General features: G+C 44.2%; 1 protein-coding gene across 1 annotated transcript; it reads right to left on the bottom strand.

The window, feature by feature from the left end:
* Positions 1 to 22,552: 22,552 nt before the first annotated feature.
* LOC146866755 (olfactory receptor 6M1-like) lies at positions 22,553 to 60,498 on the bottom strand. The gene is made up of 3 exons (XM_085617232.1): positions 59,574 to 60,498; positions 46,555 to 46,790; positions 22,553 to 22,978 (listed from the first exon to the last, which is right to left on the bottom strand). The coding sequence occupies exons 1-3, from the start codon at positions 60,496 to 60,498 to the stop codon at positions 22,553 to 22,555; spliced, it is 1,587 nt and encodes a 528-aa protein (XP_085473358.1).
* Between the last annotated feature and the right edge of the window lie 11,591 nt (positions 60,499 to 72,089).

Here is a 72,089-nt window from a genome sequence, read left to right as displayed (position 1 = left end):
TGGTCTGCCATCTCTGTAGACCCAAACATGGTCTGTTTCTCTTGGAGCACATCCTGCCTTAACCCAATCTTGTTTCTCTTTTTCTCCTGCCTCATTTTGTAACTGCTTCACTTCATCCCACGTTTCTAGGACATTAGTAAACATCACAGAAGGGAAAGACATTTCTTCCTTCTCTCTTTCCCTGTTAATTGACTGATTCGTTTTAGCGCAATATTGCGCCACATCGTTAGCATACCTGTTGCCAACAGTGATAAAATCCTCCCCTGTAACATGTGCTGCACACTTTACAACCGCTAACTCCTTAGGCAGCTGTATCGCCTCAAGCAATTTTCCAATCAGCTCAGCATTCTTTATCGGAGTTCCACCCGATGTCAAGAAACCTCTTTGTAGCCATAGTTGGCCAAAGTCATGCACCACTCCAAATCCATACTGACTATCAGTCAATATTGTTGTTCTCAAATCTTTCCCAATCTCACAAGCTTTTGTCAATGCCACTAATTCAGCAACTTGCACAGATTTCACTCCTTTCAATGGTGATGCTTCCACAACCTCTGAAACTTTGCACACTGCATATGCTGCACATAGCACACCATTATCATTTCTCAGGCATGATCCACCCACAAACAACACATAATCATTCTCAAGTAAGGGAATATCCCTGATATCTGGTCTCGGTTTCGTACAGTACTCAAGCACATCTAAGCAATCATGATCATCTTCCATCTTTATACCCACATTCTCAATATCCGGCAAAAGTGTCGCTGGATTCACATTCAGTTTCTCTTTTTCTCTCACTGGAAATGCTAAGTAAGTTGTTCTATCTTCAGATTCCTTTCTTTTCTTATACCACCTATCCTTCCACTTTTCTACATCACCCCATCTTCGCAATAGTGCTATCATTTTCTTAATCTGTCTTGTTTTACCAGTAGCATTCAAACTCTCTATGTCCTTCTCTGTGAAATCCATCCTGTACGTTTTCTGTAAAGCCTTTATTCTGTCAATGTCAATTCCTTGCTCATTTGCTATTGCTCTCAGCCTGTCATGTGTATTTCTTGCCCTCCATGTTATGCTCTTGCACATAAACATTAATTCACCATCATGATGACTTTTCAGGATTTCTGTTGGAACTGTTCCTGTCACAAGCTCTTCTAATTCTATACGTAACTTAACCACATCAATAACTTGTGAATCTTTATCCTTTTTCTGAAGAACTTTCATCCAATCATTTAAATCGCCAACTGTTATTTCTGCAGTTTTTCTCACTGGAACCACTTTTTTCTGTGGTTCTAAAATTGGCATCCCTGAACAACTAGGTTCACTAACATCCAATAGTTCACTACATGTGTCATGTCTGGTTTGTCTCAAGTCACTACATGTGTCATGTCTTGTTTGTCTCAGGTCACTTCTCCCTGTCCTTTTATCTGAATCTCCTGAAGGACCAGCTGAATTTGTCAAATCATTCGCAATATATGGAACTACCAGTCCATTCTCACCTGTCCTCTGTTTATCAAACACTGGAATTACCGGACCTATAGTTACAGGCACCGTAACAGCTTCTAGATTCATCGTTAACTCTCTAATTTTCTCAGTCAGTTCTGTTGTCGTCTTTGCTAATTGTCTAGCATTTTCCTCACTACCTCTATTCTCTCTCTCTCTGAAAGAATTACTACCTCTTGATTCAGATGTCACTTTTTCTTTCTCAACTGCATCTCTTAAAGGAGAAACAACTGGTGTACTCTCTTCTGGTTCTGGTCTATATGGAGGTGGTCTCTTGTAAATCATGTCATTCAGGACCTCATCCTCATATTCTCCATATCTTCTCATATCTGACTCAGGAACCTTTTCTTCATGGCTGAAGGATGCAGGTGTTTTCGCTGAAGATAGCAACTCACCCTCTCTTGTCTTAATCTCTTTATCCTTGCTAAACCACATCTTAACTTTTCCAAAGAAGGTTTTTTCCTTTTTCTCTTCTTGGTAATACATTTTAGTAAGCGCTTATCAAACTCTCTACTCTTTCCGTATTATAAATATACAATACGAGTTAACGCACCAATCCTGGAGTGTCTGCGTCACTAAACAGTTCTACCAATCCTTACGCGGCTCACACCAACACACCAATCCTAGTGCGAGCACTATTCTGATCCACTATCCAATCAGAGCGTGGACCTATTGACGTCAACAGCTGCTGCAGTCTCTGTCTCCTGTCTCTGTCACTTGTCTACCCCTCCTTTACAAAAACTCTCAGTAGACTTCGTGTGTCAAAATTTTACAAAATCTATTAGTTACAACATAAAACATCTCCATTGTCTGCTTCGCTAACCACAGAATAGTAAAAGAGTGTCTATTTCTCAAGAGTCAACAACTTTCATACATCTCATAACTGTTTCCTCTAGGACTTATCCAAAGAGTCTTACAATCAATTAATGTATATGCATCCACGCACATTCATACAAGAAAAAATATAGTACATGCACACAGAATCCTGCTTCCCGAGAACAGCGCACAATCTGTCCCACTACAGAATTATAACATACATTAACTAAGCAACCTTGCCCAGTTTTCAAACAAGCTCAGAGAATACCTATTACTCCTCCCGCAATAAGCTTTAACGGCAATCCTTACGGATCCCTGGGACTTAAGACCAGAGTTTCACAGATAACCTTCACTACGATACACACTCCTTATATACCAGAAATGTTTTCTAATAGTAACATACAATGTCACTGATTCCGAACCCAGACAATGTGAACGCGCAACTTCAATTGTCACACGTAATTCCTTACAATCCCGTCTTTCCCGAGAGCAGCATATACACCTTCCTCTGCCCTACTACGGAACTGCTTCCAGCTTCCAAATTCCAGAAGCACTACATATAACTCAACATGACAACTCCAACATATAATATTAGTACATATACCAACAACATCAAAATAAATCAATAATCAATAAGCTAATTTACAAGCAATCTTATCTTATCTTATCAGATCAAGACAACCATCTACAACCATATCCTCTGCTACCAGAGAAATTGATAGAGATCAGGGTATCAAAAATATGCCCACTACCACGGATAGAGTAATCTCACAGTTACACGCACATACATTCATCATACGCTGGGGCCCATTTCACTAACATACGCTCAAATACTCTACCAGCAATAAACCTGTGGGAAGAAAACTCCTAAACCACCCTGCATCTATATCTAGGCGATAGGACCTGATTATAGTGGTTGTCCCTAAACATACTATAAACAATCTATACAACAATGACCAAAAATATACTCAATAATTGACAAGGAAAGAAATATTCAACACCATGTTTAAAAGTTATATTGCTTTATCTAAATTTAGTCAAAGTAAATCAGAATAAATCATTTCTCATAGTTACCTATTCTAACTAAATGTCAGAACGGGTCAGGACCAGTCTCTTGGCAAAGTCTCCCAGGACAGTCCTCAGCATCAGTCCTCAGCAACGCAAGTTCACGCAGCGAAGGTAAAATGGCAAGTGGCAGAGAGTGGGGGAAAAAACCCTCCCTAAGCTAACAGTTTTTATAATGAAAAATACAATAGAAACACACATAAAATTGGCAGGATAAACTGTATCACTGAGCAGAACGAGAAGGAAGGGATGTAACTTTGCAACATCTTGAAATCTCCGCTCAGGAAAAGTCACAATACGTAAACCACGGAACAGGAACCAAGAAACAGAAACTATTAAAGTATCCATCTCGTTCATTTCCCTCGGCAACCCGGCTTCAGCACATTGTTCATTTCAGAAGCTCCTTTGTTCACCAAGGACAAATCATTTCTTTTGGAGATCCTCCAAACTGCTGATGTCCTCATGGAAAGTTTTCATTCAAGGACTACGGTCAGTTGTCTTCAACCGATTTCCAGCAGGGGTCTCCCTTGCCACATCACAGATTGCTTGCGCCACGGCTCAGCCAGGCTTCAAAATATTCTCAGCCATTTCATAAAGGCCTTCATAGGCCACAATAGACCATCTTTAATTAAAGAGACAAAATAAAGATTGCTACATCATAATGATTAAACAGTGTAAACCCCACTAATACCCTTATGTGTATGCATTTATCTAGCTTTGCAACATAAAAAGCATTAATTCAGACAGCGTTTTGTGCCCAAAATAAATGGCACACAGCAACGTTTAAACATGAAAACTTGCACGTTATTGTAAATACAGAAACAGCAAACATAAGCTAACCCTCGTGTAACCTTCTCTTGTGTTAGGACAAACGAGTTGATTAGTGAAACACACTTGCACAAGACAAATAATTAGTTGTTAATTATTAATAAATTAATAAAACGCATAGACATGCCAGAGCTTCAAAAGCCCCAGAATTTTCTAACAGAAAACTCTGCTCCAGCAAGCCACGTAGTTCTTCATCGTACTAAGGATGTGGAGAGACCTCAATGCTGGAGAGCTCAGGGTTGATCAGAGTCTGGGACTGGCTGTCCTGGTTTGTTGCTGAGGTGTTCCCAGCTTGCCCTGTGGGTACATGAAAGACACAATGATTGTTGCGAATGTCCATAGCCCCTCAGATCATTACAATGTCATTGTCTACTGAAGCTAAGGATGACTTGATGTCCAAGTTTGTCCTCTCCCAGCAAGGTGGGGGAGTGTTGTCAATGGCCACATCGCCCATGCCCTGTCCTCCACACACCTTCTCAGCCAGCAAAGACAGCACACCTGTGACCATGCTGTCTCAGATGTTGAGTGGAAAAGTACTGTCAAGATGTCTGACACTGTGGACTGGTGTGGGGAGCACAAGGCCTTGGTGGAAGTTGTGGGCAGCAGCAAACACCCGGTCCCAGTGTCAGACATCTTGCCTGTACATTTCCATTCACTTTCAGGGACAGCATAGTCACAGGTGTGCTGTTTGGGCTGGGTGGGAGGAGTGTGTGTGGGACAGGGCCTGATGTGAGTTTTAGTCAGTGCAAATACTTTTCCTCTCACATGGCCCAACAAGGCCACCTTGAACTGTGCTTACCTCACAGTGAGTGGAAAAGTACTGGCAAGATGGCTGACACTGGGGTCGGGTGTGGGTTGTGGTCAAAACAAACACCAGGCACCACTGTCAGACATGTTGAATGTAAAGTTGTTCTCACTGTCAGGGAAGCATGGTTCATGGTGGCCTATTTGGTCTGGGTGGGAGGAGGAGTGTTAGCCCTGACTACATCTACCAGCAGGCTGTGTCCCACACACACTCCTCCCAGCCAGCTCAAACAGCACACCTGTGACTATGCAGTCCCTGAGACTGCATAGTCACAGGTGTGTTGTTTTGGCTGGGTGGGAGGAGTATGTGGGGGACAGAACCTGAAGGGAGTTGTAGTTCGTGCAAATACTCCTCCTCCTACATGGCCTAACAAGGCCACCTTGAACTGTGCTTACCTCATAGTAAGTGCAAAAGTGCTGGCAAGATGGCTGACATTGGGGCCTGCTGTTTGATTTTCACACAGCTCCCATCAGGGCTTGATGCTCACCACACCAGTCACCAGTGTCAGCCATCTGACCGGTAGTTTTCCACCCACTGTGAGGAAAGCATACTTCCAGGTGGGGTTGTTTGGCTATGTGGGAGGAGGATTGTTATCTGTGACTACAACTCCCATGAGGCCTGTGTCCACACCCACCTTTCCAGCCATCCCAACCTTCCTTACTGTGACTCAGCTTCCCTGTGAGCGAGTGAAACTGTGCTGGCAAGTTGGCTGACGCTGGCTACTGTTGTTTGGAGCACAAAGCCTTGCTGTGAGTTTTTGGGAAGTTGGTACATGTCATGAAATAGTTAAGATTACTCTGACATTGCAGGTATTTTGTTTGTCAAACTGGCATACACATCACATGCTTATGTGTTCCATATTGTTATGGATTTGCTAACAGAAATTTGTATCACTGTATCCTTGACAGTGATGTGTGTGGATGTGTAATTGATAACTTTAGTGGACAGTTGAGTAGGTACTCACCAGGCTCTGGGGCTCCTGGTATTCCGTAGATGCCCTCTGGTGAAGGATGGCATGCACCTTCTCCTCCCAGGAAGTGAAGTGCATGGGTGGTGCAGGAGGGCCACTGCCAGTCTTCTGACTTAAGGCACGTTCTCTTGCAATCAGCTTCTTGACCCTTCTTCGCACATCATAGTACCTGCTCCTGATATCGTCCATTGTGCGCAGGCAAGGTGCTTGAGCGTTCACTTTGTCAACTATCCTCTCCCACATCCTATTTCTCTGTGACAGGGGGGTCTGTTGGACTTGGTTCCCAAATAACTGTGGCTCTACTCTGAGTATTTCATCTAGAAGTACTTCCAACTCCTTATCTGTGAAACATGCATGCTTTGTGGGCATGGTGAGGGTGAAGGTGAAGGTGTGGATGAGTGCGAATGGATATAGGAGTGTGTGCTTGAGGGTATCCTCTTTGCGTTGGATCAGTATGCGCTCCAACGGGAACTAAACGCTCCTATCTTCTTAACCTGAATCACTTATTAGTAGAAATTGGTGCATCCATTTATGTCATTGACAGAGATTGGAATCTTGCTTGAGATGCAGTCTGGATAAGAAGGGTCCATTGGATAGGTGTAATGTGGGAGATAGAGCCTTACTCAGAGATATAACTTTGGATCATGGGCTAGTGGACCACTGGCGCCTTTGTCATCCCGAAGACCAGTTGATGTGTGTGGGAGGGAGCAGTGGCTCAGTGGCTCTTTTGGTGTCTTCTGGTCAGTTCTGTTGTTGCAAATGATCATGGTCATCTGTTTTGCCCTTTATGTAGGTGGATTGGTGTGTGTGGCTAATGATTTTGAATTTATTTTATATTTGTGAAATAGCCAATGCTTGTTTTCCTAGGATTTGACATTTCCCAGTTGCATTTACGGTCACAAACCAACACGTTTCAAAGACCGTGTCGACGCATCGTAATCTGTTCGCAGGTTGAACCGTGTCTGACTCATGCCCGCAATGCTGTTTCAGAGTTCTTAAACAGTTCGGATGCATTTTCTGTCACAAGCCGACACGTTTCAAAGACCGCTTCGTACGCATCGTGATCTGTTCGCGGGTTGAACCGTGTCTGATTCATGCCCGCAATGCTAGGTTTCAGCGCTCCCATATGATTTGCTCAGATCAGGCTTGTTTCCGGACGAATTGGTGGGACGAATCGGACTCCGAATGTGTCGGCTGGAGTTTACATCCATTGCATCGTACTCCGCCGTTCGGACTGCTCTCAGTCAAGTTTTTTGGAAAGCATTCCGGAACAGAGTCAGTAGGAATACTTTCCGAATGAGATCGGAATCGGGCCCTATGTCGGGTTTCAAACCTACTTAGACAATATCTACTCTGAAATATGTTGTACGTTATACATTCAGTTTTTTATGGGTATACTTTCATTAAAACTTAAACAGCCGGATGTAAAAATTCTAAGGGTAATGATGAACTATGTTAATGTGCCAGGTGAGATAAATAAACCATCATGCACTTGTACCTATTCTGTGACAAAACATCAATTGTCTGCATGAAGTGCCTTGTCCCCTTACATGGTACTTATAATTTATCAAGTGAGGCACATGTAGGACAAAATAGCCTGTGATTTATTGTACTGTCTCTAATTATTTTTGGATTTGTTTGGAAAGTGACTGACAAACTTAAGAATAAGTGAATACCAGGTTGATTTTAGCTCATTCACTATCTTTTACAGCTTCATTTACATCACATGCGTCGTGTAAATTAAGTTAATAAGCTGGATAAATTTGATTTGTTGCCTATGACTGAGAAAGTAGGGTTCTGAAAGCTAATATTTAATTCTATTTCAAATCATTTATGCGATCTGGCCAACAGATTAATCATATTTATTTTATTGTTGCTTATCGCTTTTTCAGTATTTGATTGTATGGTCTAGTTACAATGAAATCTTTTATTAAAAATGTATTATAGCGATTTTAATGTTTGTATAATTTATCTTCCTAAAGCTTATATTGAGAACAATAAATATACTTACGCTACAAATAACATTTTTGAGACTTCATTTGTAATTTATTTTCACACCATTTTACTAGGCAATATTTCTTATCAATGGTACATATGTTATATGAAAGGTAAACTGCTAAATGTATTGATTGATATTGAATTACAGTTAATAACTAATAACTGGGAGAATGCGAAAGCTTTATTGAACATGGAATGGTGGAATGCTGTAAGCTATAAATTAAGAGTAGTTAGTAGCAATAATCATCGTTTGTTTAGAAAAGCACCAAGAAATGTTTTATCCACCTTGAAGTTTGTATACATTATTGGACCATTAAACACATTTAAATATAATAGTATTATGAGTTGACATGGAAATCCAATTCGACAATTTTCTGTAAATGTACATATAAGTTTGGTTTTATTTCTTTTGGTGCATGTTTTTGTCTTCTTTTGCTCCCATCCCTCTTTCTGGTCTTCCACTAAAATTTATAAAATGTGTAAAGGCTTTTGCTGGATTGGCTGCTACAGGTTTTCGAATTAGGCTTAAGCTAATTACAATTTTCTCATATAATTGGCTGATTAGTTTACTATATTTTAATCATTTCTGACTCTGGAATTTGACAGACCACTGTTACCCATGTTTTAACATCATTGTGACATATTGTATTGTGATGAATTGTTTATAAAGCTTTTTGAGCTGAGTTTGCGGCAGTTGTCTAGTTTACATAGAAGTGAAGTATGAAAAACATCTATTTATCCCTCGTGAAAAATACAAGCTAATGTCACCTATTCCCTTAAGAAAATGCACTTCCTTTCCTAAGTTGAACCCACAGAATAGATCTGTTTCAAAACAATAGTTTAAATACATGTTTCTTTAAATTGTGTACACATTGCTCAGGCTTGGATGGATATGTTCACACTGACTCACAATGAGAAGCCAGTGAAGAAACCATCAACTTTTATTTACATAAACCAGGGTTTAATTTGATATCAACTAATTACAACAACAACAACAATACTAATACTAATACTAATACTACTACTAATACTAATAATAATAATAATGATGATAATATTATTGGAAGTGGCTGTGTACCGAAGAACTGCCATGATAGACTATCCATGGGCAAGAATTGCTAATGTCTATTAGGTTTGTTTCTTGTTTTCTAATCACAGGGGAATTACATGTGTGGTCATTCTACTGATGTCTAATAGTTGCATATAGCCCTTGCGAGAGAAGCATTAAAGATGCCATCTGGCAAATGATGACCTATGTCTCAAAACCCAAGCAGGATAACAAATAAAGCAATATTCTAAAATTAAATGTGATACATTTCAGTAGGGAGCTACGAACATTACATTTAAATGCTTTAACTTAGATTTCATGTATGCCCCCATTTTATTCAAAATTTAATTTAAAACATATATCAAAAAACAATCCTCCGGGGCTTGCTCTGGCCGCGCGAAAACATGGATGCTTGACTCCGGAGCTCAGCACCGTGAGGAGCCCCGGGCGGCGGCAAGTGTTTTTGAATGCCTGGCATAGGCTGAAACCTGATTTTATGGGCAGCAGAGAGACCGGAGGTTAGGGGACGATGACGCCTTCTCCCATGCTGTATGACGGCCCCAATCGAAAGTTCCCGCCGAGGGCAGGGAGAGCTCGGATGACGGGCGGAAGGCCGCTTAATAAGGAGCGAGAGCAGAGCCTGTAACTGAGGTAACTCATGCGAGTCATTTGAAGTGAACCAGGACCCTTGTTCTGCTGTTGCTGACGGTCTCGAGGCAGACTTTTGCTTCTTATAACAGTGAGACGACACACGCTCCTGTCAGTTCTGAGAAGAATGCATGAGCTGCCTGCTACACTGTGTCCAATGACTTAAACTGCTCCAGAGCGAACCCTCTGCCTATCCTTCTGCTACTTTGTTAACACAACAGTGTGTGGAGATTTGAATTACGTCTTGGACCTGCACTACTGTACTGAATTATTGAACAATCACTAATAAATTACAGTTATTGGCCTATCACGCTGGTGAACAGGAGACGGCCCACCCAGTCTGGAAAGCTGTGCGTTGTTTGATTTTGATGCTTTTCCCCACTATACCTTCATTGCTAGAGGCGGACCTTCCTCATTATTAGCAGGAATGTTAGTGGTGACCTACAACAAGTCATTTATGCTTTTTATTTGTTCAACTAATATGTAACAATATAGAAGCAAACTCCGTGGTCACTTAACATCGCTAAGCGCAGGGATTGGAGGAGACCCGCCTGACCCATAGAGGGCAACCCTGTCCCATTGCAGATTTCTATTACATTTACACTACGCTGATTCTGGCTCATTGTAGCTGCTGAGATTGCTGATTGCTGATGATCCTTCCTGTGGGCAGACTATCGCCAACTAGATTCTTTAGCAGATGAGTTCTGCTGCGTCGTGGACTGAGACGGCCGAACCACTACATTAGCATCTTAAATACTATTAGTATCTTTAACAACTGCTGCCTAGCTAATGCTTCTGTAATTGGATTTACCTTATGTGAAAAGCATATGAGATGAGAAAGAGGGTCCCAATACGGTTCCCTAAAACATAAAACTAGCATCGAAGCGTGGACTTGAGCTTCCTTCCAAAAGCATAAAATAAAATTGCTATTTGTTGCTCTCCAACAGTTCTCTCTATCATATGATCTAATTCTTTAACCTGAGGGACGCTTGAGCTTTACCAAAAAACATGGTATATCAGGAACTTCCAGATGGCGATCTCTTCTTAAAATCTCGCACATTTGGGGTGAATTATCCAGTTACCTTTAAAGTAGTTGCTGGACCCCTTTACCTCGCTGAACCATTTTCTAGTACTGTTGCAAGTCAGGATTATAGAAACTAATATATTTGGTTCGCTCCATATACACTCACGCCCACTGATTGCTATATAGACAACACTTACAGGTCTATACCAGAGGATTGACACTGAGAAGTCGAAGATGCCTTTTGGGAAGGCGAATAGTTATCCCGCAGAACAACTCCTCTTATCAAAAGCTCTAAGCCAGAGTCATTCTATGTAAGGAGTGCTACTACCTCGACATCAAATCATTCTTATCCTATGATGTCATCATCATCGGACTCCACTATGTAACATATTCTCCAGGAAATCTCTGCTGTAGGCCGACGGCTGGATGGTATGGAAACGTCCATATCAGCTCTTACGACTGAAACCAAATCTATTTGCACAGATATTGCTGGATCCAGAGTCAGATGGATGATATAACTACACGAATGATAGCAGTAGAGAACCGACTTGATGCTATACCAGACCGAGATCAAGAGCTTCTTTTTCTCAGGAGCAAAGTAGTAGATCTGGAAGACCGAAATCATCGAGACAATGTCTGCTTTCTTGGCTTTTTTGAAAAAATTGAAGGGCCTGATGCCAAATCCTTTCTCAGAGAAACTCTTCCAAGACTCACAGGTCGCACTTTCGAACCACCATTAGAGATGCAGAGAGCCCATCGTATTAGACCACCCAACACGGGGAATAATAATCGTCTGCTTCCTGCGACATGAACAGGCCCGCTAATTAATTACAGTGGCTCGTACTCATGGACCATATATATTTGAAGGTCATGAGATCAGAATGGCTGCAGATTTTTCAAAAGAAACTAATGACCGTTGCAAAGCTTTCCTCTCTCTTAGACCCCGACTTCGTCAACTTGATATCAAATATGACCTTTTCGAGCCTGTGTGTTTACAGATCACCAAAGATGGGATATCCAAGGAGTTCTTTGACCCAGAAGACCTTTGTAATTTCCTGGAAATGTTTTCCCTCAAAACATGGAGTGTGTTGAATCTTTACCAGAGCTTGGATCCCAACTTCTATCATTGAAGTCTATGATGTCCTCTGATGAACCCCAATGTAATCCAAACCACTCCCAGAATAGACAACGAGACCTAGTTCGACCCATACGTTCCTTGGGAGATTGAGCAGAGGCCCTTCAGGCAACAGCTGCACTTACACAGGAAAGAGATCGAGACAAATCACGCTCTCCTCTAAAACCCCCTTCATTCGAGGAGGATGTGTCTTGAACTGTGGCTAATTGACTGACTTTTCTACACTATCGATAAGATGAGAGTTCATTCCATTGATGTCCGCTGAAGAAGACTATTAGATGAGTACTCGAACATTCGCTTATTGGTCATATATTTCACTTGATGTTTTTGCCCTTATTCCCCCCTCTACTCCTTCCATAATATACACCAATGATAATACTTAATTAGTTCCAACAGACCAACCCATGAGTCACTACGAGCCATCATATGAATGTGGGCTTTAACATTTCCATGGAGCCAATCAGTAACCTTATTTTTAAGTTGTTCTGTTATTTCTAGTATCAAAGGCTCCAGATATGGAATATTTGCCAAAACAATTATATGGGTGCATGAAGTTGGTGGGAGGTTAGTGGTGGGGACCCCTCACTCGTAGCTCTAAAACACCATTGCCTAAATTCAGTTCACCCCACTCAACTCTCCTCCCAACCCCTTTTGTTTGTGTTGATCTACAAGCACAAGGCCTTTTGTCACCTTTAGCCCCTGTATGAAATTCCTCAAGCATGTTAATTTTGGTAAAATGTGTTTTTGCAGGATGGGTTGGGGTTTCATATGGATGTAACTTTGAGCGTGGGCGAATGAGCGGCTGCGCCAGTTTTAGCTAGTTGGCTCGCTAAGGATCCTAAAGTGCTTATATAAATGGCTAAGAGTACTAGCCAACAAATTACTGAATTTTGTACAAGGCGCCTCTATAAGAGTGTTTTGGAAATCTACAGTAATATAGGCAGGGGATGGTGGAAAGTTCATGCTATTGCCCGACTCCTGAACCTCCCTCGTGTTTGCTGCTCGTTGCTTCTGCTTCCCCACTGGCGACAGACCTAGCGAGAGTCGTCTATCTGTAATATTAAGTGTGCTAGATAAAGAGGGCACAATCGGCTCAATATTAAATGCATCTTCAGTACTCTGAGCTAATGCCCTCATGGTAATTATTAGCTGCAGTCGCCGCAGAGGTGAGACGGGAGCTGAAAGATGTGTAGGCCTTAGTGAACATGTCAGTAAAGAAAGGCGGCTCTTCAGCAGGTCGAAGTCTCATGGCAGAGCATTTGGGAGGTGTGGAATGTGATGTGCCAGACTTTCATTTTCCCATTGTGCACCTTATTGAATAGAACAAAGTTGAAAGAAAGTCCATATGGGGGAAAGCCACTAGGAAAATGTCTGTTAATACCAACGGAGAACAGTTAAAACTTGGCATACAAACATAACCTCGCTACACCAACATCAATTTACATTGCTCAAATCCAACCAGTCCAAAAAACAAAGGGGGTGGCCCAGCCCAGCCTCTTCCTTGTAATGACGAACAAAGACAGGCCTGCCCTTGGCCCTGGCTTTGCCGGGGAGTAGCCAGTGTGCGTCCCTCACAGCTGAGGTCTTATACATGCTTTATGGAATTGATTGGGGTGGCCACCTCCTCCACCCCCTCCTTGGTTCCAGAATGGGCTCCTGGTCCTTGAAGTCCACATATCAATTTTATTTATTTATTGTTATTTATTTGAAGAGTTTTATAGAGCGCTGGCTAGACCTGGAGGTATCCGAGCTCTTTACATGAGAACAGTTGTACAGAAGTTACATCAGTTACAAAAGCATAAAATAAAAACAGAAATAAGTCACTTGGAGCATGGGGTAGGTAAGGGGGGGATTGAGACATGGGGGTAGGAGGAAAACAAACAAAGTCAGCCGTACTCTCAGGCCTCTTCGCTCCCTGAGAGTCTACTCCACGTCCGACATCTCTGACCTCTGCGACTCTTACCTTGACAAGCTCCCTCCTAATGACCCTTTCCTCCCTCATTCTAACATCCCTGTTATCATGGGGACTTGCAGAATCCACTCTTCCCCTAGCTCACCCAGACCTCCCCCTCAACTTACCACCATTCACCTACACCCTCAGCCCAAAAACATCCCCAAACCCCTATCTTGTATGCTCGTGAACTGCCGCTCAGCTGTTCGACATGCGACCAAAATATCTGAAACTATACTTAACGATGATATTGACATTGCCGTCCTCACTGAAACCTGGCTCAAAGATCATTCGACACCTATCCTTGACCTACTCATCCCCCCTGGCTACTCCACACTCAGAAAAGACAGATCGGAAAGAATAGGGGGAGGTTTAGCAATTATCTATAAAAACGAGCTACAACTCTACCCCTCAAAGAACACAAACTTTACTACCTTCGAATATCTTGGAGCTGAACTTAAGTTGAAAAACTCCCCTCCAATTCGACTACACACTATATACCATCCACCCGGTGAGCCTCTCCCCTTTGCCGAAGAACTATCTGACCTTATCACACAATCGTCACTCTCTAACACCAATAACCTTTTCCTAGGAGATCTCAACCTTCACTGGAATGAACCTAAGGATCCCGCAATCAGTCTCCTCACTAATCTTTTAGAGACTATCGACCTCAAACAACTTTGCCTCTCCCTCACCCACACCAAAGGAGCCATCCTTGACGCCATCATCTCTAACACTGATGTGGCGTCCGTATCCAACATCATCCCTATCGACTGGTCCGATCATCACCTTATTTTGTTCAGGATCTCCCCCACAACCCCGCCCTCTCCAGCGAAATGCACTAAGGCCACGACAGTGTCCAGAAATCTTAAGCAAATCCCACCTGGCACTCTGGAGTCCAAACTTCAAACCCAACTTCGTCTCATACCACACTCTCTCAATGCAAACGATCTTACTGAGCACTTTAACAAAACTGTCGTTGAGGTCTTAGATCAACTTGCCCCGCTCAAACTTAAAACACAAAGAAATGTCCCCTCCAAATCATGGTTTACCTCTGACCTTAACAAGGAAAGACGCTCACTTAGACTTGCCGAAAGGACATGGCGACAGCACCCTTCTCCCTCCCATCTGGCCCTCCTTAGAACCGCTAGATCCACCTACAAAAAACACATTTTCTTTGAAAAAGCATCTTTCTTTGGCGTACAACTCTCCCGCTCCAAAAACAGACCCAGAGAACTGTTCAAGATCGTGAGAAACCAATCCACTAAGGCACCCCTTAACCTGTCGGCCTCCACTAGCAAATGTAAAGAAATTGCTAACTTTTTCTCCGAAAAAATCGCCAAGATTGATCTTTCCTTCCATGTAACCCAGCTCCCTCCCTCACCCACATGTCCTTTGAATAATACTCTAACACCACACTCACCCCTGATCCCACCCCCTATCTCTATCGCTTTCACACACCCTCCCTCCTCCACCCCTCCTGTACCACACCACCCCACCCCACTCCTTAAAAATAAAGCCGCATGGAGAAATTTCCAACCTGTGACGGAAATGGAAGTCTTTAACATCCTATCCAAACTAAAACCATCCTCACACACTAAAGACCCACTCCCATCAGCCCTCACCCAAGAACTAAAGCACATCTTTGTCCCTTATTGGACCAACATCATTAACGCCTCCCTCTCTTCTGGATGTGTTCCAATCTCACTCCAACTGGGACAAATCACGCCCATCCCCAAAAACCCCAAAGCCGACCCTAATGACCCTAACAACCTCCGCCCTATCTCCAACCTCCCACTACTCTCCAAAACCCTTGAAAAATGCGCCCTAATTCAACTGGACAAGCATATTGACACTTTTAACCTGCTTGACCCCCTTCAATCTGGCTTCCGCAAAGGTTGCAGCACCGAAACCGACCTGCTTAACATTGTAGATGACATCCACCTCACACTGGATAAGGGTGAGTCTTGCATACTCATCCTCCTTGACCTCACTGCTGCATTCGACACAGTTAACCACTCAACCTTACTCAATGCACTCAAAGATCGTTTCGGACTTAATGGCACTGTCCTAAACTGGTTCACCTCATACTTACAACACAGAAAACAACAAATCAAAATTCAAAATTACCTCTCCTGCCCTGCATCGGTCTCCCTCGGTGTACCCCAAGGATCTATCCTCTCGCCGACCCTCTTCAACCTCTTTATGGAACCCCTCACCCTCATACTTAAACAAGCCAAAATTAACTACCACCTGTATGCTGACGACACCCAACTGTACTATAAAATCAAATCCCACTCTGATATCTTACACCTAAACTCAGCCCTATCCAAGATCCAATCCTGATTTTTCGCAAATCATCTCAAACTTAATCCAAACAAAACTGAAATCATTCTCTTCTCTCCCAAAAACAACCCTCTCCCCATCCAAACATGGATAACTGACCTTAATGCCCTTAACTGCTCTCTCCTCCTAGCCGAATCAATTAAATCTCTTGGCATCTCCATCAACAATAAACTTGCGCTCAATACCCATATAAAAAATGCGGCAAAAGGAGCACTCTTCTCACTCCGGCTTCTCAAAAAAATCAAACCGTTCATTCCTGCGGAAGATTTCAAATCGGTTATCCAATCTTTAGTCCTTTCCAAGATTGACTACGGAAACGCTCTACTCTCTGGAACACCCAAAGTTCACCTTGCCCCCCTCAAATCTGTCCTCCACTTAGCGGCCAGACTAACAACCGACTGTAAACGTTCTGAACACATCTCTCCTGCCCTCAAAGAACTCAAATGGCTTCCCATTGAGGGCCGATCCTCATATAAAATTGCCGGCATTACACACAAAGCCCTCTATCAAAAGACACCAAGTTACCTCTCCAATAAACTCACTAAAGCAGGATGCTCCCGGACGTTGAGAAGCTCAAACGCACATCTTCTCGTCCCCCCGCTACTAAAGAAAAAAGCCTCGCAGGCACGCTCCTTCTCTGGAAAAGCCCCCAGCCTCTGGAATGCCCTCCCCAAAGCTCTCCGTTGTACCCCCTCCTCTATCAGTTTAAAAAAAGACCTTAAAATACACTTGCTCAATCAATACTGGGGTACTTAATTCCTCTCCTACTATTCTTGTGCTACCCACCCCCTCTTCCCTTTGACACTACCGCTCTCCCCTTCGCCTCTCCCACTTCTACAGCCCCCACTCCTCTCCACCCTACCTCTCTCTTCCTATCCTAATTTCTCCCCTCCATCGCCTTCTCACATACCCTATTCCTCCAGGCGCTTTTTTATCCACTGAACCTACCCTTTTGCTCCCCTTACTATTATTATCGGCATGAGCTCAACTGAGTCTTCTATTCCTTCATGTATAATTGCCTCACTATTTTAACTATTTGCTCTGTTTTGTCCTAAATAATTTTTATGCAAATGTAAAGCGCTCTGATACCCCCGGGTGGAGCTAGCGCTATATAAAACTTCTAAAAAAATAAATTTAAAAAAAGGGCAGGAAGGGGGAGGCAGCCACAGGATCACGGAGGACGGGGGCATGGGAGGGATAGGAAACACAGCAGAGAGACGAGGAAAAACATGGTCCAATCAATGTGAGGGCATACCAGGACAATGATAAGATAAGTTCTCTACAAAGTATGTCTGAAACAAATGTACTTTTATTTTAAAGATTAAATCACACAATACTATATGTCAAAAAGATAAGCTCACTTTCTATGAACTCCAAAACTATTGCCACACACAAATGTGTATCTGTATTGTTGCAAAAAAGCAAGACTTAAATCAATCTTTATATTTCTGTCAGTCAATCAATCATTATGATTTATTCGATTATTTTAAAAAACAATTGTAAACGCTCATAAGCACAAAGGTAACATTGTTAAAAGATAGATCAATTATAAAAAGAAAGAATTTATTAGTAGTATTGATTCATAGTTTCAGTTTTACTAAAAAGTTCAGGGATTAATTTGATTATGTTTACGTAAAACAGATTGAAAAAAAGTTACCCCACAGAATAGCAAACAGTATTTATTGGCATTAAAACATCGCATTTAAATGGTGATTGATACCAAACAATTTAAAAGATACCTTTGTATTTTCTATTTGACATAGCCTTAAGGCTCTGGGTTAATTTGAAATGGCTTTGGTTTGTAGTTGTGCAGCCAGCTGCATAAGGTATAGTGCAGCAATGGTCCGAACAGGGACTCATGTTCTTAATGTTTTTACATTCCTTATTTCTCAATCAGTCTTCATTTGTAAACATAATAGTCCCCCGCCGGCAGGAAACAGTCAGGTATTGCAGGTGCATTGTAGTTCTCACCATGAGTGAGTATTTTTTTTCAGGTGAGGCTTACAGGGAGTCACCACAAAGATGGCTCACAACTGCACTTTTTTTCCTTCTTCCATCTTCTACCCCAGAACGTTTCACCATCACCATTCTAAATAAATCCATTGCTGACAGAACATACAAGTAGTGAGTTTTGCAGACTACATCACAGCATATAAAATGTTCCTTTTTTCCCATACCCGGAAACCAGACCTTGGATCTCAGCCTCACCTTAGTCTTTACAGTCCGTGTAACGTGGCCCATAGGGACATTGCCGTTTTTTCACTAAGTTAGCATGAACACTTCGCAGTCTCTCTGCTGCTTTTGCACACGACACTACATGTTTTTATTTTTGCAATATTTCAATCCCTTCACAAGGAAACTCATCGCTGATTTCACTTTCTGCATGTTCCTGGGATTTTGACTGAACATTATGTGCAAGGTAGAACAACAATGCCCCTTGTTATTTTGTTCTGGCCAGACCTTAGTCCTTAGACAAAACACACCAATGCAGCTGTTGTTTGGACGGTGTACTTGGGATTTTAGTGGGGTACACGAATAGATGAGACACACTTGGAGAGGGACCTTTCCAGGGAGAAGAGCGAGATGTAGATTTCACATCTATAGGCTAAAGGTATGGGGTCAGCTGACAAAGCCCAAAGATCTTCTATTATATAATAATACTTCTTCTTAGCGGGGGGGGGGGTGGTAGGCACTATAGTCTTTTCTCCATTGTCTTTTTATGACATCTCCCTTCATGATGTATGGACTAGCTGCTATGCAACCTATATTTGTATTATGCATTTTCCTGCTTGTTGTGGCATGTGCAAAATCAACAATTGATGGACAGAATGCAGAACAATGTCATACATTCACCCCAGTACAGAGATCTGGGCCTAAATCCATCGTTTATTTGCTCACCATGCCATTCCAGTTTGAACCCAGCCATATGCAAATCAGTCTTGACCCTGTGCCTCATGGGAACAGTCCAGCCCGAACTGCCAAGCCAGGTCCTCCCTGGACTGGAAACAAGCATCCTAGGACCGGTTTCGGGGTTTCACCCCTCTTCAGCCAGAATAGCTTGATTCCAGTGGCATGGAGAGCACGGGACTCACGTCTGAGCATGCCCGTCCCACTCAGGGGTGACAAATGCAAAAACAACAATTGATGGACAGAATGCAGAACAATGTCATACATTCACCCCAGTACAGAGATCTGGGCCTAAATCCATCGTTTTTTTGCTCACCATGCCACTCCAGTTTGAACCCAGCCATATGCAAATCAGTCTTGACCCTGTGCCTCATGGGAACAGTCCAGCCCGAACTGCCAAGCCAGGTCCTCCCTGGACGAGAAACAAGCATCCTAGGACCGGTTTCGGGGTTTCACCCCTCTTCAGCCAGGATAGCTTGATTCCAGTGGCATGGAGAGCACGGGACTCACGTCTGAGCGTACCCGTCCCACTCGGGGTGACAAATGCAAAAACAACAATTGATGGACAGAATGCAGAACAATGTCATACATTCACCCCAGTACAGAGATCTGGGCCTAAATCCATCGTTTTTTTGCTCACCATGCCATTCCAGTTTGAACCCAGCCTTATGCAAATCAGTCTTGACCCTGTGCCTCATGGGAACAGTCCAGCCCGAACTGCCAAGCCAGGTCCTCCCTGGACTGGAAACAAGCATCCTAGGACTGGTTTCGGGGTTTCACCCCTCTTCAGCCAGGATAGCTTGATTCCAGTGGCATGGAGAGCACGGGACTCACGTCTGAGCATACCCGTCCCACTCGGGGTGACAAATGCAAAAACAACAATTGATGGACAGAATGCAGAACAATGTCATACATTCACCCCAGGACAGAGATCTGGGCCTAAATGTTGTGGCATGTATACTGCATGTTAGGGCACGTTTCTTAAAATGAACATTTTAAACTCTTCCGTGTCTGTCAGATCTTATTGTGGGCAAGTACAACGGTGTGAGCAAAAGGGTGTGTCTTGTTACTGCTATTTCTGAGAGATCTGGGAGTGTTGCGTTCTGGGGTGTCTAATCATTTGTTTCTCTGGGAAGTGAGTAGAAGAGCAAGAGAGACACTATAGCTAGTTGGCCCTGGGTTCGTGGGTACTAAGGTGGTACGAAAACCCAGTCCCTATACACAAAGGTCCCATATTCCTGTGCATTGTTTTGTGTTAGTGCAGAATCCCTGCAACACCCCTTGGTGTCCTTGATGAGCGAAGGTGACCATCTGACTCTTGGGGATGACGATTCTCTGTCCTCGCAGCACCAGGCTGGTGCCACTCACACTTAGTTTATTTTGTACCCTCCAGAGCAGACGACATGTGTTCTGCTCCTCTGCCATCATTGACTTGGCTCAGTAAAGGAAATGACGGCATTGTCTCTGTGCCAGGATCTCCTTTACCTTCACAAGGTTGTCGTCCCTGTCCATGGCATCTTGTATATCTTCTCGGGTGACAGCAATAGGGTAGGCATTGTCTACAATAATTTTTATTAAGCATTCGGTGCACCCTTCTTCTTGGGCCTGTTTGCTTGATGTTCTTTGCGTTGGATGACGCAACAGAAAATTGGCGGAGTTCTTGGTGCCGGATTGATAGACAAGTTAGAAGGCATAGGCTTGCAACTGTATGGTCCACCTCTCTATCCACGGAGGGGAAAATCAGGATGATCTGGTGAACAGTGGTATGAGCTGTTTATGATCCTTCACTACCCGCAACTTGTGAGTACACACGCAGAGGTGGAAATGTTGGCATGCCCAACTGATGGCGAGGGACTCGCGTTCTATCTGGGCATTGTTGGTTTCCGTGGGTGATAATGCCGACTAGCATAGGCCACTGGCATACATTCACCTACTAGTTCAGTCCTGCGCTGAAGCTGAAAGTAGGACATGGTGACTTGATTCAACAGTGTCTACTTTAAGCAGCGAAATGAGTCTTCTTCCTCGGGTCCCCATTGCCACAGTATGTCCGCTTTCATGAGATGTCACAGTGGCTCCTCTAGAGTGGCCAGGTTCTGTATGAATCTCCTGCAGTATGTTGCTATACCCAGGACACTGCGTACCTCCATTGGACTTTGGGGTATTGGTGCACTGCGGATCGCCTCTGCTTTCCTCAGGTCAGCGTTAAGTCCATCGTGGGAGAAGGCGTATCAGAAGAAATATATTTAGTTCTGGTAAAAATATATACATAATTTTTCAGTGTAAGATAAGGCCACAGTCTGCCAAAGGCTGGAGAGTGGCTCGCAGTCGGACGTGGTGTTCTTCCAGGCTTGTTGGGTAGATCAGAATATTGTCACTCAAATTTAATTATGCCTATCAGCCCTGAGAGTGTTTCTTTGATGGCATTCTGAAACACCTCTGCTGTAGAGGAGACGGCGAAGCTCAGCCGTGTGTATTGCCAGTATTGACTATGTCCGTCAAGAATGAGGCAATGTATTGACTTTCCATTGTTTACTCCAACTGATAGTACCCTGAATTTAGGTCTAACTTTGAGAACTATTGGGCTCCATTCGAGTCTGCGATGATATCGTCCGTGGTAGGTGTAATGTGTTTTTCTTTTTTTCTAGATGGCTTGGTTCGGTAATCTCATATTGACGCATAGTCTTATAGCACCAGGCTGCTTAGGTTTAGGCACAATAACTAGTGGGGATTCCCATGGAGGGGGGCCAGAAACATTTTCAATGAACCCTGGTATTTTCAGTTCTTGTAATTCCTTCTCCACCAGCGGTCTGAGATGGAAAGGTACTCTTTGGTGTCGAAGAACCATGGGGTTTATGGACTTGTCGATGTGCAAGGTGACTTGGTGATATTTGAGTTTCCCGGTCAAAGGAACAACTGGGGAAATTCCTTCATAATATCCTCTGCATGAGAATCGTGGATCTAGTTTGCAAGAAAAAACACTGGTTCTAAGTCGTCTGTGGTATGGCAACCCAGTAGAGGACCCTTTTGGCCCTTGGTGACATGGAACGTGGTTTTGATGGTCCTACCTGAGCTGGTGACTTCAATGGTGCCCCGTAATGACAGTGGTTCAGTGCGCACATAAGGGTAGATTTTCACTCGGCTAGGAGTGAGTGTTGGATGAGGCACTAGCTTTTCATATTGTCCATTACATTTACTGACGCTCCTGTGTCTATCAAGGCTAGCACAGGAGTGCTCTTCATGCCTACTGTGCACATGGGTGGGGGACGTCTCTTGCAGCCAGAGCATCCGGTGAAGGAAATATAGAAGATGTCATAATTGTCCTCCTTGAAGTGAGGGCTGTTCTGCATCGGAGTGCTCCTCCAGTGTCAGATGTCACAAAGCCAGTGTGCTTCCCCTGGAGGCTCCTCCTCTTTGTCGGAACATTCCATCTTGTCATTAATTTGCATAATGGTTGATCCTTTGGCACACGGAGCAGGTTTGTCCCTTTGCTGGGCATGCCTCTGAGGGTTTGTGATCAAAACCACTGTAGCCACATTTCTTGTGTTGTTTTCTGGGGGCCCCAGGTGACTGTGTTGGCACAGGGCGTCTTTGCACCGCATCTATCCTCTCCTTTTAATGCTGGGTGTCCGCAAGGCTGAGGGAGTGGGGACAGTTTAGATAACTCCTCTGCCCGAGTATTTGACAGTTCTTGAGATCGTGCAAAGATCAGGATCTTATCCAAGGATTTCCCAGGCTGGCAGAGAATTTGTTGTCCAAGTGTGACAGACTTGCACCATTGTATGATTTGTGCACGTATCTCTTCTCGCTGGTCAACGGCTATGTACATGCATACAGGTTTCCGCAGTCTGGTGTAGAACATGTCTAATGACTTCGAGATTGCTTGCTTGGCATGGCACAGCTTGAAACGCTCATTGTTGGGATTATCTGTGGGTCGAAGTGCCTATTAAGGGAGGGTATTGCAGCGTCATAATCAGTGTCATCCCCATATTCAGCAGGGTGTCAAACAATTTGTAGAGCTCCTCACCCCCCAAGTGCATCAGCAACAAGCGTTTCACTGCACCATCAGTTTCTCTTGTGCCGGGCAAATAGTGTTTTAATCATCCAAGCCACAACTTCCACCAAGGCGCTACTGTGGTGGGGTAGGTCAGCTGGCTGAAAGGGTGCACAGGGTTGATGGAGGCATCCATAGAGACAATTGGGGGCGCCGGGCCTTGTGGTGGTGGGTCTCCCATTAACGCAGGGTAATATATACACTTCTTTCTTTCTTTCTTTCTTTCTTTCTTTCTTTCTTTCTTTCTTTCTTTCTTTCTTTCTTTCTTTCTTTCTTTCTTTCTTTCTTTCTTTCTTTCTTTCTTTCTTTCTTCACGGGGCAGTCTAGGCAGGCAAGTATACCTCTCTCTCTGGATGAAGTTGGCAGTCTATTGCTAGGAGGGCGAATGCTGTGAGCTCAGAATAGTTCAATTGTGTTTTGTCATGGTACCTTGAGCAGAGAGGCAATCATGTGCACAGTACACATGCTGCAGCGTCTCAAAACGTGCTGTCCCCTCGGCATAAAGCTACCCACGGTAGCTTGGTAGCCAGACTGTAGGTGCAGCTGTGACAAACCATGCACAACAACTGCCGGCAGAATTCACTGCGTGCACCGGGGCATGTGGAGTCAGCAGGGCATGCATAGCAGGAAATCACTGGCATAGGCCGCATTGGGTGAAGGACACACCCACCGGTGCAGTGCGAGCTCTGTGCGGTACGAACACAGAGCTGGCCGAGACCACATGAAGGGCTGCTGTGCACACAAGAACATCAGCCAGGTACACCAGGTGAATGGTGAAGGTAGGCAGGAGGAGTCTGGAGACTTATGGCCAACGAGAGATGGCAGCCACAGACAGCAGGTGTGTCTGGCCATGGTGCATCAGGTAGGGGGTGGTCCGCCAGTTGTGGGCAGTGGCACCAGTTCATGAACAGGTGTAAGGGGGAGAGCGATGGCAGCTTCAGGCTTGAGGTGAGGGGTCGCTCCCCCTCAACACCAGTGTGATGTGGCCTTTTGGATAAAGGAGGCCAGGCCTCACTTGGTTTCGGGAATGATTGACGACACACACCACAGTCTGTGTGTCGGCCAAGGCACGAGCGACCTTATGCCCATTTATTTATACCCACAGTCCGAGCCCGAGGGTTGAAGTGGATACATTTTAGCACAGAGGGTGGAGGGCTCTCTACACCCAGTAACAAAAGCAGCAAGCAAGCATTTGGAGCCTCCCGGGGCCAGGCAGGTGCTGGTTTGAGAAAATTGCAAGGGCTGCTTCGGGTTCCCAGTTTGGTCCTGAGCATTAAGTCAAATAAGCCAGGGTTTTCTCCAGTTTATCCTGAAAATAGTATCTGCAATACTCTGCTATAATCCAACTATATCTTTATTAATGATGTTCCACACAATTCTTATCCAAATCAATTTGATAAAAAAGCCTCAAAATATTTCAGGGTGGCCATTTTTCCCAGGATTTGCATCATTGAATTTGTAGATACAAAAAGCTGAAATTAGCCCCCATCCCAAAAATATTTGGGCTTCTTGGCAGACATAATTCATTCTACGGACAGTCTGCATCTGTAGTGAATTTAGTCAGACAACCAATAACCTGCCTTCACCCTCACACCACGCTACACAATGACACATAGCATGTTTTATAGTTGTTGCCTGTTATCTCTGTAAAATAGGAAGTTGCTGGGCTTTCCTTTCCTTTAATAACTATAAACAGGTGCAGATCAGAGCCTTGATGGTATCAGATTTATTCACGAATAGCCTACAACACCTGAATCTAAACTCCATCGCCTACGTTGCCCTTCTATCAGCAATCTGAAGTAACAGGAGGTGAAACCTCAAACATATGGGGGTATATCAGCAACAACCGGCGATAATTATCGCTAAGCGCACTTAGCGCTAGGATAAGTATCACCAGCTAGCGTGGATTTTTATCGCTGAGATAGTGTGCTATTAGCAACGCTTATCTCAAAAGTGATAAAAATCCTAGCTCTAACTGCCTAACGTGAGATTATCGCTGGAAACCCAGTGATAATCTCACAAAATGTGGCGTTAGCTTGTTGATTGGGCCCCACAAACTTAGCCATGATATCCACCTTCCATAGGATATCATGGCTCAGTCAGTCCTGAAGCAGGCGTAAGGAAGGTAGCGATAACAGGGGTTATCGCTACTTTTCCTGCCGCTATGCTTCATAGCGTGGGGCTTGATGATAGGAGAAATGTCGCTTAGCGACATTTCTCCTGTCATGTCAGGTCAGGAATGCCCACTTTGCATCTCATTAGAGATGCAAAGCTGGGCGTTAAGATTTCGTGCACTAATGCAAGGTTTCACGCGTTTAGCGTGACCTTGCTAATTAGGCGATAAAATTATCGCCGCTTTTCGGCCGAAAACGGCCGCAAAAGCGGCAATCATTTTCTATCGCCCTCCTTGTAAATATGCCCCTTAATTTGCAAACTGCTTTTCAAATTATTTAACAGATACACCTGAGACTTTAGTGCTGAGTGTGTTTCCATTGTAAACTAGATTTTTTGTACTTCCTAAATCCAAGTAGTACCACCCAAAAGAAAGACGTATACTCTCTATAACTTCAGGTGTAAATTCAGTGCATGAGGCCAGTTTATTTTCATTCTTTGTGAATCTCAGAGTGGAATTCCTTTTAAGACTGCCGACCCTGTAAAACGATTCTTTTAGGGAGTTTCGGTTGAATTATTTTCATAGTGATTTTAACACCGTCTCTGGCCCATCTCACTCTATGTCAATAGTTAATAAGCAGCTTGTCAATAATGTGGTTCATGCTAGTCAGGCTGAACTCCAGCGTGTGTTGTGGGGGTGGGCAAGAACTTGGGAGAGACAAAAAGTGTCCACGGCAATTACTCATTGGTTTTTCTAATCTCTGATTCAGTGTTTATCTTCTTGGTCACCTAAAAGCTATCGCCCACCTTCACACACTCCTGTGCTCCAATGCAGGATTTGGATGATCCTAAAGAAAGTATCTGCGATACCTATAATGATAAGTTTGCTCAAATGCATACCATGATTCACAATATTAATATTGAAGTAAAGCCTAAGAAGCATGTGTACTGTGGAATTCAGAGATTTCCAACATCTCTTTGGGCTAATATATTCAACAGGGGTACATTGTCTATTTATTTTTTGCATACTTCTTAAATCCTTTCTTGCAAACAAGCAGTAATTTGGTCCGAATATGTGACGTTACAACGCGATCATTTAGATCGCGGTACGTTACATCGCAGTTATTACAACGCAAGTCATTCCAACGACTTGCGCTAGAGGCGCTGGACTTAGGAACAGTATGATCTACTATTCCAACTCCAGTGTGTGTAACCGTAGGGAAGGTCTTAGAATAGTAAATCATACTATTCCTTAGTGTTGAGCGCCATCCAGCGCAAGTCGTTGTAGCGACTTGCGTTGTAATGACCGCAATGTAAATGTATCTCGGTGTAATGACCGCGTTGTAAAGGTCATTTCCCTTTGGTTCCCTCCACCTGAACTTCAAGCTTTATTAATAGCATTTTCGCAAACTGTTTTGCGCCCTTGTGTAGTAGGGCGTTTGTGTGATAGTTCTTCAGATTAGCTTTATTCACTGTTTTGTAAATGGGGTGGAAGACAGACCACACCACAATCCTGGGACAACTTGTTGATCAAGGCGAGTCAAGTAAGTTGGATCTGATTTGAAGATGTTTAATGGAATCTAATTTAGACCTGGGGCTCCTGATGTGTGAGCAGCTATGAAACTCTGAGCAACATTTTGCTCAGCTAGCTATATGCACTGCGAGTTTGAAGAGATTACCTCCCACAGTGTAGCTTTGTGATCATATTACAAAACGCACAAAGATATCTACTCCTCTCCCTGAATTGAGTTAGTCTCCTGTTTATCTGAATTGCTTTTTAGCTCAGTGTTTGAAGTCCAGACCTCTGTGCAAATCATGCGTCCAAGGCCATCCAGTTATGCTCTCCCATATTTTTAGATGGAATTATTGTTTCACATCCCATATCCTCTCTTTATAGAGCGTCTGCAATTACATTTAGTTCCTTGTTTTCAGGAAACTTTATGTTTTATGTGCCTTCTCCATTATCAACAAGATTAGTTTAGATATTACCCCTTTGGAGCTCCCTAATTGTCTTCTCAAAAATCATTTTGTCTCTTTTTGCAGTAGCTTGCATATAGGGACGGAAGACCGAGTGGCAGGGGCAGCTCCTCCATGAGAGCCCCGCAAAAAAATACCCAGAACAGCTGAAAATTAAAATGGTAATTGTTGGAAATGGGATTTCTGGTTGGCTAGGGCATGCGCCTAAGCCAGGCAGAAACCATCACTCTAGTCAGGGCAAGGAAGTGACACGCTGAAGATAACCCCTGCTCACCGCCTTGGTAGCTTGGCATGAGGAGTGAGGCTTATCCCAGAGGCAATGTCTAAAGCGTTTGCACAACTCACTCACACAGCAGCTACACACTGGGCACACCACAAAAGAAATTCCACACAAGGTTATATCAAAAATAGATGTTGTACTACTCAAAAAACACATTAGAACATATTCACATATGTACACTGTGCCATCTGGCACTTAGTATGACTTCAAAGGGAATATGTACACTACAGGGCCAATCGGCAACTGTCATCACATCACCTAAATCACTGTTAGGTAGTAAAAATAGAAACAACCAGGTACTGGAACCACTGTATGGAGTATAAACACATTCTGCATGATAAACATATCATGCCCTCCTTAGGGATAATACTGCACCATATGGTACTATTGCTACATCAGTGAGACTGCAAAACAAGTCTGCACAGTATGACAGCTGCTGTAACCACATCAGAGCCTAGTATATACATAAATGCTGCTTCCTGGCACTCTTGTGGGTAGCCTGGTATTACGTAACTGCACCGCATTTACACTAATGCGGGGATTGCGTTGGCGCTACGACAGCACCTACGTGAGGACCTCCAAGGGCCCCTTGGCCCGGCAGACAATCAGGCAGGCATGTAGAAGGGGTATCCTGCCCTGGGAGCAATAATGGGCCCCTAACCGGACACACAACTGGCAGCTGCTGCGACTCTCCCGGGGGAAGCTGCGGGTGTCCAAACATACGTAGGAGACCTCTTCCGGTCTCGGGTCCCGGATCGGTGTCATCCCGCACTGCTACCAACAGGTAGCATAATGCCCCCGAGGGCAGGAAGACCTTACTCGGTTCCCCCGTGGAGGCAACTCTCGCAGTGGCCAGACTCACCCTCACTCCAGCGAGTCAGGTTCCAAATGGCTGGTGTGTGGCCTCTCGATGGCCAGGGCTACGGCACAGCAGCCTCGTGTCTCTGCTTCCTGGCCGGCCCTGACTTCCGTCCACACTTGGGAATCACGGGGGGCTCTCCTCTCCTCACGGGAGCCCCGCCCAACCAAGCAACAGACGCCTGGCTTCCAATGCCTTCAGCCCTCATTTCCAGCAGCCCCGCCTGCAATCAGGCTTCCTGGGGTGTAGCTCCGCCCACAACCAGGTACAGACATTTGCCTGTCTTCCGGCTTCACGGAGCAAAGTCTCCGGCGGCTTGGGTTGCTGGACAATGCTCTTGCTTCCTGCGGCGCTCACTCAGCTGACGAGCGGCCACGTTTGGCTTCCGTTGTTGCAGGGATTCTGCTGATACACAGAACTATGCGAAGAACCCCAGGACCTCAGTGAATTGTGGTGTACCAGAAACTCACCTCAGAACCCAGAACCCAGTATCCGGCTAGCATAAGTGTCCCATTCGTTATCCGAGATTTAGCTCGGCGGTCCCAATGTGTAGACAACCCAGAACAAGCGACTCAGTACATACTCAGGAATGGTGGGAATCGGAAATACCTGTTCGTATATTATTCTCACATCAGTCCACAACAATAATCAACAGAGACACGTTGTAAATAAAAGGGGTTTATTTTTATAGACCACGTGTCCTAAGATGCAGTACTTTGGCTAATACAAGCAGACAAATGATTAATATCAAAACCAGCAACATAGTTACAATACCATAGAATATAAAAGGGGTGATCATATTATAATGACAGTGGATACTACCACCTTCCCTTTACTAAGAAGCTAATATTATTATTATGCTAATAGAAGGTCTCTTAGGCTTGAATAGGGGACCCCATACCTCAAAGATCAGCTTAGTGAAATCACATCACAGGAGCATCAGGAGACTTCTCGCAGGAAGGCTCGTCTTCGGTCTGAATAATAAACATGATGTCTGTGATACTAAAAGCACTAATTTTCAGGCATTTGCAGCTGCGCGTGTGTTATGGCTAAATAGTGGGCCGATCAACCTAGAGTGAAAAACATGCATTGTGTAATACCCCAGACTGTTTGTCACACCATGTACAGACCAAGGTCGCTGCGCAGAGCTTGGGATAGTAACAACAGATCGCGCTTGTGTGAAGCAAGTCTCGAGTCAACAGTCTGTTTTAAGAAATAACATGTAAACGCAGTGCCGAGTGCAAAAGCAAAAATATGGCTTTCTAACCTCTAACGTGGTTATGCTAACTTAACAATGCCTGTACGTATTCAGAGAGAACTCACTACACGCCCCCTTGATCGAAGCACTATTTAGTAGGCAAGAAAAGAGAGAACGCAGAGTTCAGTTTCGTCAGAGCAGAACAAGGCGTAACCAATTCAAAGGTTCAGAATGAGTTAAAGTCTGAAACGAAAAAAATTGAAAAGCAACAGGGGAAACTGTGGAGTCCGGAAAAAAAATATAATCAATTAAAAAAAAAACTCAAAACAACCATCAGGGAGAAAGCAAAAAGTGTATATGCCGCGGCAGGGTGCTGTCCAGGAGCGACAGGCGCCAAGGACGATAGTTCAGTCAATCCATGAATGTATAGGCAGCATATGTGGCAACCGCTTCCAACAAAAAATCATTTGCAGGGCCAGCGAAAGTCTCAGCCATCCAATCCATCAACGAGAAGGAACACACGTGTTCTTCAATCAGCGGAGCTTCCAGCACGATCAGAGGGCACCCGGAATGTTCCTCCAAATAGCTCATAGCCAAGAAGTTGTAGGCAGCTGTAGAGATGTCCCAATTACCCAGGATCCCATGTGCTGCTCCACAAGCCATTATCCGGACACCAGAACAGGTCAACTCGTGAGACACTAAGGGCCTCACTAGTCGATCGAAATCCGGCACCGGAGACACCAGGCTGGTCAAGCACAAATCCAAAGGCCATTCAAAGGGGCAATCCAGGCAGTGTAGCACAGGCTGTACGCAGGTGAAGTAGCAATACCGGAAGGACAATCCATACGCCAGGCTTAATGTCGCCAACGGCAGAGTTCCATAAAAGTCAAGCATCCTATCCCGAAGAAGCTGCAGGCGGGACAGGTGCACGAGTGGCACAGATGGAGCAGCCATTTCGTAGTATGAAAAGGAAAAGCAGCACACCTGCCACTAGCGCCAGAAGTAGCGGAACACCTCCAAAGATGCTCGAGAAAAGGGAATGAAAAAAGCCCGGAACCACACCAAAAATAGTTTGGAAAGAGGTCACGAGACCCGAGCCCACAAGTTTAAAAAAATGAGCCAGGCCGGTCGTGGACGAGGCATTGAAAATAGTTTGGATCAAAGAGCCGAAATGTAGGGGGAGGTCAGTATTCAGAAGCGCCTGTACCTCTGTGCGCGTATTAGCAACGTGAAGGTCGAATGTTTCACGAGAGGAAGTCAAAGACACCTCTTTTTGGGACAATAAGGCTCTTATTCTGCTCAACTTGTTGAACTCTGCTTTCAAGGTTGGAATCGAAGGCCAGATAGAAACATCCAGCCGCCCATGCGGGGGTGGAAAGAGAACATTATTGCAGCAGACAACTTTCTGCGAGACAGTTACTATGTATGGGATTCCCACTAACATCCCACAGCAAGCTTCATTATTCAAAATTAAATAACTACCGTTAGCAAGCAGCGTGAAAGAAGGGGTAATCACAGGCACTGGGATACCTCGCAGAACGCAGGCCAAATTCGGGGCTTGTACATTGCACGCGCCGTGTAATTGAATGTGCCTACAAACCAAGGAATGGTCTGGTGACGTGGTGCATTCCTCGCCTTTCAAATAAACCTCAGTTCCGTCCCTAGTACATCTATACGTAAAGGGGAGGGACCAAACCTCGTGTATGAAAGCGGTGCCTAGCGGTTCATATCTACCTAAAGCATAATGTTTCATACAAGACGTAAACTTAAAAAGCACAAAAGGGAGAGTTATCAATCCGTGTGCTAGCCACGTAGCCGAATTGATCTCCGCTACTGAGAAGGGCAATGGCTCTAATTTTTCAATATGTAACAATGAATATGTAGCATCCTTCATGGACATAAAGCGCTGCTTGTCAGTAAGGTTAAAGGGAAGGAATAACGATGTAGTGTTCAAATAGTCCCAAGGGACCCTCCCTGCCTTTAACGTCTGCAATGTCCACGCAAACTGCATAACAGAACGCAACTGGTTTTGACCATGATATAACACAGACATATCATCATGCACAATATCAACAACTGACGAAACAATATTATCTAATGTATAAATCCTAGAAGAGAGAGTGCTAATGCTATTATCTATAACGGCTAAAACCTTCTCCATGTTTGCTTGGTCAATAGCTCTCAATCTGGAAGCCGCCTCAATCTGTGACAACTTCCAGACTTCGTTGTAAATAGCATACGCCCACCTTTTGGTTCTGCCGCCCACAGGACCCTTAACAAAATCATTCAAATCTATTCTGTCATGTAATTGTGATAAGTGATCCTTGACAGACGCCAAAGTGGAATGTCGCAGCCAAGATTGACATAACTTGCCCACAGAGTATGTAGTGACAGTATGTGACGACTCAAACCGAGGGTCTACACGTTCTTGAGTAGACCCCGGTTTCAGTCCCAGAAAACGTCGTTGACAGATATCTGAACTGCTTTGCCAAATTAACCAACCCTCACTATTAACTTTCGAAATATTGAAAGATGTATTTGAAACTAAGGATTGCAAAGCAGCGCGGGACAGATCTGTGTGGTTATCCCAATTGGGATAAGCGCCCAGATCTGGCACAGAAGGTGACTTTAATTGTTTAGAAGTAGCCAATCCGAAACAGGTGGTTTGGAAGATGGATGAATTTAAAAATAAAATATGATTTGGTATAAGACAGGCACGATGTAAAGCCTCTGTACCCTGTACCTGCCACGGCTTGGAACCCCAAACCGACTTTAGATCAATAGTAGCCTTCCATACATCATAACCTTTGATTGACAACTCGTCCATAAAGGACTTAGAATAAAGTAGCTTCGTGTGTGTCAGTCTAACCTTTGCGGCAGACTCAGGCAGCACCTTAAAATAAAACGCTGCCGGGTTGGAAACACTGAAATCGGTAAAATATGAATACTTGTTAACCAGTGTTTGTGAACTTCCGAATTCGGGAGTAGGACAGTGTTCCCATTGGGTAAAATTTACAAAATTTCTAAACGTATTTGCTTTATGCAGGAAATGATTGCCATAATGTTGAAAACAATACTGTTCCGCATAATTAGCCGCATTTTCGTATAAATCTTCAGCATCAAAAGCGGCATAATATTTCAAATCAGAAAACAGTGATTCAATGGCGTGTACATCCCAATCATCAGAACGTATGTTCTGCCTAACCACATCACCCATAGAAACACGAAATACATTAGGTACATTAATGACCTCTGTAGGCCCATGAATTTGGAATTTAACAGCATCCCATGCGATTCCATCCAAGACGGGCCAGGCAGTAATATTCACAAAAGTCTGGTCCCTCTTCATGATGTGGGACGAGGAGTGGGGGGCCAAAGTTCCATTGATAAGTCTAATTGTCGATCTCTCACTCAGATAGTGGCCATCCACAAGACGGAAAAAAACTATTACAAATCCAATGGACATAAACAAAAAAACACTGAAAAGCAACAGCCAAATGTATGTCCAAGGGGCAATCAAAAAATGTCTCTTAAACCAGCTGAAAAAAACTGCAATGTTCGATGGGGGGCTTGAGGGCAATGAGTTAGTGTCAAAGGAGAAACGGGACTGTCCAAGCGCCGTAGATTGTAAAACAGGTGAGGGACCACGTGTAGGATAAGCATACTCAGTCTCTTCGGGCAAACCACCAGCCGATGGTATCAACAAGGGATCAGTAACCGATTGCATCTCGATGGCAACATCAGGCAAGGTGTTAGAAGCAAGAGTCAACATTGAATTTCTTTGCATCGTCTGGCATGAAACTGCTGGAGTCACACTAAGAAGTATCGGCCACTCGCTGAAGTTTGACATCGTCAATTGAGATGTACCTGTTTTCTTTGCGACCAGGAAGTGGAGGTAAAATGACTGTTCTTGTACCCTGCACTCCAAGCACTGGAACTGGTGCACGATAAGAGGGGCCGAACTCCTTCTTGTTCTCCACCTTCTCACGGACCAGATCACCAACTCGGGGTAGCCAGCCGACTACCGGAATCTGAACTTCAGCTTCAGATGTGGAGGGCATGTGTTCCTTCGATAGAGTGTCTCTGGCTTCTTGCAGAGTCTGTAAAACAGCACAGTGATCATCTACGTCAAAGGGTGCGGTCGACGCCGCCATGTCTAGACCATCAAGGTCTGGTACAAACATTCTGATTCCGAAGAGCATCATGTACGGGGTCCGCCCACCCAGAGACCTTCTAGGGAGATTATTAAGTGCACGTTGGACGTTATACAAATGGGCTAGCCAGTTTCGGCCTGTGCCTAAAACACGGGCTGTCAATGATTGCTTTAAGTCACGGTTCATTCGCTCCACCACACTATTACCCTCAGGTCGGTAGGGGGACGAAAATTTGACTAGGACCCCCAAATTTCTCATAGCCTCCTTGTAAGCCTTAGAGGCAAACGCAGGGCCCTAATCAGAATGGAAGGTACCACACGCAAAAGTTCCCACAAAGACACGCAAATCTCTGATGACAGTCCGCGAGTCAGCACTCCTTTGTGGCCATACCCACAGAAAACGTGTGCACGAATCCACTGCAACCAAGATGTACTTGTACGCAGTATCAGAAGAAAAAGGACCGCAGTGATCCAAATAAACACAACCAAATGGTTTATTGGATATGTACAACTGTGTTTGTGATGGGCGCGCAACAGTAGAAGGTTTAATCTGTTGGCAAATGTCACAATCGAGAACATAAGCGCGCGCTTGTTTATATAAACCGAACCACCAGTAACGTTGTTGTAGCAGAGATATAGTGGCTGACACTCCGGCGTGGGCTGACGCCAACCCCTCATGAGCAGCCAGAATCAGTGCGGGTCTGCAGTCCGCGTTGGGAATAATTCTGTCACCAACGTCGTTAATCCTCACTAATGGGACATTATCAGGACTTAAATGGTAAATGTAACGAGAAGGAAAACCCTTCGGGTAATCGCCTCCCTTTTCTGTAGCAGCAATAGCTGCCAAGATGTCATCATCAATCTTACTCTTTGATCTGGTTACTGCTGCCACTAAGTATGTAGCCACTGCTGTTTTTGCTGCCTCGTCAGCCAAGCCGTTGCCGACAGCATGGACACCAAGTCGTTGGTGACCAAGAGTGTGAATTACATTCACGAGTGGGAGACGTTCTTTAAAGTCTGCCACTCGAACCCAAAGCGTTTTATGCTTAATTGTGCCACCTTTTGTGTCTCGATAATCATTCTGAGACCAGAAGTGTAAATTGTCATTATAGGACTGGACACAGTAGAAAGAATCACTCACAATTAGAGTAGTGACTCGGGGATCGGCAAACTCCAGTGCAAGCACTAGAGCCCGAAGCTCCGCCAATTGCGCGGTACAATCGCCCAATGACTGCGTATGCACTGCATCAGATTGGAATTCACCATTTACGAAAGTACCTACGACAATTGCGCAAGCCGCTGAGTAGGCGTGCTTTGATCCAATTGCGGGCTGCGCAGACCCGTCAGTGTATATGACACAATGGTATTCTTCGAGCGGGCGCAAAGACAGAGGAGCCGGATGAACGAATTCATACTGCAAGAACTCTTGAGTCTGTAATGAGGCATCAAAGATGTAGGTGACGTCTGGCGACGTCAGTGTTGTGGCCCATTGTATCCACCGAGGATGCAAAGCTTTAGAATTTGGTACACTTGCCTTTGTCACCGCTTCTAAGGCGGGATAGGGTGTTACAACCAGAATCTGTTTCCCATGTGACAGTGCGCGTTCTTTAAGGATCGCCATCTGTACAGCAGTCAGAACTTTTTCGACCGCGGAAAAACGTAATTCAGCAGAGGTGTACAAGTGGGATTTGTACGCAATGGGGACTGTATCGCCCTCATTAAACGTCAAATACGTGAAACCCACGGCGCCTGGCACTATTCTTATTACCAGGTTGGTGCGGTTATCACGTGTCAGCAAATATTGTGAAGCAAGAAGGTCAGCCTGTAAAGACTGTAAAATTTTAGAATGTTCCAGCTGCCAGCTAGACTTCGAAAATGTGGGTTGTACCAAGGCGTAAAGCGGCTTGATACGCTGGGCATAATCAGGAATGTACGTACGGCCGAAATTCAGAAAGCCCAGTAGAGATTGTAATTTCTTTAGTGTCGTTGGCGCACTCAAGCATGCGCACTTCTCCAGAAAGTGGGGAGCTAACCCCTTTCCTTCATTATTGAGCTCGTAGCCCAAAAACAACACTGTATATTCCGCGATGTGAGACTTCGCAAAATTGAATTTGTAGCCATAGTCAGCAAAACTCACTACAATATTGTCGACTCGAGACAGATGCGGCAACAGCTCGTCATCCGTGAGGTAGATATCGTCAACATAGGAGTATGCCTCGGGGTCTATTCTTTCTAAGAGGGAAACCACGCGAGCGGAAAAGACGCCAGGGCTATTTTTGTAGCCCATGGCTAATCTCGTAAACTGTTTTTGTTTACCGCCCGAAGTAAACGCTGTCCACTGGCTACTCAGTGTGGACAGGTTATGGCTAAAAAAGCCATTGGAAATGTCAAGTGTCGTTTTAAATCGTTTACGCACGAGACTGTCGACTAGAGCCGAGCTATGTGTATTTTGTACCGCGCAGGTCCGGCAATGGGAGTTTAGGTGCCGGTAATCCAAAACTAAACGGTACGAGCCGTCAGGCTTCGTCACAGTGAATAAAGGGTTATTCATAGGGGACACACATGTTTCAATTACACCCTGATATTCCAATTGTTCAAGGATCGCCGCGACGTGAGGTCTAGCCTCACGACGCATGGGATATTGGGGCTGAGGCTGGGGCATAGACCGCAATGGAATCTCATGGCAGGGGGACAACCGGTCCCAACCCACCTGAGTACGATATACCGCTGGCGCAAGCGCCAGCGCCCACTCACCAGCGTACATTTCAGCTTGGTCCTTAGGCACCGTGTGCGCAAAGGACGGGAGGATTTTCTCCTCCCCTCTAGGAGCTTCCAAAATGAAGGCCGGGGGCCAATCTGCCTCCGCTAGGAGGATATCATAGGTGGTGGTCAGATTATCCCAAAAAATCCCTTTTATAGTACGTTGTATGTCACCCTCTATTAATAAGACTATTTCATAAAGTCTATCAGGGGGAGCCACTCTGGTGTCAGCTGTTTCAACAGTAACCAATACATCAGTTGCTGTCGCCGCCAGAAATGGACGCAGAGCTTGACGGACTATGGTAATTTCCGCTGCGCTGTCTAGTAGCGTCAGCGCCCATGTCCGGTTCTGAAGCTGTGTCCGCACTATCTGAGGCATATGTTGCCGTCAGAGCCGCCACTTTCTTCTTCTGAAACGGGGGTCTTTGTCGAGCAAACTCGTCCTGCTTGCCTTTACCCTCAGTCTGTCGGGGTTGGTCACGCTGTTGTGGAGCACCCCGACCTTTGCCACCGCCTCCGCCACCAGACTGTGTAGCCGATGTTTCCTGTGAAGAACGAGGAGAACGCGGTTCAGAAACCTGAAATCTATCAGGAGACTTAATAGTAGCACGATCTCGCAGATCATAAGTGCGTTCACTACTTGACTGTACGGGAGAGGCAGGCCGAGAGCCCTGTTTCTGCTGCTGCTTGCCCTGTTGTTTAAACGGCCACTTTTGTTTTGGAAAAAAGGGTCGTTCATCCTTACCAGAAGTTCCTGCCTTACCCTGCTGCTTAGAATCGGGATTCTTGATCACAGGCTTAACTCCTAAAGAGCTACGACCCAAATCACGATATGCTTCTGCGATTATTTTAGCAAATTCCTGCGGCTTGTCCTCTTCAGCAACCTTCTTCAGTTCATTACGAACCTGAAAGTGCAACGCATCACCCTTAAGGTTTCCCATTATCATGGTAGCCACCAGGCCAAAATCTCCGAGGAGCCGCATCCCCAATTCTATCGCAGACTCCGCTCCATGGTCCTCTTGAACCTGTTTAATGATGGAGGGCAGCTGTAACATAGACGGAGTGCCGAAGCACTGCGCGTACGTCGCAGCAAAAATCTTACCCCAGGATACACAGTCATCTATATGGGGAACTAAGTCTTTAGGCAAACTAATGGTGAGGATCCTGTGTTTTTCCACAGGAGTTGTATGCGGATACACCGCCTCTATTTGGTCAAATTTTTCAGCAAGCCAAAAAGGATAATCATCCCTTGTGAGGGGGCGCTTGCCCACAACAGAATTGACCATAACAGGACTAATGACCACCGCGTGACGATCACTAGGTTGTCCCGCACTAACAGGCGCCCCCGCCTGTACAGTGCGCGACACATACTGCACTAACGCCCTATATACTGTTATAAGGGCAGTGTGTAGTACACGCAATTCATCCACCGTCACCGTGAGGTAACGGGGATGAGGCGTAAATCCGGCTAGTACCGGCCAAGTGGCCCCCGCAATTGATAAAGGGCCCATTCTCGGCGGTATAACCACATGGGGGAGGGCGCCATTAAACCAAATCTGATGTTGCCAAGCAGATATTGGTATCTCCTGTGTCCTATAAGGCGCATAGGCGGCAGGCACGGCAGTGGCAGTGTAAGAATGAAATGTATTATCATTACCACTGACTGCCGGAATCGTCACCCAAGAGTAGAACAACTCAAAGGGGTGAGCCGCATCGGCTCCCACCACAAAGATGACGTCCATGCCCGCGTCCGGCACCCCATACTGCGTCAAGTGACGTTTCAGGGCCGCACGGCTATGCGCCGCAATATTAATTGCCATAAGGACAAGCTACACTTCAAGTATTCAGTAGCACAAGGGTTCAATAACCTTTTTAATAATCAAGCTTGAAGGAACCTATATCAATAGAACTAGGTAGGTTTGAAATCCGTCAGACTTGTTATCCGGAAACAAGAATGAGGGTGCTGTGGACTAAATGTAAGCACTACTAAGGCGTTTCAACTCATAGACCAAACGTTAGGTGCGCCATGTTGCAGGGATTCTGCTGATACACAGAACTATGCGAAGAACCCCAGGACCTCAGTGAATTGTGGTGTACCAGAAACTCACCTCAGAACCCAGAACCCAGTATCCGGCTAGCATAAGTGTCCCATTCGTTATCCGAGATTTAGCTCGGCGGTCCCAATGTGTAGACAACCCAGAACAAGCGACTCAGTACATACTCAGGAATGGTGGGAATCGGAAATACCTGTTCGTATATTATTCTCACATCAGTCCACAACAATAATCAACAGAGACACGTTGTAAATAAAAGGGGTTTATTTTTATAGACCACGTGTCCTAAGATGCAGTACTTTGGCTAATACAAGCAGACAAATGATTAATATCAAAACCAGCAACATAGTTACAATACCATAGAATATAAAAGGGGTGATCATATTATAATGACAGTGGATACTACCACCTTCCCTTTACTAAGAAGCTAATATTATTATTATGCTAATAGAAGGTCTCTTAGGCTTGAATAGGGGACCCCATACCTCAAAGATCAGCTTAGTGAAATCACATCACAGGAGCATCAGGAGACTTCTCGCAGGAAGGCTCGTCTTCGGTCTGAATAATAAACATGATGTCTGTGATACTAAAAGCACTAATTTTCAGGCATTTGCAGCTGCGCGTGTGTTATGGCTAAATAGTGGGCCGATCAACCTAGAGTGAAAAACATGCATTGTGTAATACCCCAGACTGTTTGTCACACCATGTACAGACCAAGGTCGCTGCGCAGAGCTTGGGATAGTAACAACAGATCGCGCTTGTGTGAAGCAAGTCTCGAGTCAACAGTCTGTTTTAAGAAATAACATGTAAACGCAGTGCCGAGTGCAAAAGCAAAAAGATGGCTTTCTAACCTCTAACGTGGTTATGCTAACTTAACAATGCCTGTACGTATTCAGAGAGAACTCACTACACCGTGAATGGCTTTGGCCTCAGGCTGTTAAACACAGCGCTCACCATGCGCTGTCCCAATCAAGAGAGCCTCTTCAGGCTCGCCCTGTTAACCCACGGAAGGAGAAGGGGGAAAATTCTCCCGTCTCTGCACAGCGTTCCATAGACGCTTCACCGTGGCAATTTAGGGACATGAAGCTCTCAGTCAGTCTCCTCCTGGAAGACACAAGCAGGGAGCAGGCAGCGCTACTCTTCCAGGCATCCACAAGACAGAGCTGGGCACAGGCAGGCCAGCCCGCCGGGCCTTTCAGCAAGGGGCTGCAGCTGGGTCCCATGGCGGTTTTTCCTTGCAGAGTGCTCCTTCCAGCCCAGTAAGCACCCAACGGCACACTTACATTGGGCCACAGCCCCAATACTTATACCAGCTATGCTCTTTGTTCTCCCCCTGACACAGGGCTCTGTGCCCGGTCCAAACCAGTTCTAGGGGGCACTCAAACATTTCTTTACATAGCACAAACACCCTAATTGTAAGTGTTGGCTCTGGCCCCAGGCACACCACCGGGGGCAGAGCCAGCATTGTACAAGGTAGGCACAGACCTATTCGAGGTCAGGGGCTACTCTTCCAACTACTCCAAATGTGGATCAGGCCCATTAAGACTAGCGCTGACTCACCCAGCCCCTCTGGAGCCACTGCACCTCCCCAGTCTCTGTCACTCCAGAGCCAGACATGCAATACACAACAGGCAGGCACAAAGACACATATCACACAGAAATGTCCACTTCTAAAAGTGGCATTTCTAAAATAGTGACAATAAATCTGCACACACCATTATGCAGCATTTATTACCACTCTTCTAAACATACCAAACTTGATCACGCTACTCCTCTCAGATCACGAATTACCACTGAAACACTTATCAGGGAATCCCCAATGCATTCCTTTGAGAGGGCAGCCTCACAGTAGTGAGAAACCAAAATGGCTGCTTGTCACTACCAGGACATGCCACACAGTTAAGGCACATGTCCTACCTTTTATCTACATTGCACCTTGCCCATAGAGCTAGCTAGGGCCTACCTTAGGTGTGACTGATATGTAGTAAAAGGGGAGTCACAAACGTGGCACCCACTTTATGTGCCACGTCCCAGTGGCAGTAAACGGCACGCGCAGGCCCTGCAAGGGCAGAGGTCTGAGACAGGTTTGAAAGGCTACTTTGGTGGGTGGCGCAAGCAGCGCTGCAAGCCCAACGGTAGCATTTAATTTACTGGCCCTGGGTATATGAGATACCACCTTACAATGGACTGATAGGTAAATTGAATATGCCAAACATGTGTAGACCAATCTTACCATATTTACCATAGAGAGCACATGCACTTTACACTGGACAGGAGTGATAAAGTGCCCAGAGTCCTAAAACCACTAACACCAGGTCAAAATAAATACCAGGAGGAAGGCAAAAAGTTGAGGGATGACCCTGCAAAAAGGGCCAAGTCCAACAGTAATAACGTTTATTTATTACCATTTTAGTTTTCAGCAACCCATGAATGGAGCATCAGGTTGGGGCATTACAATTGCTGCTGAGTAGCGGCAGGGAGATGCTTAAAGTGTGCATGTCCCTTTGGCTGGCTGTCTTGCGCAGGCCAGCCAGACATGCAAATTTTAAACTTCTCTAACCTAGCATTCTCAGATATCTGGGCTAAAGAATGCACAGGCCTCAATCACTCTTAAGAGCACTGAGAGTGGCCGCTCCCTCCAATTCCGATTCTTCTCTCACAGCATGAGAGCAGCACCAAGATTGGGTAGTGCAGTTTCCTGGATCCGGAGCTTCCAGGAGCAAAGACACCAGAGCGAGGAGGAAATCGTGTGGCAAGTCAGCAAGGTAAGTGCTTTTTTTTTTAAGTTATAGAAGCTTTATTGAAAAATCTTCATCATACTACATAGGGCAAAATAGAACAATATATAATAATAGGCATATGTGATCAAGAACATGCCAAAAACATAAAAGAAAGCTGTTTTCAATTCTAGGAATTGCAAGGGAAAGGAAAGGGGGAGGAAGGGAAAGGGGAGAGATAAGATATGCTTTACAATTAAAGATAAGATAAAACTGGCAAAAATACTCATTAGAATAAATACAGTTAACCTATTTTCCATAAAAAATTACAATATGAAGGGTAATAAACAGAAGAAAGAAGGCAAAGAAATAAAGAAAGAAAAACTCATGGAGGTTGAAACTTTTCTGACCGGTTATGAGAGATCTGAGAGATAGAGATGTAATTTAAATAAACAGTCAGGGGTAACCAAAATAGATCTCTATTTATCTGAGGGTTACATCAGGAGGCAAAAGAAATGTGCAATCTATGATAGTGGCATACGGTATTCCACCAGGTTTTGACTGTGACCTTATTTGGGCATTTCCAATTAAGTGTGATTTGTAGGCCAAAGCAAGCATAAGGTCAAACAACCCACATTCATGAGGTGATAAATCAAGTGATTCTGATAAACTACCCATGAACAAGAGGGCATTCCATAGGGGAATGTTTAGATTAAAGAAAATTAAAATCCGAGGCCAAATTTGTGCCCAAATGAAGCTACAGAAGGACATGAAAACAGAAGGTGATAAAGGTCAGCTAAGGGATCGTCACAGGACCAACAAGATTTGTTATTAAAGTGTGTAAAATTGGCAATGGAAATGGGAGTAAATTAAAGTCTGTGATAGAGAAAGAACATAGATTGAGTAGTAGAGGCAGATATAGATATTTTCAACGATCGAGACCATATCTTGCTCCAAACGTCAGTGATCCAATCACAACCGAAATCAGTCTCCCAAGCAAGTTCCATTTTAGTCTTAGAATGTTCTGGGACATCAGAATTGAGATATTTGTAGATGAGGGAGGCCCTTGGGGATACTGATAGAATTCTAAGAAGCGGCTCTTGAATAGATAGGGAATTTTCAGAAGGAAGGGAGTAAAAAGCTTCCAAAATGGCTTCCATAAGTAGTGAGAACTTGTGTAGGAACGAATGAGGACAGTTGAAATTGGTTTGGTATTGGGGAAAAGAAGAAGGAGAAGTACATCAAAGATATCCTGAATCCAGATGATACCTTTATATCTCCAGGAACTCCAAAATAAAGGTCTATTATTAATGGTAAGAAAACGGTTATGCCAAATAGGAGAGCGTAAGAACGTATTCCTATAAATTCTCTTTGGTTGACAGTGAGGCCTCAGTAATTAGTAAGTGTGTTTGAATAATGGAAGAGATGTGAGATTAGTTTTGTCCATAGAAGCCAGATCCTCCAGGAAAGAAAAAGGGGAACAAAGACGGTGCTCGATACTTATCCATAAAGGAGTGAAAGAGGAAGTATTTGCTTGAAGCCAGTAAGAAGCTTGTCAAAGACAAAAGGCATTATGATAAAAATCTAAAGTTTGGAAAATGTACCCCACCTATGAGTTTTGATTGTGTAAGGTGAGATAAAGAGATTCTGGATTTTTTATTGTTCCATAGAAATTTAGAGAGAAGAGAGTCAAGTTTTTTTTAAATAGATAGAGGGAATGTAAACCGGATTCATTGAAACAATATATAACATAATAGGAGTAATCATCATCTTGATAGAGTCTAGACGTCCGCACCAAGAAAGAAAAAGAGGGTTCCAGGAGGAAAGAAGTTTGGAGATCCGTTCAGGAACTTCCTTCATATTCGTTTTAATCGACTCCGAGATAGAATTGGTAAATAATAACACTAGATATTTAATTTTGGAACTATTCCAATGGAATTCAGTTGGGTCAAAGTGATGTTGAGAACAAAATTTAGTTATAGGAAGAATCTCTGTTTTATCCGAGTTTATTTTATAACCCGATACTGCCGAAAAATCTGAAAATTCTTGTAATAATGGGGGAATAGATATTTCGGGATTAGATATAAAGAGTAAAATATCATCTGCGTAAGCGGAGAGCTTCAAGTGTTGATCGCCATATAAGAAACCAGAGATAGAAGTATTATAGCGAATGCTAGCTAGAAAGGGTTCAAGGGAAAGAATAAAAAGAAGAGGAGATGAAGGGCAACCCTGTCTAACACCCCGATGAAGTGTGAAATGATTTGAAACTAGACCGTTGACTATAGTGGAGGCAGTCGGTACCTTATAAAGTAAAGAAACTAGAGAAATAAATTTAGAGCCGAAACCATGCCAACGAAGAGATTTGAATAAAAAAGACCATTCAACTCTATCAAAAGCTTTTTCTGCGTCGATAGATATGGCAGCTAGAGAATCGGATAAAGTAGATGCTTTATTTAAAACATTAAAGAATAACCGAGAGTTATCAGAAGTTAATCTGCCTTTGACAAATCCACATTGTTCTGGACCAATTAAATGGGGCAACAATGATTCGAGACGCAACGCCAATAGCTTAGCAAAGATTTTATAATCCACATTTATCAAGGAAATAGGGTGATAGTTTTTACAAAGTTTGGGATCCTTACCATCTTTATGAATGAGATGATAGAGGCTTCTAAGAAAGTGCCACTCGCCTTGCATTAGAACAAAAATATTGAAAGAGATTAAAGATTTTCGGTAGTAAACAATTTGAAATATGTACATAAAATTCTACAGAAAAACCATCTGGGCCAGGGGACTTATTCTTCTTTAATGAGTTAAGAGAATTTGCAATTTATTGAAGTGAAACGTCTGAGTCCAAGGAATTGAAATCAAGATCAGTGGAGATAGGAGAAGAAATAGTACTTCAATAAGAGTCAATAAGAGAATTTGATACAGGTGCTTCTGAAGTGTACAAGTTATTATAAAAAGTTGTAAATTCATCTAGGATTTCTTGGTCTTTGAAAAGATGTTTCCCATCAGCTGATTGAAAATAATCTATCAGTGTTCTCTCCTTCCTAGATTTGAGACAGTTATCTAAAAGTGATCCAACCTTATTATGACCTCCATAATATCTGGCAGTAGAATAGATGAAGCATTATCAGTAGAGATCTTATTAAACTCTAATTTAGCATGAACAAGCTTCTGCAAGATGGAGTTAGATGGTGAAGTGTGAAATTGAGGTTCTAATATTGGTTAACAGAGCCTTATGTTGAGTGAGATTGCATTTCTTTTTCTTAGTAACAAAATCAATAATAAAACCACGGGCAGTGGCTTTAACCCCTTCGGTGCTCATGACGGAATGGTTCCGTCATGACCCACGGTTAGCTGTGCTCATGACGGAACCATTCCGTCATGACCACGCCCGCGCAAGATTCCGCCAGCACAGCGGCGGAATCTGCGCAGCATCGAAGGGGTTAAAGGTATCCCATTGTAAAGCAGGAGATATAGAAGGATCTTCATTCAAAGAAAAGAATTCTTCCACAAAGAAAGTGAAAGAAGATGAGAATACCAGATCCTGTAAAAGAAAATTATTAAATTTCCATCTGGAAGATTTGGGTCGGGAACGGAGCAGATCAAAATCAACAATCACCAGAGCATGGTCTGAAATGAAAATGGGTTTGATCGAAGATGAAATAATATTTTGAGCTAAAGGTTTAGATAGGAAAATATAATCTAGTCGGGATAGGGAGCTATGTGGAAGTGAGAAAAAGAAAAACTCTGATTGGTCTGGGTGACAAAGTCTCCAAGCATCTACAAGATGAGTCTGTGTAATTGTGCTATGAAACTGCTTATGAGATTTATGTGGAATGAAGCGTACATGTGATTTGCGATCAATAAAGGGGTCCCTAACCTGGTTACAGTCAACTCCAAGGATAAAAAATTCATCTTTATGTTGCATACATTTATTAGTAATAGCAGGCCAGAAAGTGAAATCTGGTTGGGTCGGGCCATAGGCATTAACAACAGTTAAAGAAATATTATTAATAAGTCATTTAACTAAAATCCATCTGCCTTCAGCATCAATTTCTTGTGAAATAACAGAACATTTCAATTTTTATGAACTAAAATAATAAAAGCATTTTTTTTGTACTTGAGGGAGAAATAAAAACAGAACCGACCCAATTACGCTTAAGCTTAAGGGCCTCAGCTTCTGATAAATGAGATTCTTGTAACAAAACTAAATCAGGATTGTAAGAGGCTAAATGTGAAATAATTCTCTGCGCCTTTATAGGATTAATGAAACCTTTTACATTCCATGTAACAACTCTGAATGTAAAACAATAACCATACACATAAAACAATGGAACTGATAACAATGGAAGAATATAAAGAAAGTAATAGGCAAAGCCAGAATATAGAATAAGGATACCTTAGGAGGAAAGAGGGAAAGGAGAAAAGAATTATGAGTAAGAAGAGACAGTACATGCCAATTGTCGACTGTAATACGTACCTTCACGGGGAAACACAAAGGAAAAGATGAGAAGCGTGAACGGACAACAGGGATGGCACACCTAACAAAGGGCAGCAAACCACACCGGGATATCAATAAAAACAGATAATGGTACAGGAACATGAGGTAAGTACAAAATTAGGATTGAAAAAAAACCTGAAAAAGAATTAAACAGTTATGTAAATGAAAAGGAATAAAAAGGCAGTGTAACCTGTTACAATAAAAGCAAATACAATTTAAACCTTACAGAAGAATCAATAAAGTCAGGTTTGGGGAGGAGAACCATCAATCTCCATCGAAGAAGGAGAAGGAGAATGAGAGCGAATGAATTTTCTAAGATCTGCAGGGTCCTTGAATGTAGCCGTTTTGTTCAAAAAGGTGACTTTAAAAGGCACGGATGAAATAAGCCATAGCAAGCCCCCAAGGAGCGAAAAGCGGGACGGAGATCCAAAAATTCCTTTCGACGCTTGGCGGTAGCTGAAAAAACGCCTTGAGAAATAAATAATTTTGTGCCCTGCCAATTTAGTTGCTTCTTGGATTTAGCCGCATTCAGAACCTGTAGAAGATATGTGAATTGTAGAAACAAGAAGATTACACCATGAAGTTTAGATGGAGCGGATGAAGAGGACAAGCGTGGACCAAGTCTGAGCGCTCTTTGAATATTTAATTTGGTTGAAGTAGGAAGGCCTAAGAGCTGTGGGAGAAATGCAGTGAAGAACGTAACCGGTTCGTCTCCCTCAAGGCCTTCAGGAAGACCATACAAGCGAATGTTGTTGCGACGATTTCTATTTTCAAGATCTTCAGCCGATTTCCTTAGCTACAGGTTCCCTTTCCAATGAAGAGATTCTGGAGGCTGAGTCCTATACATCGCTAATTTGTTGTTCCACCACCAAAAGGTGGGAATCAATGGATGACCATTTGTCGATTAAGATCTGCAGGCGAGAGTTTGTTTCTTCTACAAATGGTCTTGAAGTGCGAATTTCCTCCAGGACCATTACCAGAGAGACCAGAAATACAGATTTTGGAGGAAAAGGAGGATCAAGTTTGATTCTCTTGATGGTGGTCGAGGGCGGTTGTGATTTGGACGCCATAATCGACACAGCTGTAGGGCGAGAATGAGCCGTTTGTGGTAGTTTCTCAGAAGGCTGAGAGGAATTATAGGAGAGCGCAGAGAAGCAGGGCACGACAATGATTCGCTGGATTTAAAAATTTTGGACCAGTGCAATAGCTTTTTGCTCCTACCCATATGAAGAGTAACCTGGAATCAAGAAAGTAGGCTTGTCCAATAGCGCAGCAATGTTCCAATAAAGACACTCCACAGAAGAAAGATATTTGTAGTGAGTATGTGGGTCTTTCAACATAGAAATGAGCATTAGCCAAGGATGTTGCGATATGATAAACAAAAAAGGATATAAATTGGCAGTTCCAGGGGAAGTATGTCAAAATTGTGAGGAGACTATTGAAAGAATAAAATTCAAAATGGCGGCCGCTAAAAATCAGAAAGAGTCACCTGAACAAAATATGCTTTATTCCTGAAGCATGACAGATAATAAAGGTAGCCTCGTGTGGAGGAGGGAATCCGATTCAAGAAGATGCCCCCATTATGCAGAAAATGGCAAAATTACCACTGTAATGACAGCCACAATATCCGCTGCGGCACGGAGTTTCAAGGGCAGGCCTCCATCATGGGTCGCGGTGCGCACGACTCCCCTGGTAAGTGCTTTTTTAAAAATTATTTTATTGCCACCCATTTTTTGCCTGCAGTACCCTAAATACATGCCAGCTGCCACTGCTCAGTGGTATAGCTGTGCATAATGGAACCACTCTGATTTTTCTAATCCAAAACTTTGTTTGCACTGAAGGAAGGATTTGTATTTGGGCATCAAAACATATAGGAAATCTTTCTGCATCTTTTTTTTCTCCAGTGATTGATGGGGCCAGTCTGTATTGCTGGGCTGCAAGTAGTGTGAACATGTATTGGTGAAAATGGGCATTAATCTCACCCTCTCTGCTGCTTATCCAATCTTGCTAGGGTCATGGACACTGGCATCAGTTTATGGATCTCTCCTTCTTGTGAAGGCAAATTACATCCTAAAGCAGTCTTGTATAATCTTATGATCTATAATAACCAAGACTATGTCATTCTCCACCCTTGATCATTCTGCTATCATCCTAAATTGGGCTGCTGCACAGTACAGACTAAAATGCACAACCTCCCCTATGCAATGCTTATTGCAGTAGGATCAATGAGACTCTGGCCCTCCCCCACACAAACTTTCTAATTATCATGTCAAATTTATGAAAGAAAATGTTATCTAGCATTATGGAAAGTGCCTTAAACAAGTTAAATATTCTTGAGAGAATATTTATTTTAAATGGGTTAATTCGCCCAGACCAGGATAAGAAACTGGAGGGGCAATTTACTAAGGTCTCCCCTGATTTCTTCGAGTAGGAGAAGGAAGTTGGCTCCAAACAACTGTTGTAATTTTGGTATGGTTTTAACAGCCCCTAGATACTTTATGGGGCCTATTCCCAAACCATGTTTTTCAGTACATTTAGTGGTAATGCAGTGGTATTACTAAAGTACTATAAAATGTTATTCACAAAAATACAAGTGTAAATAGCCTTGCCCCCTATCCTTTCTATGGGTAGAATCTCACACAGGTAAGTTTACTATTCAGTAGTAAACATGGGAAGGACAAGGAGGGATGCCTGAAAATAAAAACTGCATATCTACTACTAATTGGGAAGGGGCTCGAAATGAGTCAGACGGGTTTTAGCAAGGGTTAGAGAGGGGTTTAGGAAGGGACATGCAACCACACACAAAAAAGTAAGCCAGTTGCTATTCACAAACTGCACTTCTAAAGTTACTATTTCCAAAAAAGACCCAAAACTGTAGTAAATTACTCCAGCCCAGAGCTGGAGTAATTCCAGCGCCATACCTGGCAAACCCGTGGTAATGCACCATCCTCCTATTTAAAATAATGGTGAGAGATTCCTATAATAAAACCTAATTCAAATTAATGTTGAATTAAATTATTTGAAATAGTTAAAATATAATTAAATGTAATTTATTGTTAAAAATATTTCAAAATAAACATATTTATTATTTAGTTATAAAATGTGTGAACAACCTGTTTTGAATATATACACTAATGTAACATTAACATATATTAAAATATAATTAAATTACTTTTAGTTAATTTCAAACATTCCTTTTATTAAATAATAATTAATAATATACATATGCTTTTTACTTTCAATGGGAATGTATCTTTTAATTTAAACTTCAGAAATATATTTTTTATTAACGTAATACATTTAAATGGATTAAAGATTTAATTTAGTTAATAGTGCTGTAGCATTTATTTTTATTTTGTTCTACATTTAAAAGAAACATATAAAATAAATGCACATAAATGGTTTTAAAAAAATATATTTTTTATTTGTCAACACAAGGGAGAAACAAAAATAGACCGTATCATCATAATCACAACATAAACATCTCTGAGAAGTAGTTACAATATAATTAATTAAGTGTAAAGAAGTAGACATAAAAAACCAAGTAAGTATAATATATTATTAATTAAAATTTTAGAAGAATGATCCCCATATTATATTAAATTTACACATAGAACGATCTCCCTTTGATTTAGCTAGCGCTTGTTCCATATCGTATATTTGTCTGACTAATGTCCACAAATCCATTACCGTAGGAGATTTTGGTGAGATCCAGACCCGGGCTATTGTCAATCTTGCAGAGACCGGCAAGATAGTTAATAGATCTTCAATATTAGATCCCAAATTCCTTCTACCGATCATTATTTCCAAAGTCGTTAAAGGTACTTCAATCCCCAATTTTTGAGACAAAATTTGAGCAACCTTCTGCCAGAATATAGAGAGTTCTGGACATGTGACAAACATGTGTTTTATGTCCGCCAGATACAGATCACATCTTGGACATTTTTTTGTCCTATCACTGGCCTGATTGTTAGATGACCATTTTGCTATCCGATCCGGCATATAATATAATAAACATATTGTATGATACTGTTGCAGTCGCAAATTGGGAGAATGTACAACTTTAGTTATTGTGCTAAGAGCATGTGATATATTGTTAGCCGAGACCAGTGTACCCATAACTTTACTCCAGCGATCAGCTATTGTCAGACAATCATCCGTTTTGTGAGTGCAGAGACTTTTATACCCTCTGCTGATCAAAGATCGTTCATTTGTAGTGTGTAGACAGTTCCATATGTCGGAATCGGATGTGTTTATCAAATTTAAGTGCCTTATAAAATAATCGCGAATCTGCAGATATTTATACTGCATATTGTCTGGTAGTCTATAGAGTATCTGCATTTTTCCAAAGGAAATAAAGCCGTTATAATCGTAGAGATCACCTAAGCATTCTACCCCATAACTGGCCCAGTGTTTACCCAAAGGATCGTGGAATATCTCTGGCAGACCTGGGTTGTACCAGAGGGGAAATTTATCATGTAAGAGTGACACGTTACATTTGAGTGAGATAGCACGCCATATGGATATACTATCTCGAGCGGTCTTGAATTTGACCCTTTTGTAGTAGTTTGGATCATTAGTTCTAAATAGAAACAAATTACTCTCTTCACCCAACATAAATTTATGAAAAAAAGTACTACTCTCAGGATTAATAAAGCTGCGGAGACGGACGAAAAAAGCTGACCAGAAATAAATTTTAAAATCAGGAAAATCAAGACCGCCTTGGCTGAAAGGAAGTTTTAGCAGATTTATTGCTCTTCGTGCTTTCTTGTAGCCCCATATGAAGCTACTTAAGATCCCCTCTAGCCGCTTAAAGAAGGAATTAGTCACCCACAATGAGATAGACCTATACAGATAGAGAAACTTAGGCAAGATCTTCATTTTTATAATATTTATACGCCCAATAATACCTATAGGTAGCTTGTGCCAATTCTTAAGTGATTTGGCTGTCCCTTTCAGCAGTGTTTCATAGTTTAAAGGAACTATCCTATCTATCTGTGCTGCCACCCTAACTCTCAAATACGTAGTAGCTGAACAGACCCCCTGTATTGGGATTGGAGATTTATGATTTAGGAGGACTTGGGTTTTATTGATGTTTAGTTTATACCCTGAAATCGCCCCAAACTCCCCTGCTTCTTTTGTTATCGCTTGCAGTGCACCCCCGGGATCCGTTGAGAACACTGCGATGTCGTCTGCGTATGCATTGACTTCAAGGGAATTTTCCCCTAGCATAAGAGGGCAAATTAGCCGCTGGTTTTGCAAGGCTGAGATAAAGGGCTCTATATAAAGAGCAAATAAGAGGGGTAATAAGGGACACCCTTGACGGGTACCCCGAAGAATCGTAAAAATGGAGGTCTGCAGTCTAGCATACATTATTTTAGCGCAAGGTTTGTCATATAAAGCTTGTATCCATACCCTAAATTGTCCTTTGACACCAAAAGCTGTTAATGTGGCCCACAAAAAGTCCCACCCCACTCGGTCAAACGCTTTTTCAGCATCTAACATAATCATGCCAAGTGGGGTTGACCCTACATTTGCCACATCGAAAGCAGTAACAGCCATGTTTACATGTGCGGTGGCATCCCTCCCTTGAATAAAGCCATGTTGGTGAAACGACACCAAGCTAGGCAGTACTGGAGCCAGGTGATTTGCAAGAATCTTTGCAGAAATGTTTGCGTCTGCATTAATGAGTGATATTGGTCAATACGACCTACACTCATCCGCCGGTTTATTTTTTTTAAGAAAAAAGACAATTTGCGTCACATTCCATGACTCAGGAACCCTGCCCTCTATTCCATTAGATCCTATGACCTGACTAAATGGTAGCAGCAAGTCATCTATAAAGATCTTATAAAATTCTAGAGGTATGGTGTCTTCTCCTGATGCTTTGCCTGTTGGTAGAGCGCTATTTGCCAATTTTATTTCTTCTATTGTTATATCTCTTGTCAGAGAGTGAGATACTTCATCCTCCATACTTATCAGAGATCTATCTTGTATGTATTTATGTATATCCTCGCGTTTTGGCTGAATCTCTGGAGTATATAACTCTTGATAGTAGGCCCCAAATTTTTCCATTATCTGATGAGGGCACTTGTATAGTTTATTATTAGACCCCTTGATCGTCTTTATAGCAGTCTTTGCCCTTTCATCTGCTACCTTAAATGCAAGAATCTTGCTTATTTTTTCACCACACTCATATTGAGATAGTCGATACTGATTAAGTTTCATTATACTTCTCTCCCTAAATGTCCTCTTCAACTCTGATCTGAGGTCGACTAGGGTATGGCTCAGTTCTTTTGCATTTTGAAGACCTCTAAGGACTGCCTCTACATGTTGATTTTCTATTGTACGTATAGCTGTGCTAATTGCTTCTGTTGCCTTTTTCCGTTCCTTATTTTGCCTCCAAATGTATTGTTGGGTGAATCCCCTAATGGTTGCCTTGCATGTATTCCACACCACTACAGGGGAGGCTGACACAATATTTATTTTGAAAAATTCCTTAAGATGCTACCTAGTCTGAGCCACAAAGTCTTCCTCTAATAATAAATACCCAGGGAAAGAAAAAGATCTAGGACTTTTATTTTCAAGGGAGATCTTAAACGAAAGAAAAATGGGATTGTGGTCGGAGGTGACCCTCGGACAGATTTCCATAGTACTAGACCATAGAACTTTATTTGACACCCAAGCCATGTTGATTCTAGGATGGAGCTTATGAGGAGCTGAGTAATACGTGTAGCTCGCTAAATTAGGGTATAAAGTCCTCCAGACATCCTTGATTGCATGTAACCGACCCAGCTCCCCAATCGCAGCCCGAGTCTTCTGCATCCTTTGAAAAGCCCCTCTCCTTGTGGTGTCTATCCCATAGTCCATGATACAATTGAAGTCTCCGATCACCAACAGTTCCCCCTCCCAATTTAGTAATTCCATGGCCACAGCATCTATTATAGTGGGATTGTCTAAATTGGGTCCGTACACTGAACAGAGAACATACTTTTTACCCTCTATCTCCAACTGTGCAATAACCCATCTGCCCCCCTTAACAGACATTGTCTTACCCATTTCTGCTCTAAATCGTTTATTCTTCAAAATAGCTACCCCACGAATGGAGGCATTTTGTGCCGAGCTCACTACCACTTCAAATCCAAGTTGTCTTAGGAGACCTCGATCCTTATAAGAGATGTGTGTTTCTGAAAGCATAACTATCTGGGGATTGTAAATTTGTAATTCTTCAGCAACTAATTGTCTCTTGATCTTACTATTTAAACCTGCCACATTCCAAGCTAAACATCTGATCCCACCCATCTCGAAGATAATTCCCTGCTGCCTTTTCTGTTATTTAGTTCAATGGACTTAAGTCTAGTTCCTTTCATACTAGCGATTTTGTTTTTTCCCTTTCTCCATAGCATTGTGTTGACCTTTTCTTTTTTTACCCACCTCCCGTGCCCCCATCTCCTACCCCCTTAACCCTTAACCCACCCCCCCGCATCTTGAAGGAGGAATCATCTCCTTCTTACTGCTGCCGGTGATATGGCAGCTAACTGGAACGCAGACCCCACAGTGACTGATGAGATAAACCAACCCCCAATAATAATTGCCAAAGAGAAGAAAGACAAGTGCTGCGTAGAAAGAAAGTTAATAAGCATATTTCTCCGTCTAGTATAGCACAACTAAGAATAAGAGAAAGAGAGAGATGAAGTTAGAAATAGGGAGAAGGAGACAACAAGAGAACCAGCTTTGTTCTCCCTGTCCAACTATTAGTCATTCCATGAAGACTACAGATTTCATCTTTGCTTTATGCAACCCCATCTTTCTGCCATTTATGTAGTATTTCCATTGCTTCTGCTTTGGAAGAAAAAGAAAATGTTTGACCGCCCCTCATAATCTTCAGGGGAGCAGGCTCCTGCAAGAATGCTTGTGCCCCCGTAGCCTTTAAAGGGTCGATTAGCTGTCTCAGCTGCCATCTCCTGTCCATAGTTGCCTTACAAAAGTCTGAGCAAAAAAGAAATAGAAAAGAATTCCACAGCGACTGGTGTTCTTGGGCCCACTTTTAGAGAGACTGCTTGTCGCAATAAGAAATTTCCAAAATAAATCAAAAAAGGTCTTGGATAATGATTATCTTTCCGGCGTTGTACCAGCTGGAGTCTATGGGCCCTCTGAATCTGGCAGGCCCCTGAATCTGGCAAAATGCACTTAAATGTTAAACATAAAACTATTTTCACTCATTGTTTTCAAGTTGAACAAACTTTTTTTTACTTTTCCCTATACTTTAGCTTAGGGAGACTCTACAGACATGATGGAGATCTCTCTATGGCAGAGTTCTTCAAACTTTTAATCTGAGTTCCCTAAGCAAAATGTTTTGAAATTAGGTCCCTCACCATAACTTTTTTGCAAGGATTGGGGGTGTGAGAAGGGCATGCTGAGTGCAGACGGTTGGGCTTATGAGATCACTTGAGAAATTTTTCTATAGTTCATAATCCACCTGTAAAACAGCAAATACATTCAAGAAAAACAGTAATAGACCCAAAAATACTGCTGATTAAAATTGGGGTGTAGTGAGCTCCTCAGACTTTTGGGTCCCAACATAACTTCACCTGCTGCACTAATTGTCCGGGATCGTCTGGGACACAGTCAGAGACTTGGTCAAAAGACTGGAGACTGGTGAGAAAATGAAGCAGAAAAAGGAGTACAACACTGCCCAGGATCACACAGGAAGTCAGAGGAGAAAAGTGATCCAAAGGGGAAGCCTGCACGAAGGAACAAGATGGCTAATACTCAGAAAGGACAGGCACTCATGACGCAGTTCTTCATTCAGAATCACTACACCGAGGACGGATGTGCAAGACATATATATAAAACAACATTAACAATAAAGGGAATGTGGGGTAAAGCACTCAGGAGCGGTAAGACTGAAGCTCAGTAAGTTCCTCGTCCACAATTGCTGTTACAGATACTGACTGCAAATACCCACATATAGGACATGCATGCAAATTCAGGGTCTGTGGAGCTGATACCTATGGTGATGTTATAAAAGTAACTCAAGGACAATACTCACAGTGAACAAGAAACACGACCTAGGTTGTCCGCTGTGCCCAAGGATCCTGGCGTTCAAACAGGAACACACAAGGCAGTAACAGCAAGGGGGTAGTACTAAACACAAGCACAATAGACAAGGAGATAGCAAGGAGAAGTGCAAAACAGGAAAGGAAGGGAATCACAGGGCAAGTAACAATCGTACAAGGTAATTGAAGCAAGACAGCAGGAATTGAAAGACAGTGAACTAGGAACTGCAACCAAGGATTTTCGAAGTAAAGCAGGGACTTGAAAAGGATATACAGAAGGTGAGGTTACAAGGGTATACCAAAATAGTATTGAATCAGGAGTCAAGAAAGCAAAATAGCACAGAAAGCTCAAAAGTCAAGGTAGCAATGCAGGCAGTGCTAGTTCAGGATCAAGGAAAACTGCTGCAGCTCAAGAATAAGGAATAACTAAAGCTCAGGAAACACTGGAAACAAGGGTCAGTCTCAGCAGTACACAGCTATAATGACCCACCTTGGCCTGAAGAGAGCTGGGGCTTAAAAAAGCTCATAGAAATCACATGCATCAGGTGTGAGCAGGCTAGCAGCAGCCAGACACAGGTGAGCTGAATTCCTCCACCCATCCTTGGTCTGCAGGGGTAGAGACGAAGAAGTGAGCAGGGAATTCTAGGTAATGGAGTTTCCGTCATGAGCAGGTTGGCTTCCACAAAGCCCGGCATGGATTGGGAATGGATGGCATTTTCCAAGTAGCATCCAAATGGCTGGAAGTCAGTATGTACATCAAGAGGAGGGTCTGGAAGCTTATTAGAACACTGGAGAGTCCCACAGTTTAGCCCACTGGTGGTGGACACGAGAACGCAGGGAGCGAGTCGTGACACTATTGATAACTGTGGTCCTGCCTTTTTCTTTCCTTTGCCATCATGCCTGACCATCAGTCCACTCTTGAAATGGGCTCTCTTTCAGTTTCTGAAAAGAAAAGGAACTCCCAGAGGTTGTCTCCCTTTTTGGACCTGAGGCTAGAAAGTAAAAGAAGCACCGTGCCCTTTTTTAAAGTAAAACAGTCATAATTCTAATGCAGCAAGCCTCTTAAACTCCTTGGCCCTGGTTTACCAATGGTAGCTATCCGCTTGTAAAGCAGGCTGTCTTCTCTGGCCTTTGTTAACAACATGGGCTAACACCTAGCCAAAGTCCCTTCTTTGCCTTCTCTCTGAGGCCTAAACTAAACTAAACTCTCTGCCATCTCTCTGAGATCTGCTTCATTTCTATCACTCTCTGGATATTGGTCCGAGGCCCAAGACAACACTGGTACACAGCAACTGTGCACGGGGCCCAAATGTAAGCAAGGACTTGGGTTTAGTTGGCTCCTCATACCATTGCACCCTGGTAGGAATGCAACTGCAGAATCAATAATACAGACAGCCCTGCTAATCAGGTTGTATTCTCTGCCCACTCCACTGAGCCATCACTCCTATGCCTAATGCCTAAAGCAGACTGTCTGCCCCTATGTGGGAAAAACATCAGCAAGGGTATCCAGCAGCAAGGGTAACCTAGGCTCTAACGCTAGCAAGGAAGATGAGCCCCCACTCTGCCTTTTCACAGTAAGACACCATAATTGGGGAGCAGTGGCCACTAATACCCCTGCCCCCACGATCTTCTGCACAAATGTGAACCTTTAAAAAACAATAATACAAGTCCCCAGAATTCCCTAGGGGAATCTTCGTTAGGAAGCTGTCTCTACCTATTTGTAGTCAAAGAAATGAGCCCCTCGCATAGCTCTCCCTCTTCTGGGTCACCTGTCTGACTCTATCCATGTATCTTACTCTTTTTTTCCTTTTCTTGGGCAAATACTCTAAAGCCCTAAGAGTCTGGAGGATAAGGGCTCCGCGCCTGACTGCAACCCTGGTGGCCTCCTCCTTGAAACCCCCAGGCTCACCTTTCACAAAAACAAAAACAACTGCCCCTGAAAGGTTAATGCTGACCTTGAGGTGTCCCTGCCTGAGAGTGAAAGAGTGTGGGCGAGCGGGGGTGGGGGATATTTTGAGGGGGTGAGGGACAGAAATCTAAAAATTAAACTCGCCTTCTCACCTGGCTTTAATTGATGGAGTCTCTTAAAGCTTCATGGTGACAAAGCTTTATTCTTTTTGAGAGGTAATGAAAGGGTGTTTCACTATGAGTTTTGCAGTGAAACCTTTTAATGGACACAAATGTTTGCACTAGGTACAGTCTCATTTGCCACTGTGCCAACTAGGATTCAGTTCTCTGACTCTAAGGTCACACACACAGATATCTGCAGTGAATGCACTAACCAGGTGAGGTTCCATAACATAAAAGAGTACATTTCTTACCAATTACTTCAACTTACATTTATTTTTTTCATTTAAACCGTGCATTTTTAATATGCAGTTATTTGAATGTGGAAAAACAACAAAATACTTAACAGAATATTTTGTTTTTTTAGCTACATCTTTGACCTCTCCATCACATTCGCCTACCCTGTCCCATGCACTCAGGATTAAATATTGCACACTTTTCTATGCATTTCAAGAGCTGCGTGTAAATCAAGACAGTCTGGACACAAGCCAAATAACCACTGTTGCCCTTCCATTCCATTTCATTTACAAGTACTTGCAAAGGAATGTGTACCTGACTTCCCCTTCCACCCCTCCTGGGAATGCATCTACAAACCCTCAAAGGGATGCACCCAACAGTTTGAAGTTCTCTGCGCTATGGTAAAGTAAAGGATTTTTCTTAGAGGTTCAATGAACTTTAAAATAAATCAGTAAAAATATTTTATATTAGATATTAATGTAAATACATTTCCACCAGTGTATAATGCAAAACGGATATGTGCTGCTTCAGTGCTTTGATGGCACCTCAAACATCTCAGCTCATAGGGGAGCATGGACAGTGACGATTGCTTGCTCTCAGACTTAACCCAAATTGGTTAGTTATCTTTGATAGTTTGGTTACCTATGCTGAGCTGAAATGTCAACTGTATCCAGGTGGCATATGTTGTTGTTGTTGTACTACTTTATTCGACATAGACAAAATGTCATAAAAGTTCAGCACAGTGTGTATAAAAAACAGTTTAAAAACAACCATACTACAACAAGCGACTTCAGTTCATACAAAGTTAAAAAGGATAAAAAATGTCATATATGCACATATTATATTCACGTGTCCTCTGCCATTAATAATGTAAACAGAATAGGTTGCAAGTTCAAGGAGGTGGATGGTATACTTATAAATGGTGCACCTTGAGCAGCCTACGTCTTAACCTCCAGGCATATGAGTATTTGCTTTCTGGTCCACAATAGCAGTAGAAACGTTGGCATTTGCTCAAAACCTTTATCAACCATTTGCTTATTTCTAAGTGGACAATGATATTATTTCAAACAACTGCATTTCTGTATAATTCAGGTTCTTGAACAATTTCTACTAACCACTGCACCATGCACTTTGCAGTGATAACTTCATGTATAGTAGCACAGGCGAGTTTATGTTTAAATACAAAATGAAAAACTTTCTTGTCTTCTGTGTCTCCATAAAATGAAATGTAGTGAAGTTGCTTTGATTCTTATACCATTCCAAAAAATCTGATGGATATTTACATAATCTCACATACTGATGTATGGATTAATTGATATGGGTACAAAATGGGGAACAACCTTTACAACGCAACTTTTACAACGCACTACCTTTACAACGCACTTTTTACAACGCATAATCCATTACAACGCATGACATTACAACGCATGACACTACAACGCATTTTTAAAAACTACCTTTACAATGCATTCCATTACAACGCATACTACCATTACAACGCATACCATTACAACGCATAATATTACACTACACTATCCAACACTTACCCTACTGTTGCACCCCCTGGAGTTAGAATAGTAATTTTTACCCCTATACTATCCAACACTTACCCTACTGATGCACCCCCTGGAGTTAGAATAGTAATTTTTACCCCTATACTATCCAACACTTACCCTACTGTTGCACCCCCTGGAGTTAGAATAGTAATTTTTACCCCTATACTATCCAACACTTACCATACTGATGCACCCCCTGGAGTTAGAATAGTAATTTTTACCCCTATACTATCCAACACTTACCTTACTGTTGCACCCCCTGGAGTTAGAATAGTAATTTTTACCCCTATACTATCCAACACTTACCCTACTGTTGCACCCCCTGGAGTTAGAATAGTAATTTTTACCCCTATACTATCCAACACTTACCCTACTGTTGCACCCCCTGGAGTTAGAATAGTAATTTTTACCCCTATACTATCCAACACTTACCCTACTGTTGCACCCCCTGGAGTTAGAATAGTAATTTTTACCCCTATACTATCCAACACTTACCCTACTGTTGCACCCCCTGGAGTTAGAATAGTAATTTTTACCCCTATACTATCCAACACTTACCCCACTGTTGCACCCCCTGGAGTTAGAATAGTAATTTTTACCCCTATACTATCCAACACTTACCCTACTGTTGCACCCCCTGGAGTTAGAAAAGTAACTTTTACCCCTATACTATCTAATACTTACCTTAAATGTAATTTAATATTATGCATTGTAATGGTATGCGTTGTAAAGGTAGTATGCGTTGTAATGGAAATGCGTTGTAAAGGTATTTTTTTTAAATGCGTTGTAGTGTCATGCGTTGTAATGTCATGCGTTGTAATGGATTATGCGTTGTAAAAAATGCGTTGTAAGTGCATGCGCTGTAAAAGTGTGCGTTGTAACGTCATACATCCGTACAAAATATTCTAATAACTGAGGAAGAAAATTGAGTAAAGAAAATCTTACTTTTGTCAAGAATATTCTCCCGTAGAGCTTGCTTAACATTTTTGTTTCTTAAACTGAATATGAATGGATTAAGTGCAGGTGTCACAAAAATGGTAAGGACGCTTACAATCTTGTTATACTCTACTGAAGATCCTCGGATTGGTCTGACATATATGAAGATCACGCTGCCATAGCCAAGACTGACTGTGGTGAGATGGGCAGCACAGGTAGAGAAAGCCTTCCGGCGCCCACCAGCTGAGGGCATCCGGAGGATCGTTATGATGATGTAAACATACGAAACTATTGTCATGATTAATGAACCCAAAATGACCAGGGTGAATGTAATGAAATCAACTAATTTAAGAAGCTTTGCATCTACACATGAAAGTTTGATCAGTGCCACTGCATCACAAAAGAAATGGTTTATTTTGTTGGATCCACAGAATACCAGCCAGAATTTCAAAACAGTAGGCAGAAGTGTGGCCAGAAAAGATCCAGCCCAACTAAAAATGAGCAGAGAGATACAGGTTCTCCAACTCATGATGGTCAAATAACGCAGCGGAATACAGATTGCCACATACCGGTCTAAAGACATCGCCGCCAGTAAAAGGAATTCAACAGTCCCCAGTAAAAAGTAAAAGTAGCACTGAGTGAGGCAGCCAGCAAATGAGATGGTCTCATCCTGAGACACAAGGTTAGCTATTACTTTTGGAACCACCACAGTTGTCACCATAATCTCCAAGAATGAAAAATTTGCAAGGAAAAAATACATTGGATTATGAAGGCGATAATCCATGATGATCAGGGCTATTATGAGAAGATTACCTATCCATATCAGAAGATATATCTGCAAAAATAGCAGCAGCAATAACATCTCCACTTTGCGGAGTGTGGGAAGTCCCACCAGAAGGAAATGTGTCACTATAGTCTGATTGTACCTTTCCATGCTTAACTTCATGCTCATCTGCAAAGAAAGGAAATGATGGGCAGTAATTAGTGTGCTATAGGAACGCTAAATACAATGAAGAACAGATAAACCAGAACCTACTCTTTACACTTCAACAGAAGCAAAATAATGTATAGTTAGTGAAAGCAAGAAATTGAATACCCACAAATAGGCTCAGAGGAGGTCCGTGAAGTCCCAAAAAGCGGAGGCATGTAGAATGGAATAATCCTGCAGTCTGCCAGTGTATACCCATTATTTTTACACATACTTGGCCTGCAGCAGAGTTCATTTTATTTTCATCAGATTGGAGGATAGAATTCTGGTACAACTGCCAAAAAAGGTCAGTATATTTGCAGCAGACGTAACACAGGTTTGGAGGTTTCATTTGTCAGCTGCAGAGTAAGGAGTGTAACATGCAGGTCACAGGATTTTATTCTAGTAGAAAAGTTTTGAAAAAAAGAAGGTGGAGAAGCATAGAAGCAAAACAGTTGTTTCAATGAAGTTGTATTATTCAAATTGATGTCAACAGAGGGGTGAAGGGTGTATTTGCAAGCATCAAAGGCTATCAAAGCAGTTAGAGGGGTGGAGGAGCATCAGATCAGACAATGAAAGTGTCCCTAAGACTATAAAATTACTTGCCCAAGCCCAGCTTTGGGCAACATAGAAAACAAGCATTTGCAATGCAAATAGGTCTCGCATTTGTGAGTTGGAGCTATTGACATTGTAAATGGCAATGAATTTTACCTACACGTTTTATTTTTGGAGTGAATGTATGTAGTGTGTAAAATCACTTGGAAAGGTTCTGTACTTCGTAATAAATATATTGAAAAAGACGCAAAGTGTGAATTGTGTCAACAATTGCTTGGCACGTACCTCATGGGTGAAGTGTCGCCACACATGCACACTGTGGTGCTTCACTAATGCGAAATTCATTAATAAAGGTAGTGCTTACAGACTAACCAACGCGATCGGGAATCCGAATCCCAGCATCTCTTTCATTTTCTAGACTATTTGACTCACTCTCCTGCATCTTGGTTATCCCCCAAACACTGGGAGGCAATGAAGTTTGCCAAGGGGGCGGGGGCAGGGTGGCTTCGGGGGTACATGAAAATGTATTAATTGCCTAGTTGTCAAAGGTCGCCCGGTGCTATTAGTTAAAAGTGTGCAGATTTCATTGAGATATTAAGAGTACTTTACTCGCATCTATGAGAAAATCGACATTAACGAAACAAAATGCCAGTTTTCACAGTGTTTTAGACAGTACTGGTTGCTTAGTTTCATTGCATTAATTTTTGTATTTACTCTTTTACACAGCATCCAAAGTAGGTTACCTAACCCCAAAAGCCCAAGTTGTTAAATGACCCATAGAAGGGGGTGTTTTACAGTTGAGCAAATGTGTCCAAATGTAATTTTGGTAGTGCCATGGAATGATCAGCCAATGAGGTACTTGATGAGCAGGTATTTAACTGCACGTTCAAAACGTATGGTATTGTGGCTGTTGTTTGTTTGTACACAACCACCTCTCTGAATGTGTTTATTAACACAGAGCTTCACCTACCAGACAGTGCTCACAGAGGGGCGACTGAAGCACAGAACAAAATGTATTCATTTATCCTGAGTGTGAAGGCACCCGGAAGGCTTAGGTGCCCGCCCAGAGAGTCTGGGGATCCCAGCGCTTCTACAGACTCTGCCGTGCTCCTCTGCACCAGCAGGGCACAGCTCAGAATCTGCCGCTTCTGCTAAGAATAGGTAAGGGGGATGAGGTTGGGGCATGCGGGAGATACTGGCAGATTTCCAGGTTATTGAAAGTGATGATTCTGATGTGAGGCAATGGAGACTGACTTTGTCTGTTTGTCTGCACCAGTCTATTTCTCTACCATCTACCGGGCTCACTGTCATGTATCCATTAATCTCTCTTTGTAAGAGGTGCGCGAGCCAATATATTTATTAACAAGTATAGCCTGCCGTAGACAAGCCAAGCGTATACGAGCCAGTAGGCGAGCCCTAAAAATGATCGGCATGTTAATCATACAATAAACTTGATGTAAATGTGCGATAATGTCTCTTCAGAATTCAAAAAAGTGCATTTCTTTAGCGCGTCAGTACACAAGATTATAGCACTGAATTGAGAGGAAGTTAATAAAAGTGCTCGTTTTAAGCATGAGTTAAAACACTGCCACTCCTCCCACCCAACAACAATGCCATTTGTGAACTAAGAGGCGTCAGTTGCCATGCTTACCCTGAATGTTACCTAGTGTCTTATTATATTTAGAGTAACATTAATATCTAGTTCATTAAACACAAGAAGTTTTTGTTCAGCACGCATCTTGAACTCGCATATTTCCAGGTAGCAATAATAAAGATGAAAACGGAAGTGCCGGCAGACAAGAAAACACGAACGGGAGTGGGGGGGGGGGGGCGACTGAGGGAGGGGGCGGTGGGGTGAGGAGACAGGGAAGAAAATAGTGTTAGGAGTAAAGGGGCCAATAGCCGTGGAAGGATACAAATGATGAATGAGGAGGGACTAACAAGCCTCAAACCAATCGGAAAGCAGCATTTACGACAAAAGGCAAAGGGCAGAGAGTGGGCGGAGCTTCCACAAAGCTTCCACACTACAGTACATACTGCATGCCTCACAAAGCGATTGCAGTGCATTCACGCTGCAACGCTAGGCGAGACCTAAAAAGTGTATTCCACCAGGTTGATTGTTAGTAGGCAATAAAGACTCACTGCTGACTGCATGTGCAGTAGAACTGAGTTTGGAATAGGATTACATTTCTTTGGAGCCTGTAGATGAAAGTTAAACACACTTGAAATTCTATCTGTAAAAGGCATCAAGGATAGTGAAGTATCAAGAGTCAACCCAGTGAGTGAGATTACAGAGGGAGGGAGAGCAAGCTAAATATCTGTTGACTTTCGTTCCTTAAGAAGTGCAGGATCAAAGGTGTTTTTTGTATTTGGTTGAGAACAGAATGAACACTGTCTTTTTGAGTTGAGTTTTAAAGAGTTGGTTGGTTCCCCTCCATGTTTCTAGATTGGTGAACAATGCACGCAGCGCAATGATGGCTTGAATCAATGAGGTTTTTAAAAAGAGCTGTACTTGTTAGAGTATTGATTTATATAGAAAGACCTGTACCCTCACATTCAGATCCCTCAAGCCCAGTGTACAGATTGCACAACATGGGTGCCACAATAAAAAACCTTGAGCTGTGGCAGCAAACTTTGCGCTGAAAGGAAGGAGATAAACCAGTTCAACACTGTGCCATGGCTTCCCATGTGGTATTCTGAGATCAACAGTGGGTGCCTAGGGTCGACAATATCTAAAAGTACCAGGAGACGAGTCACCCCAACCAGTATACGATTAACAATTTCCAGGATGTATAGCTGTCTCAATGATCCAACCCACATGGAAACCAGATTGGCAGCAAAATATTCTGAATTATAAAGGACGATTAGCTGTAGGGATGCATATTTTTTTGTGGCTTTGCCTCGCCGAGTCGGCGATGCTGCGTGCGCAAAGTAAGTGCTTTTATTTATTTATTTATTTACTGTCCACTTTCCCGTCGAATGTCACACTCCACTACCCCCCACCCAGCCCTGCCACCCCGCCTCGCCGCCCCACAGTGTTTCCTGTGCGAGCCGCCACTGGTTTACAGACGTTTTCTGTGGGAGCTCTGACCATTGTATGGCTGTGAGGGATCCAGAGTTGGAAGCTTATTGTTAGATGGCTGGATCAGTTGATATCCACTAGTGATTAGCGTTTGACTAGTGTGAGAAGCTGGATGGTATATGATGTCCACTAATTAAAGTGGGCCCCATGCACCAGTCCAGACAACCTTTATGGTGATTTAAGAGGACTCAGAGAACCTTAGAAAGCTATCCAAGTGGTAGCTTTGGTGAGCAGCCTTCAGGCTTAGTCTTGAAGGAGTGTAAAGCAGCTTGTTTACCAGAATGCAATCTTATAGTATAAATTAAATGAAAAGAGAACCACACAGTAGTTATACAAATATGCATTTATTATATAACACTATCTAGTATGTTACATTATCTCCTACATGGAGATAGACACAAAGCACACAATACTTTAGCAAAGAAATTACAGTAAATAGCACTAATACACAGTGGGGCCCAGGGGGGACCAAACCATAGTCTAAAAAAGTGTTATAAGAACCATGACTCGAGTCAGGACGATTTCAAGAGGACGTAGAATTGAGGGTAACCCAAGGAACTGCCTAAGGTGAGTAGATAGTAACCCCCACGGAGTGCGTGTGCAGCGTGTGAACACGACCGCGTGCTCCGTACAAGTCTATGTGCAAGTTGAGGTTGGAATTTTATAGATCAAGCACCCTTCCCAGTGGACTTCGAAGAAACCCCGTGGAAGACAGAAGGTTGGAGAGCCACCCCACCCGTGAATACCGAAGTACCCAAGTTACATATCCCTTAGGAGGGAAGTGGTGACAGAAAGGACTATCGAACCCAATGGAGGACTTCAAGAAGGTGGCACTGCTGGAAGAGGAGAAAGTGTCAGTTGGAATCCAAACATGGATTCTTGTCGAGGAGTACCTGAAAGCAGAGGGGACAGAGTCTGGGTCACTTGAGAGTGACCAGGGGCTCGGTAGACGAATGCCCTCCGATGTCAGGTTCTTCAGGATAGTTGACGATGACCTTGACTCTGCAGCTGCGGGGACCAGGTGGCATTGAGGATGACTAGGAGCCACATGGGAGCTGTCCCACAAAGGACGTTGAGTGCTGAGAGGGTCGGTGTCCGGCGGGAGCACCAACAAGCCTTGGCAAAAGCAAACCACGCAGGAGGTCAAGGAAGTGTATGGTTCGGACCAGCAAGGCTCAGGAGACTCACTACAACCAGGGAAGTCAGGGCAAGCCTGAAGCAACCAGGGGAGTCCAAGAAAAGCAAAGTTGAGCCTTAATTGGAGCCACAGGCTGGAGGCACAGGAGTCCCAAGAGGACCTCGAGCAGCTTCACAAAACAACAGGTAATGGAGCACTCAGTGCGAGATGGCTGAAGATCTTTGTAGGAAAAGTCACTATAGGTTGGGGCTTTTCGGAGGCCAATACACTGGTCAAGGAGTTGCCAACAAGCACATGCCCTTGCAAATATACGGGGTGCACAAGGGTTTGGGTATTGCAGCCCCCACGAGGGGTACAGGTCTCAAACTCAGTGAGATGGCAGCTCGGACCTTGAGGAACTTAGAAACCTACCTCCTGTGTTGCTGGACCCTTCGGAGTCCGTAGGAGCTTGGCATCAGCCAACCGGTCAGCAGTGTTGCGGTGCCTGCGAATGCAGGGAAGTGACTCCTTCACTCCAAAAGAAATTATCTTCAGTTGTTTTCTTGGATGCTCCACAGGTCCTGCACGGATCCTGTATGGTGCACAGGCACAGACAATGCAGCAGACTGAGAGGGAGACTAAGTCAGGCCCAAACGAAGTCCAGTGAAGTCCAGAGTGACCAGACAGTCGAAGTGCGGTGGGTTCAGTTCTGAATCTTGTCCACGACGAATCTAGGGACCTTCCCCCAGGTAAGCCCTTAAGTACCCTAAGGAGAGGGTTGGGAATATTCTGCAGGGGAGGGTCTGGGCAGGGGGAGGTTACTCCCATGTCCTTTGTCCAGTTTTGCGCCAGAGAGGTAGCCAACGGCTTCCAGGACTGGCTTGAACTGGACTATGCACAGGGACACCAAATGTGCTCATCATGCAGACTTTCAGATGCTTTGCAAGCGCACCGACCCAGCACAAATACACCAAATCCTGTCTGGGAGGTGGTCAAACCTCGATGTGACAGGATGCCTATTGTTCCCGCTTCCCCTGCTCGAGCTTGGCTCAGCAGCAGGTGGGCAGAAATGTGTCTCTGGTCAGCAGCAACCATTTTGTGCTGTCCGAGTCAAGAAGGCTGGCACCGGGAACATTGAGAGCTTAACAGAGGGCTTTCCCAATGGGTGGAATCATACCTCCCACACCGGGTACCGGTGTGGGGGGTATGATTCTAACTTGTTTGACAGCAAACACGATAGGGTTTTTTGCAGCCGTTTTCGAGATGGCCATCACGCGGTCACATAATGCCCCTCTATATTAGTCTATGGCTGCTTCACTGACAACCCAGGAGACTGGACTCCGTAGGCTGCAGGGGTGTCCTGCTGATGCAGGGACAGCCTCTCACTTAGAAGCAAGCACCCTGCCTTCAGGATTGTAAAAAGGTCTGCTATAGGGGTGACTTATAGGTTTAAGTGCAGTGACATTCAAATACAGAAAACCTATATCTTTAATAAGTGGTGCATGCGCCAACTTACACAGGCTGCAATGGCAGGCCTGTAGTTTCATTTTGCATGGTCTCTCATGGGTGGCATAATGCATGCTTCAGCCCATGGGAGACCTCTGGGGTGCCTATGCCCTGGGTACATGTGTACCATATACTAGGTACTGACAAGGGTACCCCAGTATCCAACCTGGAGTGCACCGAAGTACATACATAACAGTTTAAGGAGAAAGCAGATAGACTGGGGTTCTGATTAGCAGGATCCCAGTCAGACTAGTCAAAAACAGCATCACATGAAACAAAAAGTGGGGGTAACCATAAGAAGCAGATTGTACTTTCCTACAACTAGTGATGGGTTGGCAATGATGAAATAAAGTGTGTCTTTTTGTCTGTGTGTATGTTGCTGAAGTTTGTTTTACAAAGGATTTAAGGGATTCGCAATTGTGGTAACCCCAGTCAATTTTAAAGTCACGTAGGAAGGTGTTATTCAGGGATAGCATGAGATTTGTTAATAAATATTCACAAACTGTGACTGAAATAGGCCTTTAGGATATGTGGGTGGTAGATATATGTATGTAATTAGTGCATGATAAAGAGATGGATATGGAAAGCATGAGGGATTAGAATGAGGGTAAGCTGGGGCGTGGTCTGGCCACCCAGGAAGATGGCCGCCTAGGAGAGGAGCTCCGCTTCGGATGGAACCCCTGACGGTGCTGTCGCTTCTTCGGTGTGACTGAAACGAACATATTTGCAGTGCCCAGTGTAGCGGTGCTGATTGAGGTGGTTTGCACAAAGATGTGAACTTTTCCCGAGGTTATTTTCCCTGCCGAAGATAACTGTCTGACAGACGCGCGCTGGGCCCTGTTGCGCAATCACAATCACCGGCCCTCGCGTGACTGGTGCGCACTGTCGCCTCACGGAAAGGACTCCTGCTGACGCGCGCACTGGGGATGTGGTGAGGACGTTCTTCGCCTCCGGACATTTGTAAATGGTGAGAGCTTCTACCATTTTTCAGTTTTTAGCCTAGAACATTGAGCCTCGTGTATCCCCTCTGGAGGATGTATTTATAGCCCCAATTGCTGCTGACTTCTAACGACTTCGCCTTATTGCCAGGAAATGAAAGGCAGCTTGCTTTAACTGGAAGGATAAAGGATAACTCTAGGGCACTTTAAAATCTTTTTCATTCGTTATCCATCTTATCTGCCAGAAGTGAAAGTTGTGTTTTCGGAAATGTAAAAGCGAACAATGCCCATTGTTACGAGGCTGTCCTGTGTTAGTGGGTGGGGGCATGTATTGCCTGCCTGCACCTGCCTGGGCCTTGCGCGACGCGCAATAATCACACACACACTTCGCTATTATGGTTGTGCGCGAACTGAGCTCTGTTCGCCCGCCCGTTTATTATATATGCGCGCTCACGTCCGTCGACGTGAGCGCAATCTACGCATTGCGTGTGGCGCTCTAGCCAGAGGCTAGAGCGCTAACTGTAACATCCCTCTCCAACTCAGTCCTTTGACGGCAGTTCAAATGCTTAATTCGCGGCATCACTTACTTGGCACGCAAAGTCTCTCAGCCGACTGCTGGGCCTGGGGTTCTCCCTCAGCGCATACCTCGAAGCTCTCTGCGAGGCCGGGACGTGGGTCCCAGGTGCCGCCTCTTGCCTTGGCTCACTGCCCGGGTGTTCTGCGCTGTCCGGCTCCGTCCCTTGGCCGCCCCGAGGATCGGAGCTAGGTGCTCTGGCTGGGAGGTCCTCAGGGTCATGGTCCCCGTCAACGCCCGCCGCCTCTCGGTCGTCTACGGGACTCCTCACCACCTTGAACCATGATATGTTTCGGGTGACCACGTCTCTCCCTCGGCGTGCCGTCACCATGGTCCCCCGGCGGTCGACTACTCTCCAGTATCCCTTCTCATACCGTGTCTTGAACTTTCCTCCCGGTCGGCGCTCCTTCAGGACCACTGTGTCTCCAGTGCAAACCTCTCTGTTCACGGCTCTCCGCGCCTTGCTGACTCGATTGTTGCGTTCTTGGCGCCTCCAGAACGCCTCCCCCTCGCTGAATGGCGGCGCCGTCCATCCTGGGGCTACTGGTAGCCCATCTCTGCGAGGTCCGTGGAACATTAGGGCCCAGGGCGCCTGGCGGGTGGAACAATGGGGCGTGCTGCGATACTCCCCTAAGAATCGCTGTAGTTCTTGCTCCGGGTCTGATTGTTCGGATACGGCGATGCGCAGTATTTTATTGATGGTGCGCATAAACCGTTCTGCTTCCCCATTAGCTTGGGGCCATTGTGGGGTCATGCGCCTGTGTCGGATGCCATGTGATTTTAGGAATTCTTCGAACTCGTGCCCTTGAAATGGGGGCCCATTGTCACTCCGCAGTTCTTCAGGGCACCCAAACATCCCAAACACCTTTTCCAGGGCGGGACTTACGTGCACGAAGGCGGTGGACGGCAATGCCTCTACTATTGGGTATTTCGAGTAGCTGTCGATGACTACTAGCGTGACTCGCCCGTCCGGCAGGCTCCCAAAGTCCACACTGATTTTCTCCCATGGGCGTCGCCCGTGCTCTTCCGTTATGATGGGCGCCGGAGGTTGGGCTCCACCCGTCAGCTGGCATGACTGGCAGCTACGGACGGCATCGTCGACATAGTCGTCCATCTTCGGGAACCAGACCTTTTATCTCATTCGAGCCTTCATTCTCTCCGTTCCTTGGTGTCCCTTATGGGCTAGCTGCGTAGCTCTTGTCCTGAGGGCCGCAGGGACGACAATTCTGGAGCCTCTTAGGCGGAGCCCCCCTCTGGTCACGCTCAGCTCGTGGCGTACCCTCCACATGTGTTGAAGGTCGTCTCTGTCTTCGTTGGCCCACGGGTTTGCTGTTTGAAGAAAGTGCTGCCAGGTTCCCTCAAGAACGGTGCTCTTGACCTTGGCCAGTACTGGGTCTTGGTCAGCTGTCTCTAGGACCTCTTCTAGCGTCAGGGCCCGGGGACACGTCAGCGCAGCCACCATGTCAAGATGACCCTCAGCCTCTTCCTCACTGTCTTTTGGCTCAGGCTTGCTACAGCGGTCCGGGTGTCAGGACAGGAAGTCCGCTGGGTTTTTGACTCCTGGTCTGTACACTATGCTTAGGTGGTACTGTTGCAGGCTGCTGGCCCATCGTTCTATCCGTGGGGGAGGGTGTGGCGCTGTCCCTCGGAATAGCGGCACCAGCGGCTGATGGTCGGTCACCACCGTGAACGGGTGTCCGCATACGTACAGATGGAAATGACGGCAGCCCCATCGGATCGCCAGTGCTTCACGCTCGATTTGGGAATATCGTTTTTCTGTGTCTGTGAAGGCCTTGCTGGCGTATGCTAGAGCTGCCCATTGTCCTGGTTCTTGCTCTTGAGCTAGAACTGCGCCGAGCCCTACGGGGCTGGCATCCACTAGGATTTCGGTCTTCTTGCTCGGATCAAAGTAGACGAGTGTTGTTTGATCCAGCAGCGCCTCTCTGATCACTTCAAACGCTGCCTCCTCGGCGTTGGTCCACCGCCACATTACGTCTGTCTTGGTGAGGTTCCGGAGAGGTTCGGCCAGGGTGGCCAGGTTCGGGATGAATCTCCCACAATAAGTGGCCATCCCCAGGACGCTGCGGACTTCGCCTACTGACGTGGGGGCTGCCGCCACTTTGATGGCGTGTGACTTCCGGGGGTCCACCTGGATGCCTTCTTTAGTAAACACGTATCCGAAGAACTCAATCTTCTGTTGAAACAGTTGGCACTTCTCCCGGTGTAGGGTGACGCCGTGCTCCTGTAGACGTGCTAGGGTGGCCCAGACATGTCTGTAGTGCTCCTCCACTGTCTTGGAGTAGATGAGGATATCATCGCTCACGTTTAGGATGCCAGGGAGGCCGATCAAAATGTCTTTAATGGTGTTTTGAAAGATTTCGGCGGCCGACGAAATCCCAAAGTTTAGACGCTTGTACCGTCTCAGCCCTAGGTGCGTACTGAATGTCGTAATGTACCTGCTCTCTTTCGCCAGAGTGAGCTGGTGGTAGCCCGCGTTCAGGTCTAGTTTCGAGAACTATCGGGCACCGTTTAGATCCGATATAAAGTCATCCATGGTCGGAGTGATATGCCTCTCCCGTTTGATGGCCTTGTTGGGGAGACGCATATCGATGCACAGCCGGACCTTCCCAGGTTGTCGTGGTTTCTCAGCTATCACCATTGGGGATACCCACGGTGTGGGCCCTGTGACCTTCTCGATCACTCCCTGTTCCTCCAGTCTTTGGAGCTCCTCCTCTACCAGCGGGCGTAGGTGGAAAGGAATTCGCCTGTGCCTGAGGGCTGTCGGTTGTACCGCTGGGTCGATGTGGAGACGTATCGGTGGCCTCTTGATCTTCCCTAGTCCTGAGAATCGGCCTTGGAATGTCTCCAACAGGTCTTCGACTTGCCTGTCCTGAACTATCCGGAGGAACGTGATGAGTCCTAGATCCTCTGCGGCGTGCCCGCTGAGCAATGTATCCACTTCTTGGTCGATTACGTGGATGTCGATGACAATTTCTGATTGTCCTGATTGCACTCCCACTGTCATCTTCCCTATCAGCGGAAGCGGTGTGTCACTTCCGTAGGCGTATATCTTAGCCTTGGATCGTCGGAGCTCGGGCTTTGGCTTCAGGCGATTATACTGTTGTACACCCATCACTGTTACGGACGCACCTGTGTCGATCACGGCATTCACTGCTGATCCGGCTATGAGCATGTCGCACCGTGGCTGAGGTCGTCTGGTACTCTTTAGGGCCCTGGTGAATGATATGAGGTACGTTTCATCTTCATCGTCGGAGTCCGTGCTTGAGTCTTGATGCTCCTTGGTTTGTCCCCTCCCGGGCTTTGGCTGTGACGACAGCGACGTGTGTGAGAGCTGTCGCACCATCTTCCGCAGCGGCCTGTCCCGCTTACTTCCGCTTCTCTGTGCTTTCCTCCGGCAAACTGATGCAAAATGGTTGTCGATGCCGCAGTTGGTGCATGTTTTCCCTCTGGCCGGGCATGCTTTGAGAGGGTGGTCGTCATATCCGCAGTATCCACACTGCCGGGCTGGATCCGGGGCTCGCCGGTCCCGGGGCCTCTGCGGCCTTTCTTTTGCTCGCACTGCGTCCGCCTTTTCTACCTTCACTTCTACGCCTTTGTCGGCACCCTTGCTTAAGGCTTGGTCCATCTCTTCTGCTCGCGCCGCTGACAAGTCGTGTGTTCTGGCCAGGACCAGGATCTCGTTCATCGTGATGTTGGGTTTTCGAAGTATCAGCCCCCGAAGCGTCTTACTCCTGATTCCCAGTATTATTTGCGCTCGGATCTCTT

Source organism: Triturus cristatus, chromosome 1_2 (genome assembly GCF_964204655.1).
Source record: "Triturus cristatus chromosome 1_2, aTriCri1.1, whole genome shotgun sequence".
Lineage (NCBI taxonomy): Eukaryota > Metazoa > Chordata > Amphibia > Caudata > Salamandridae > Triturus > Triturus cristatus.
This window is presented reverse-complemented; position numbering and strand designations above follow the sequence as displayed.

Coding starts and splice junctions, on each gene's coding strand:
- LOC146866755 (XM_085617232.1), bottom strand. CDS start 60,498: ATGGAAAGGTACAATCAGACTATAGTGACACATTTCCTTCTGGTGGGA. Junction 46,791..59,573: donor GGAGAATATTCTTGACAAAA/GTAAGATTTTCT, acceptor CTCGCCCTACAG/CTGTGTCGATTATGGCGTCC. Junction 22,979..46,554: donor TGGAACAACAAATTAGCGAT/GTATAGGACTCA, acceptor CTCCCTTAATAG/GCACTTCGACCCACAGATAA.